The 72,089-nt window shown below is 39.0% G+C and overlaps 2 protein-coding genes across 3 annotated transcripts; one reads left to right on the top strand and one right to left on the bottom strand.

The window, feature by feature from the left end:
• The first annotated feature begins 57,128 nt into the window (after nucleotides 1-57,128).
• Nucleotides 57,129-60,285, top strand: LOC113355328 (probable serine incorporator). The gene is made up of 6 exons (XM_026598158.1): nucleotides 57,129-57,387; nucleotides 58,488-58,727; nucleotides 58,943-59,054; nucleotides 59,165-59,330; nucleotides 59,458-59,665; nucleotides 59,882-60,285. The coding sequence occupies exons 1-6, from the start codon at nucleotides 57,228-57,230 to the stop codon at nucleotides 60,265-60,267; spliced, it is 1,272 nt and encodes a 423-aa protein (XP_026453943.1). The 5' UTR covers nucleotides 57,129-57,227; the 3' UTR covers nucleotides 60,268-60,285.
• A 120-nt stretch (nucleotides 60,286-60,405) lies between these two features.
• Nucleotides 60,406-64,800, bottom strand: LOC113355329 (F-box/kelch-repeat protein At3g06240-like). 2 transcript variants are annotated; one of them, XM_026598160.1, is made up of 4 exons: nucleotides 63,455-64,800; nucleotides 62,148-62,803; nucleotides 61,710-61,832; nucleotides 60,406-61,283 (listed from the first exon to the last, which is right to left on the bottom strand). In XM_026598160.1, the coding sequence occupies exon 1, from the start codon at nucleotides 64,465-64,467 to the stop codon at nucleotides 63,466-63,468; it is 1,002 nt and encodes a 333-aa protein (XP_026453945.1). In that variant the 5' UTR covers nucleotides 64,468-64,800; the 3' UTR covers nucleotides 60,406-61,283; nucleotides 61,710-61,832; nucleotides 62,148-62,803; nucleotides 63,455-63,465. The 2 variants fall into 2 exon arrangements, with proteins under 2 accessions (XP_026453945.1, XP_026453944.1); XM_026598159.1 differs by having other exon boundaries at nucleotides 62,148-64,800.
• Between the last annotated feature and the right edge of the window lie 7,289 nt (nucleotides 64,801-72,089).

The raw sequence follows: 72,089 nt of genomic DNA, 5'->3' as shown, positions 1-72,089 counted from the left end.
AAAATTCCAGCAATATAAATAAGTCTCTGAATCATGATTGAGGGAGGGGCATCAACAGTATCATCAATCTCACGTCTCATCGACAACACGAGATCATCAACTCATCAATTGAGCAACTACTCTCAATTGAGCAATTTCAATCATTGAGAGCTTATCATATTCAGAATTCACACACCCACAATCTTTGATTACCATTGATTCCACACATTTCCCAGCTTCCATCCTGTAGATCAACCCATCCACTCTTGTGACCGAATTTACTCTGGAATGGTCATTGTCTTGATTTAGGCCGGAGTACTACAGATTGGTGTCTCGAATCTAAAGCACCCCCTTTGCAGCGGTGCATCTGTGTGAGGTTTAACATTTTGCTCGGTTCGAGGAGTCCCTTCCGTACGGTCGTCTCCTCAATTCCTTAAGAACCAGCAAATCGTTTTTCCCCATCTACAGATTGGCGACCACAGTGGGTGATCATTCTCTCGGTTGCAATCTCAATTCGGCAGGATGGTCGGTCTTAGGTATAGTTACCAATCCGGGTTCAACACCCAACTCTAACATTGCAAGTCCTAGTGGTACTCCCAGCAAGTACTACTCTTATTAACGTTGCGGGCTCTAGTGGTAGCGCTAACACCACTCCTTCGGCCAGCAATATCACGTCACATGTTACTATCACTCTTCCAAGCACTGGTGCTCCAGAGATCGTCCCTGCAAGTGACGACACTGGAGCCATCAACAATCCACTCTTCGGTTGGTCTCCTGAAGAAACCAGAGGAAATCATCTTGATCTCATGAAGGTCAGACTGACGTGGCTCCAACGCAGAAAGAGTTGTATGCTTATCTCAAAACTCTTACAGATAAGTTTGCGTCTGAACGAACTCAGCCTCAGCGCGAAAAAGGAGAAGCTAAAGAAACATCTTAAACTGCTGATCCTGAAATCTCTCCAATCCATGTTGTACAAAATGAAGAATTCTGCAAAGCTGCAGATGACTCTCCAGCAAAGGAACTTGCAGGCTTCATCGCTCGTGAGGACCTGGAACGCTTCATGGAGGATCGAGGAAAAGACAAAGCATCATCTGTTCATCGTTATCAACCTTCATACCCTGTTGCTACGCAAATAATTTTTTTCTCGAAGGGCTACACTTCCCCAATGTTCGCACTATATAACGGAACATGGAGCGCTCGAGAACACGTCTCTCGATCCCTGGAGGCACTAGGAGAGCATGAACAAAACGAAATGATCCCAATCTACAGAGCCTTTCTCTGCGACTCCAAACTCTCTCAGAACTTCATGAAGCAGCCAAACGATCAGCGACTACTACACCTGCTTTGCTGAGCAAAGTCTACAAGGTCGAGGAACCTCGGAGCAGAAGATGCCTGATCAACAAAAAATACAATGTCCAAACTTCCATGAACGTTATTGCTCAAGAAAAAGGAAAGCTCCTGCTCAAACATGAGATATCCAACACCTCATCCTACAAAAGCATTAAGAAAGGATAACCAATCTTACACAAACCTCGATCCGGCATTAACGAACGGGGAGATGATCGGACATACTCAAACTTATCATGAAGCAGTGATCGAGTTACTAGAAGTCTGTGTTCAAGATGGTGCAATCAAATTGCTGCTCATCATAGAGAGCCAACTGAAGAAAAATGAAGAAACCCAGGTACTGTCACCTTCATAGATTCATCAAATCATCCAACAAGTAACTGCAATATTTTGAAGCAAAATTTCAAAGAGAAGGTTGATCCAAAATAGATTCAACGATGGAGTGAAGGAGTACAAAAGAGTCCTCTCCCAATCAGAAGCTTTACACTCTCTCTGAACAACCTATCAAAGAGGCAATTCAATCCTGGTCGAACGTGAATTGCTCTATCTGTCGAAGGCACGAAGGAGAGACATGTTTACAGCACTGAACACATCATGTCAAGAAGTCCATTCCGAAAATACTTCTTGAGCCTCCATCCACGGACCAAGAGGTGTACGACTGGGGACTACTTACCACAGTCAATCTCAGAAGAAAAGAATTGGGAATAACGTTGATCGATGCTGACACCGCTATCAACAATATTCCACTGAAAACCATCGGATCCACATGCATCACTCGACAAGAAGATACTCATGCTTCATCTCAATCAGAGACCTTGAAGGAGCGCTCGGAAACACTTATGGCTACATCATTCTCAAAGTGAACATAAGTTCAACCTGTACAGAAACCAAGTTTCACATAATCAGGAAGATCCAGGATATGACACGTCCTTCAGAAGAGCGTGGATCCATGCTGAAAAGATGGGTACTTACAAAGTGCCTTTGGTTACATATCTCTCCAACAAAGAAAGTTCTGATCCAGAAGATTTGACGGACATTCCATCATCAGAGAACTTGGAGGAATTTCGAACTTTGACGAGATTGAAGCAAGAACCTGCAAAAGATGCATAGACGTTCATCAAGAGGTTCCACACTCAGGCAAGTCTCATTCCTCCCATGTCTACGTCATTTATTTCCTCACATGCTATATAGCATGTGGACTTAATTCTGCTAGCAACTCTGCAAGACGTTATGAATGGTAACTTCACCGCATTAGTATTTTACCAAGTGGTTGAATCTGACATTTCTCTGAATCGATCACTGAGACATTCATTGCTGAGATGATATCCAAACATGGCAAAGAACACTTTGGGAGTTTCTACATAGCCTTGCAGGAGCGTCCATGTGTGCCAAAAAATTAGAAGCTCTGACTTCTGCACAAGTGTTGAATCCCACTGCTACAATGAAAGGAATTTTGAATCAACAGAAGAAAGTCGGGGCCCAGACAATCAAACCTAAGACATGCTCAAGGGGTATGACGCTTCAACGCTCAATCATCTAAGAAGCCTTCAAAACTGTACTCCCAATCAAAGAGTACACCTTCGATAATGGCGCTTTTGGCTTCAACACAAATATCTCGACACTGATTCAACACCAGCACGACACTACATTCGATAATCTTCATTATCTTATTATAAGACTTCTGAAGCAGATGCAACATCATTCACACATGAATGTTACCAACTCCTTCAACATACACTGGGAAACCTGAGGTGATTCCGTGAAACATCATCGACGGGACTTCCCTACATCACAAAACCCTACATGACTGAGGAACTTGTTCCCTTCACCGATCTAGAACGGAGATTTCTGCTGCTATCTTCCACAACAACGTGGATTCACTCACTTACAAAGCCTCTTCACGATACAATCATGCTTTCAAGAGCACTCAGGTTGAACTCCCAGTATATCGGATTCTCAACTCACTAACTAGTTCGTGAACGTAAAAGGCTCACTAGATGAAGGAACAAAAATTATATCTATAATCATAGTTCTAGCCTTTTCGGTCTTTAGAGCAACTTCAACCATGGTATCAATATCAACAATAATCTATAGAGGAACACCATCCATGATCTTAGCATCGACAAGGATATCTGGAACATAATAATACATGGTCTCAGCACCAACAACGGTCTCATGAGCAACATCCTCATGACAAGGCTCCATCAACTAACCATTCTCTGAAGTATTGCTCGAGGAAACAGACTTCTCGAAGCACTAATGATTCATATCAAGGCGTGTAGACATGAAATATGCTCACATGAAAGTCTTTTTGAAGATTGCACGATGGGCGGGCACAACACTAAAGTCTTCTACAAGATGTTCTCATCACCTCTGCAAATGACATACAACATACTTCAGCAAATGGGTTTACAAAAATGTACCAACGAGTGAGGAATGAGACTATACTTCCTCAAAAAAAGATGTTCATCTATGTCTCTTATACAACCTACCAAAAGGGCACATCAATTGGACGTACGAGCTGAAAGATATGGACTTTATCGTCAGGTCTATGAAATCTGAAAATTTTGTACGGGATTAAAAATTACAAATATGCACGCTTCGTTGGATGACCTCTACAACTCCAAATTGAGTGATTCTTGTCTCATGGGATAACACAGTCTCTTAGCTTCAAAAGTTATGGTCAAGCATCAAATTCCGACGTCGTATGAGGTTCCTACATCTTCCAGAGCGTACAATATGCAAGCAGCAATTCTTAGACAGTATTCATGACTTCCACAGTCGATCGGTGTCCACCAGGTCTTTCCACTAAGTACTTCATCAAGGTATCTCTAACTTCGACTATCTAGGTCTTTACATTAATTTTTCAACCTGGGTCCTCTATCCAAGTCTTGACAGAAGAAGAGAAAACGAAGAGGAGAGATCTAACCAAAATACTGGGGACTGACGATCCACTGATCATGACGACCAGTTTCACAGTCCAAGACTCGTGGCACCAGACTCTCATGTGCTAATCATTCATCATAAAATTAATGCTACCATCGGGACATGAAACTGTGGTCATTACATCATCCCCTCTCAAGAGCAACCTCAGCTATGGTCCCATGACCAAGGTTTCAGAAGCGATGTTTCTACGACTGACAGAAGCAAGATGGCGCTGCAAGCACCATGATCATGTATCAATCAAGGGGTCCTGATCTAAAATAAATCAACGACATTAAAATCCTTCACCAACCGTTCAAGACACAAGCAAATGGTCTAAGAACACAACATGAGTGTTTTACAACAAGCTCGGCCGAGATGATTTTACACTGTCCTGTACAAACCGACGAGCTTGGAGTAATTGGTGAAGAATCGATGGATGAGTCATATACCATTCTCTTCGTATGAAGGTCCTCTATAACATACCCAAAATTCAAAACAATTGGAGAAACGAGCAAAGAGTTGTGGCCAAAACATTGGACCACATGCCATCTGAAAATTTTCTGAAGGTCTCCTGGAAGTTTACTGTTTCGTTGATTTCACATTCTAAACATGATAGGAACTCAAAAATATTCTTTGTGAAAGTTTGGAAATTTTCTGGGCATGAGGATACATGGGTCGACCGCGAAAATCCGACATCAGACGAAGATTCTACAACAATTTCAACGAAGACCTAACTTCTGAATTTTCTGATGACGAAATTTTTCATTCATCCAATCAGGAGCTACACCATCAACACAAAGCCGAACTTCATCTTCATCCAATAGTCTCACTTGCTGAAGTCGGCGGTGCTTCTGCTAATGAGGGACGACTCTCAGATGATCGAGAGACATACAATATGTCAGCTTCCAGTGTCTCTGAAAGGTTGATTTTCCTCAGTATGAGCATCCGCAGAAGTCTTCATCTTTGACTTGATATTTTTGGAGCGCTCCACGGAAGATCCCTAAGTGTGGCTGTAACCAGAAGTCACCACTATCTGAGGCGCAAGGCATGGAGTCATGGATATGCCAATAACAAACACGCAACAATAATGGTAATCCTCAACTCTTACTTATTTACGGTTTCAAGAACCTAGTGATAATAACGTAAAAATCTCGAAAAACTTGCTCGCTTCTTCAAACTTGCCAAGACGAGCAAAATTCATTATTTAAAGTCAACACCTGACTTTGCGTGAAACTATGAATAATTCACATAACCTTTCATGTGAACATTCGTTGATTTTCTACATGTGTGCATATACTATAAAATCGCAAAACTCATACATACATTATTTCATCACGTACACAATTGCTTACTTTTAGCAATTGCTCAAAAATCATGTCTTGATTTTCATAAATTCGTGAACAACCCACGTAAATTTTTACTATGTGAACACTCATTGATCTTCAAAAATTGTACAGACGTCCATTCTACAATTGTGAAAACTCACATATAGACATTATTTCACCATGTATAATTGTCTACTTTCAACAGTTGTTCAAAATCAAAACATTGATTTTACAAAATATATATATATTCAACGTGCAACTCACGTAAATTTGAAAAATATATCTATATATTTTTGCTCCCTCGCACGAGCATCTGTCTTTGAAGCGAGAGTATATTTTCAAAGATTTCGGAAAGCTCGAAGATAAAAATTTTCATGAAGGCTCATAAACAAAATTTTATTACTAACATACGCACGTCTATCAAAAAAAAATTTCTCTCGTACGAGCATCCACCTTTGAAACGAGAGTTTATTCCACTTTGTGAAATCTCACATATTTAAAATATAAAATTCCGGTTTTCGTGAAAGCTCGAATTTTATATCATTAGACTCAGGTCTATTTTGTTTGTTCCTTAAACTAACAAACGAACGAGCGTCTATTCATAAAACAAGGATTTCCTTATTGGGCCCGGCCCGCGAATCCTAACCGACCACGGACTCGTCGTCCAAACCAGTGGTTCAACACCAATTTATGCTCATCAAACGAAGCTCCAATCATGACATTGAAGCCTTCATCAAGTCGTGGTTTGCTCATGCTCTCTAAATCCGGTAACGTCTCAACTTACGACTAAGTTCAATTACTGGTATTATTATTTATGGCCGGATAATCACCATTTAATGCTGACTGAGGAACACAACTTTCCTCAGTAAGCAGAGGAATTAATGCAGATGGTGGATTTTCGACAAGGGCTAAAATCGTAAACTCATAATTATACAAAGCTCTGATCCAGCAATCAGACGTGAGTATTGAGAGACAGGTCTCTCATCGAATTCTCAACGGAGAGTACTTTCTCTCAAAGTACATGTAGATATGTAGTCTCACGACTGGACAACGACATATCTCATGAATACTGAACACTTTCAGTGATTATTTCTATATAGTATCACGATATGGACGGCTCCTAGACAGCTTGCTCTGCTAGTATAGAGCGATAACGTCTTCAGGAACAAAGAACGAGTTTACCCTGACTATATAAAGGATATGACTTACCGAAAACCTCATATCGGGATAATTAATGCTCCTAGACAGCTTGCTCTGCTAGTATAGAGCCACAAAGTTAATTATTCCTAATTAAGATTAATTCAGCCGTGACATTCACTACTGAATTCCCAGAATAATCTATTATTGCTCCTATTCCATGGTCGAATCCACGACTGGTCCCATGGAATGGCAATAAAAATTGCTCCTATTCTATGGTCGAATCCACGACTGGTCCCATGGAATGGAAATAAACAATTGTTGATTCTATGATTGAATCCACGACTTGATCTCACAGAATAGAAATAACTATATTATCTCATTACTCCGATTTCATGATCGAATCCACAACTGGTCTCATAAATGGTAATATATAAATCTTAATTACTTTGATTTTATGGTCGATCTACGATCCCATGTAATTGTAATGCTCACTTTATTATTCTGAATTCGTAGTCAAATCCTCAGCTGATCTTATGAATTAATAATAAACATCTTATTACTCAGTTTTGTGAATTATTATCCACCGAATTCCACAATTAGTAATAAATAATCAACAATCGGGCGTCTGAGCTACCTCTAAGTAAGCCCCAATTTAAATGGTGAAGGTGTATTCAATGACGATACACTAACAGTCACCGCACGAATGAGTATTTCAAAATACAATGAAACGATGAACCTATGCAAAATAGGGAAAAAAAATAATAAATAATTAAAAATATTGACCAGGGTGCTGGGAGCACGGACACACGACCGACCGACCGTGTCGTGGTCAATCCCACGCCAGTTTTATATTTTTAATGCATTTTTATTATTTTCCATGATTTGATGAAAATTCTCTCATTTTATCAAATCTTATTCGTCTCGAGGAAACTTCTCGGTTTCATAGTATTTTCATAAATTCGTAAAAAATAATATAAAATTAAGGAAAGAAGTGTGGGGAGTGACCGTTGGCCAACCGGCCATGCCTTGGTCCCAACCGGCCCCACACCTCACGGTTCCTCATTATTTTATTATTATTATTTCTCTAATTTCATGAAAAAACTCCTTGATTTCATGGTATTTTGCACAAATCATCAAATAATAAATAAAATTATGAAAACTTGTGGGACCGGGCCACTAGCCGGCCGTCCATTCCCTAGCCGGTCCAACACGCCCCTTGTTTTATTATTTTATTTTATTTTATTTTTCCTTGAATTCACCAAATTCCTTGATTTCATGGTATTTCTCTCAAATTAGGAAAAATTCCGTCAAATCATGAAAAATACTTAAAAAATATAAAAAATTATGAAAACTCGTGGGACCGGGCCCCTAGCCGGCCGGCCACGCCCCCATGGTCCCACAAGCTTGTGTTTTTATTCTTATAATATTTTTGATTCCTTGAACTCATGAAAACTCCTTCAATTCATGGAAACTCCCTAAATTCATCAAATTTCTTAAAATTCATGAATTCTTCATAAAATCATCAAAAATATTATAAAATTAAAAAAATGGCACCACGGGACCGTGGTCACGACCGGCCGACTATGCCTTGGCCTCGGCGGTCCCAAGCCTCCTTATTCCTTATTTTATAATTATTTTCCATCATCTCATGGTGTTTTCCTCAGTTTCGTCGAAACCCTAATTTTGGCATATTTTCTCGAATGGATGCTCAATTGCACGCTAGAAAATATCAAAATTCTCACGACTGAGACGCGGATGCCTTGGGGACACGAGCACGCTATCTTGACCGACCAAGATTGGCTCTTTGGCTTACAGAAGCCGGTCTCATCATGTTTCACAGTTTTGACCTAATTTGCACAATTGCACGTATTAGGTCCAAGACTCTTCCAAACACTTTGGATTTTCATGAAGTGATCATTAGGCGGTCACGTGACTACCCAGGGCCGGTTTCATGACCCGATGGTCGGTGCCTCACTCCGTCATAATTAATTAGGTTTTCTCACCTAAGGCTCAAACGAGCATTTTAGAATAAATGATTAAACCAGCATTTAATCATTATTTCACCAACAAATCGTCAACTCTTCAGGAGTTCTTTGTATTTGCTCACGTGAGCATATGGACACTACATGATTGATCCACGGTCCCATGTAGTCGCTCCCTACTTCGTCCCATGGTTAAACTTCTAACGAACCATGAATTGATCATCAATTGATAGGGTTTCTGAATCCAAGGATCATCATTCCAGATTCCAACCTTAATAATTTTACGACGACCTCATGGTCATTAATTTTATTAATTATTCTCGGTTCAACGACCAGTATTATAATTAATATTTTTGGTACGCTGCCAATAATCCATCAGATGAGCAACACATGCTCAGACGATCAAATATTCACCAATTCATCACATGAGAAACACTTGCTCAGATGATAAATATTTGCTCAAACCAAGGAATATTGGTTCAACAATCAATATTCAACGATCATCGAATGAGCAATACTTGTTAACTTCATCGTAAGAACTATACCTCTGTCTCATGACATGTTTAACTCATGAGTTTCATAACATCATGTTCAACTCAGCAATTACATGGACTCATCGTCCCATCAAACCACGAAGTCATCAATTGACTAACATACCACGAGACGTCAATCGTGTCACTTTGGGGGGATATCACTTAGGGTTTTGGTCTGGCGGTCTAAGGCACGTGTGTTCAAATACACGATAGAATGTGAGCAAGTCGTGCAATCAGTTGAAGGAATTCACGAGGTAGTGGGTGAAAAATCGACCAAGTCTCCACACGTTGAGAAACTGGTTTCAAACACGATCTCCACTTCCCCACTCCTTGATTCCATCAACTGTCACACTTCATGGGGTCATGGTGTCTAAAATTCCAGCAATATAAATAAGTCTCTGAATCATGAGGGGCATCAACAGTATCATCAATGTCACGCCTCATCGACAACATGAGATCATCAACTCATCAATTGAGCAACTACTCTCAATTGAGAAATTTCAATCATTCAGAGCTTATCATATTCAGATTTCACACACCCACAATATTTGATTACCATTGATTCCACACATTTCCCAGCTTCCCTCCTGCAGATCAACCCATCCTCTCTTGTGACCGAATTTACTCTGTAACGGTCATTGTCTTGATTTAGGCCGGAGTACTACAGATTGATCTCTCGAATCTAAATCACCCCCTTTGCAGCGGTGCATATGTGTGAGGTTTAACATTTGTCTCGGTTCGAGGAGTCCCCTCCGTACGGTCGTCTCCTCACTTCCTTAAAAACTAGTAAATCGTTTTTCCCCATCTACACCTGCGACTGGTGATAAATCAATATACTCAACATCAACATCTTCTTGATCTTCATTATAAAAGTATAGATGGAAAACCACATCTTGAAGCGTCAAAGCATCCATTTTCTCCCTCAACCTCAACACCTTCTCTTCATTTTTCTTGTCCTGTGAGTTCAAAAATGCATATTTACCCGTTGTAGGCTTCCCATAAGGCCAAGGATCGTGAGAATGAGAAAATTTCAGTTTAGGGAAGTGGTTGTACACCCAAAACTATGAGAAAAACCAAGAAAAGATACATTCACAGTATGATTAGTAACAATACACATTAATTCAATTATGAAAAACAAAGGAAAACTTAACGGCGTACCTGAACAAGGGTGTATAACCCTCCAAAGTAAAGACTCCTTAGCCTCAAAGCTTTTCTAAGCTCCGCTTGAACGAATGAAAGAACCGCAATGCCCCAACAGTAGTTGTCCACCTCATCAAGTGGGTCCAATAACTGGAGGTAATGGGCATTTACCACATGACCTGAAGTGTCAGGGAAGAAAATGCTTCCTAGTTGGTATAACAAATAAGCAGTCACATGGTGCTTAAGCTTCTCCTCGGTCATCACCAACTTTCCTTTAAGAACCAAATCTCTCGTCCCTCCAAACTCATCAAACAAGGTCTTCATCTTGATATTCTTCAACGTCTTCTTAGCTGTGCGGTCTGCATTAAACGGATTATACTCATCACATTTCTTAGGATTTTTTGAAGCTCTTCTAAACTCACATTGTGCCTTCCTATCGCTCCATCCTAGACACCTTTCAACCAACTTTTCAAGAGCTTCAAAAGTCATATTGGGATCGTATCCATCTCGAACACTTTTTCCAGTAATTGGTAGGCATGTGATTCTAAAACAATCATCCGGAATTATTGCCATCTCGCCAAACGGTAGAAGGAAAGTATCCGTCTCTGGATAAGCCCTATCGGCAAATGCTGTAACAGCGACAACATCAAATTTTTGGTGCGCTTGTTCTATCGCTTTCCAAAGTACACAATCACATACCGCCTTCTTGACCTCATCACACTCAATCTCTATATTCCATTTCTTGTTCTTTTGACGTTTTAAAACATGGACAACATCATTATGGTCCTACAATAACAAGATCGTATCTTATATACAAATCTTCATGGTTAAGATTCAATACCTTGGTCGCAAAGATCTTGGCAGGCCATGATTTTTTGTATCCAAACAATTTCTCCCCTCCATCTCTAGGAGTACCACAAGTTGGGTTCTCTGGCGGCAAGCACAGATCTTGTTCAGGAATGTATGCATATCTAGCACAAGGCTTTTTAGGCGTCATTTTAACTTTTTCAACTTCCCCTTCCGCTTCCTGTTCATCTTCTTCATCGTCATCTTCCTCATCTTCTTCACCTTCATCATCCTCATCTTCTTCACCGTCATCATCATCATCCTCATTTCCTTCTTCTTTTTCAGCTGGTTCCTTACCTCCTCTTTGATTATTTTCTACATTGACCACGTCTTCCACAATCTCCCCATCATGTTCTTGATTACCCATGTCTTCCACAATCTCTTGATTGAATTGTTGAATGACATTGTCAACATTATCTCTATTGACATCGTCTGGGTTGACAACATATTTGGCTCCACGCATATTGGCACTTAAGTGTATCTTACCTCTAGGCGGGGGAGTTATCAAATCTTCCGGTAGTGGTTGGTTGGATTTCTTACCTTTGACACTAATAAAGAAAACAAAAGATATTAGGAATAACTCACGAAAAAAAGGCCAACTAAAAAAAATTATTGGTGATTCAGGGTAAGGTTCGGTTACCAGAGCATTTTTTGCGAACAAACCGAAATCATAGTTCAGTGTTCGGTTATAAGAGAAATAAAAATAATGGGAAAAACAGTAAGGTTCGGTTACATGGCAAAAAAAATTTCTTATGTTTTTAACCCTAGAGTTCGGTTACATGGAAGTTTTAAAAATTTTGCGAAACAACCGAACAAAGTTGATAGAGTTCGGTTATAAGAGAAATAAAAATAATGGGAAAAACAGTAAGGTTCGGTTACATGGCAAAAAAAAAATTCTTATGTTTTCCACCCTAGAGTTCGGTTACATGGCAGTTTAAAAAAATTTGCGAAAAAACCGAACAAAGTTGATAGAGTTCGGTTTTAAGAGAAATAAAAATAATGGAAAAACAGTAAGGTTCGGTTACATGGAAACTTTTTTCTTATGTTTTTAACCCTAGAGTTCGGTTACATGACAGTTTTATACATTTATGCGAAACAACCGAACTCGTCAGTTCGTAACATAGTTATAAGCATATAGAACCGAACTGTTCTTAGTGTTCTTCAGTTCACGGAGTTCGGTTAAAAACCTAGGGAAACTATAAACACGTTCTAACCGAACTCAACACTGTAACTACCAAACCTATTTTGTTGATTTCTATTCAATTTCATCGATGAAAAACAAATAAAAATGAATGGGTTTGTTGGGAAATACCACCGGATCGGTCCCATGCCAGATTCAGGGTTGTTCTTGCGACTGTTACGATGAATTAAAGCTTCACCTTCCGGTTCAAGTTCTTCTTCAATTTCATTTTCTTGATTAGCTAAATGTCCTAATGACGGACCTGTTCCTGGGAGTCTTTTGGTTTGCTTTCGAAGAACCATTGTAACTGCATATTTTCTGACTACTACACCCAAGTAAGATTAAAGACTAAAAACTACTTAAACATACAAGATTCATCATGAACAAGATGTAAATAGCATGAAATGTAAAGATTGAAACAAGCATATGACATGGTTCGGCCATGAAGACCTACGTCCACGGATAAGAAGATGTTTTCTTATTGATTATAAAAGGTCTTACCCTTGAAAGTATTACAGATCTCTTCTAGATTTCTCACTTTCTCTCTATCTAAATCTCTCTTAGGAATTCTCTTTAGAAAAACCATCTAAGATTACATAAGTTATCCATCTCCTGGTACATGGATTGGTATTTATTGACAGAATAAACTCGTAGTCGCTTGATCGTCCGAGCTGGGTGAGATGTCCTCGATCGTCCTGGCTCCTTCGGACTCGCTCTATACCGTCCCTCGTGATGGCATACTTGGTTCTCCCTCCGAATTGTCTTTCTCTCCCTTGGATCGTGTTGCTCTTCTGTGGAGAACCTCGGGTTCCATCGCCTCTGGGTCGTAGTATAGATCGTACGAGTCTTCTGTCACGATGCCCAACTACCCAAGTACGGTTCTTATCCTTCATTAAATGCAATCTTTCTTTTTAGACTTGACCGTCTGAGCAGATTAGACCTTTACACACACGCGTCATTCATGTGGCATTTGTGCAGTTGCCTCGACTGAGACAAATCCTTCTCTCAACGGATGATTCGATGTTCCAACCTCATCATCCCATCATATATTCACCCCTTGGGATGTTGACACGTGGACTTCGGGTATTTTACCCACACATTTTGCTCCTTTTCTTTGCAACTTGCCGAGGGCATGATGGGAAGAAAACTATGTAACCGTCGCAACTTTTCCGCCACATCCCTAGTTTACGCCACGTATGAATTTTTAATGCGCTTTTACCCGTTGGACTTGAGGCGCCGGTTGGTGGTCCTTTGGTTTCTTGTAAAATCTATTGAGAGGAGAGAATGTCGCCTTTAATATCTCTTTTTAGAGTTCAGATCTTTTTCATTCTTTCTCTCCTTTGTCTCATGTTGTTTCTTCTTAACTGCTTGTCTCCTATAAAGAGATTTATAATGTCTGGGAGGAACTCCCCATCTCGCTCCTCAAAACGGTATGGTCCCTTCTTTTTTTTTTTACTTTTGTTTTCTCCGATGATTATCGTCGATATCTTTTCGTCTGTAATCATCCGGTTTTGTTAGTATCAATGATTCTTGTCATTGCTTCCTTCCCTTTTTTGAGTTATGTGGTTATTACATTCATTTTGACTGGTAACCTTCCTCTTTTGCTCCGGATATGAAGCTTTTGCCGCCATTGTTTCCGGCAGTTCTTGCCGGTGTATGTTTGTTTTAGTCTGATTTTTCTTTTCCATGTTAGCCATTGTTCTCACTTCTTTGCTTCCGTTTGCTTTCTTATCAGTCCTGGAAAAGCTCCGATGAGAGCGCCCAGTTCTGAGCGTTTCTTCGGCCTGTCTGATGAGGCGTTTTTAGAATCGGTGAGGGTTAGGCACCGTCTCCAACGGTTCAATATTTCTTTTGCCACTCCTGAGGGGCAGTTTGGTGTTCTTTCCAAGGATCTCTTCGAGAAGAACCCATGTGGTCCTAACGAGATCATAGTTTCGGTGGGTCAACTTGACGCTGGCCTTCGTCTTCTTCTGTACTGTCCGTTGAATACTTTCCAGTACGAGGTACTATGTAAGCTTGAACCCCAACAATCCATTATCAGCCCAATGGTAATTTCTATCGGATCGCCCGAGAGTGTAATCGTCAAAGTCAAGGCAATATTACTCAACACGAGTTGAATCGATTTACTCCCGATCAGAAGGATCTATATAACTCTGATACTTTTGTGGAGAATTACTGGTGTCACCAATCCGATACTTATGATGGCTTTGGAGTTGGGATTTCTAGGTCTCGGAAGAGCGCCCGAGATTCTCAGTATATGTCCGATTTGGATCCTCCTGTTGCTACTCAGAGTACTATTCGCAAGACTCACGATCCCAAGTGGCTTGTTGCTCCTATCCGAATTGTGGGACCTTACATTTATGGTTGGGATGAGCTTGGTAATTTTCTTCCTTGTATTCCTGAGATGCACGCCCATCTTCCTGGCTATAGGCCATGAGAGCTTAAGTGGGTCATCCCTCGTAGGCGTTTATCTCAGTCATCCCGAGCTAGTGAGGATGCTAAGGTAAAAAATACTTGTCCTGATTTTTTGACGTGTATATATATACCTTTCCCCTGTTTTTTTCCTTAGAAGCCAATGTATTTGTGTGGTTTGGCAGAGGAGAAGATTAGCTGATGGTGCTGGTCCATCGAATGCTCCTGCTGTTGCTATTGAACATGTCATGGAAGTGGATGCTTTGTTTGGTGAGAATGAAATGTTGGATGTCTCCGATTCATTCTTCGAGGACCTTGATCAGACTTTGTTGGCTGATCCTTCCGATCCTGGTGTTGCCTTTAGATCAGAGATAATTCTTCCCCAGGCGAGGGATATCGCTGGCAGGGGTGCAGGTGTTGGTGACGAGGTAGGCGATGGTCTTATTGTGACTCCGAGTGTTGGTGGTAGTACCCCGAGTGTACCAAGAAACTTTGCTAGTGGTTTTCCTTCTGCTCCAGCGGGTCCGTCTGGTGCTTCTTCTTCTACGCCCTGGTTTAGTGGCGGATCCGAGTCGATGAAGATCATATACTCGGATAGGTATGCTCAGCTGAGAGATGACGAGCAAGCTCGTATCCTGGCGTCTTTAGACAGGTATGCACAGCAACAACTGGTGTTATCGGTATGCAGTGTTTAACTTGTTTCAGTTTTTCATCATTGTATGATTTGTCGTTTTTTTCCCCAGTCTTGACTGGTATTGTTGTATTTCTAGAGCAACAATTTGAGGATTGGTATGCTAGCCGAGGCTCGTGTTGCTATGAGGAAGGCCAAATCTGCTGAGCAAGAGGTTTAACTACTTCGTAGCGCATTGGCATTGGCGAGGGATGAAGCATCAACCTTTCATCGGGATAAGAAGGAGTTAGAAATTATTTACCCGTTCCATATCCTTAATATTGCACCTTCTTGATAGGGATGAGACTTCTGAAATAGTCCCTGTATTGGTAGTTATGGTCAAATGATTGGAGGAGCAGTTAGATAATGTTGGTCATAGACATGCTAGAGAGCGCAATGGTCTTAGACTCGACGTCAGCGCGCGTCAGCGTAAGATTGACTCCTTAGAGCAAGAGAATGTGAAGTTGCATGAGGATGTCGAGGTACATCGGAGATGCACTGTAGAGCTACGGGACTTGCTTGAGAAATCTAAGAGAACAACTGTGGAGCGTTCAGATGAAATCAAGGTGCTTCGAGCGCAGAAAGATGGGCTTATTAATTGGAAATGTGATCATATTCCCATCATAGCACAAGCTGAAGGTAATAGGGAAGCACTGAGAAGGATTAAGCGGGATTATGTCGCCCTGGAGAAGGAGCGTGATAGGAATATGCGATCGTGTCCTCATGGTGACATGGCCGTAACTCCTGTAGAAGCCCGGCTTAGTGCTCTAGATGCCGAAAAGATTCGATTAGAACAGAATTTAGCCGCCGTTTTGCTTGAAAACGAAGGTCACTTATACATCAATTTGTGTATTGTTTCTCCATGATATTTGGCATGAGTTAATCTTTTTGCTTTGTTCTTGCAGAGGTTTGTAAGCAAAAGGCTGAGTTGGAGCGTCAATTGGAAGAAGAGAGAGTGGCTAGGCGGGGCCTTGATCAAGAGATTAATGAGTTGGTGAGCAGTCATGAGGAATAATTAGTTGTTGCTCAAGCGGAGAAGAATGAGAAGTTGAATAACCTTCATGATGAGTATAAGGTGCTGATGACAAAAGCTTGTAAGGTTGTTGTCCTTCGAGAGCGTCAACAAGCCACCGCTGCTGCTGCTGCGAACATCGTGGTCCCTTCACCGGTTGTCGAGTCCGAGCCTGTGCAGATTGTCACTGACGTCGAGGAGGAAGGGGACGACGATCAAGGATCTCCTGATAGTGAACAGACTTAAGCTTGCTCATTTTAGCCTCTTTCTCCTAGTTTCTCATGTTGAACATAAGTCTGTAGATTCATATGCACCTTTGTGGAAACATTTTCGTCTTTATTGGAAAGTCCTCAGTTGTGGGAGGCACCTTTAATATTGTTACTAATTGGTTTTTGACAGTGCCGTTTGGCGACTACCTTCGTTTTAATCGTATGATATTTTTATCATGATTTGGCTGTGAAAGAGTTTCGATTGTACATTGTTGGTCCAACCTCAGGTAACATATCCAAGGAGTGATCAATTTCTTTATTAGACATGCTATCTCTTATGGTGTTAGACTAGGATTGTAGCAACTTTCGTTTAGCCTTGTATGTTTTGTTTAGTGCCAATTGTAGGAGCACTTGTTCCTTGAGCTTGCTGTTGGAGCATATTGTCAAGGGTGATACCTTGGTTGATCAATGGCGTAATATAGAGTTGTCAAATCTGGGTATCTCCTGTCATATCAGGACATCGTCCGATATCATGATCGGGACGACGTTACCTTAGAGTCTGTTGTCCGTGTAAGGTAACTTGGGGTGATTTTACCCGCACTGTTTTGTTGTAGAATGGGAGGTGTGTCCAGCACCGTGCTATGGTTGTTGAGTGTGCTTGTGTGTTTGTTGGAAATGCAAGTACGATGCAACTATCATATATGCATATATAAATCAGAAAGGAAAAGTAAACACATGCGATGATAAGAATTTAAATCTGCATGATGTAAACAAGCAATACACAAAAGGAGTAGTTTTATTAATTTCAAAAGAGGGTGTGAGACCTTAGTACATTTCGAGGAGGTCGCGTGACCTGCTTACAAGGAGGGGCTTGAAGCCCTGACTTATAGATATCAACCTTCATGCGCTGTATACTGTACTTAATGAGAGATAAGCTATAATTGCGTTAATGCTTCTCATTAGTTTGAAGCAACATTTTGGGCTTTGCTTCCAACCTATTTTGTGAGGTAAGCTTGCTTAATAGCCTAATTGGGCTTGGTAATATTTGTGATGTCTTGACGGATGGCCAAGGAATTAATGTATCGCCGAGGACTTTGGAGAGGGTGTGCTTTAGCCTTGTGTATATTGTGCCTGACTGAGGTGGACACCTTTGTTCGAGGCAAGGGTTGTAACCCGAGTAACTGTCCAATAAGGATAGTAAGGATCCCGTGGACGCAGCGTCTATAATCCAATCAATAACCAATTTTTTGGAAGAGTTTCACATGGGTCCTGTTGATGGCTTGTTGTTTCCAGATGGTGGTGGCTGTAGCATGATGTGCCGTGATCTTGGTTGAGTTAGCTTCTTAAAAGTTGCTTGTTGGTTGTGTAACAACATTCTCCGTTCCAGGTTGATTTCTGTGTGATACTCTTCATGACTTTTCTTAGGTATGCCTTCGACCTTGTTATGATGACGAGGTTCGATTTCTCCCTCATCAGGGAGGTTCTGTGATTGCTATAAGGGTCGTATGATCGGTCCCGAGGTTATGGTGTTGCATGAGGTTGAGGCGTCAGACAAGCGTGTTGGTGCATCGTTTATTGTAATGTAGTCATGGGATTCAATCGAGTTATCAATACTCCTAGCCCTCCTCGCCTGTGTTTTTGAAGAATTTACTTTGTTCTCGCCGTTTTGGACGTCCATCTTGCAACAATACTTTGCTTCGCCAGAGTCTCCTATAATTTCTGCCACTCCATCAGGCGTAGGAAATCTTAGCCTTTGATGGTAAGTCGAGGCCACTCCTTTGATCCCGTGTACCTAGGATCGTTTGATAATGGCTGTGTTGGGTGACAATACATCTACCACACTGAAAGTGGTTAGGGTAAGGATTCTTCCAACCCGGATTTCTAATGTTATTTCTCCTATTGGACGGGTTGATGACCCGTTGAAGCCAAATATGTTGTAAGCGGAGGGTATGAGATACTCGTCTTTGAGGCCCATTTGTTTGAATGTTTCATAGAATAAGATTTCAACAGAACTACCACCATCGATCAAAATTTTGGGCATTGCCCAGGGTAGTGTTTTAGTCTTCGCTTCCTCGCCCTCGTGCTCGGGGAGGGCGATAGTGTCATTTGATAATCAGGATATTTCTCGATCACATGAAACTTGACAGTGGATTGAATTTGCCCCACTTTCAGATCCACATACATACCCATATGTGTGACTCTGGCTTCCCTCAAAACCCGTCATCAATATGGGGTGAAGAACAATCTTGCTTTGCGGAACTATGGCCTCATTGAGAGTCTTCATAGTGATGAGATTTGTAGAAGCACCTTTATCGATCAGAACTCTCCTGAATTCAAAATCCTTAATAGAAGAAGTGACGAACAGGGCTCGGTTATGTCCTTCCTCTGCAGTTCGGTCTTCGTCAGTGAAGGTGATGCTATTGATCGAAGGTTCAGATACCATGGACATTTGTTCAACCACCAGAGATGATGGAACCATTCGCGCGTCAGTCGATATTTTGTTGAGTGCGGAAAACGTGTTCGTATGCTGATCTCTGGAGAAATGCAGGAGTTCATATTGATTCTCAATTAAATGTGTGACCTCCTGCTCCACTGACTTTTCATAAGTGGTGAAGCTCTTGGCTCGAGGATGATCATCAGTTGAGGGATTAGCCATCAGCATCGGAATTTCTTGAGCAGGGGCACCGCTCAAACCTGATGTCAGTCTGACGAGGAAATTCAATATGTTGTTCAACGTCTCTTTCATCAGGTCCATGTTTCTCGTATGAATATCACGTACTCGTGCCAACTCGATCAAGGTCGGAATTTCCGAGTCGACTGTTCCATTGGATGGAGTGTTGGAAGGAGGAACATTTCCATTCGAAAGATTCTGAGTGGAATTTGAAGTAGTTAAGTTATATCTAAGACCAACCATTTTGTGAAAATGTGGGAGTGAAATTTTCATTGTGAGATGAAGTATTGACTAAGAGAGAGTGACACATATCACCATAGTATTGTTGTCAAAGTTGTGATTATAGATGGTGGATTTTCAACAAGGGCTAAAATCGTAAACTCATAATTATACGAAGCTTTGTTCCAGCAATCAGATGTGAGTATTGAGACACGGGTCTCTCATCGAATTCTCAACGGAGATTACTTTCTCTCAGAGTACATGTAGATATGTAGTCTCACGACTGGACAACGACATATCTCATGAATACTGAACACTTTCAGTGATTATTTCTATATAGTATCACGAGATGGACGGCTCCTAGACAGCTTGCTCTGCTAGTATAGAGCGATAACGTCTTCAGGAACAAACAACGAGTTTACCATGACTATATAAAGGATATGACTTACCGACAAGCTCATGTCGGGATAATTAATGCTCCTAGACAGCTTGCTCTGCTAGTATAGAGCCACAAAGTTAATTATTCCTAATTAAGATTAATTCTGCCGTGACATTCACTACTGAATTCCCAGAATAATCTATTATTGCTCCTATTCCATGGTCGAATCCACGACTGGTCCCATGGAATGGCAACAACAATTGCTCCTATTCCATGTTCGAGTGCACGACTGGTCCCATGGAATGGCAATAAACAATTGTTCTGATTCTATAATCGAATCCACGACTTGATCTCATAGAATACCAATAATTATATTATCTCATTACTCCGATTTCATGATCGAATCCACAACTGGTCTCATAAATGGTAATAGATAAAACTTAATTACTCTGATTCTATGGTTGAATCTACGATCCCATGGAATGGTAATGCTCACTTTATTATTCTGAATTCGTAGTCGAATCCTCAGCTGATCATATGAATTAATAATAAACATCTTACTACTCAGTTTTGTGAATTATTCTCCACTGAATTCCACAATTAGTAATAAATAATCAACAACCGGGCGTCTGAGCTACCTCTAAGTAAGTCCCGATTCAAATGGTGAAAGTGTATTCAACGACGATACACTAACAGTCACCGCACGAACGAGTATTTCAAAATACGACGAAACGATAAACCTATTGCAAAATAGGAAGAAAATGATAAATAATCAAAATATTGACCAAGGCGCCAAGGGATTGGACTCATTGACTGGCCAACCATGCCATGACCAATCCCACGCCAGTTTTATATTTTATCATATTTTTATTATTTTCCTTCATCTGATGAAAATCCTTTCATTTGAACAAATCTCCTTCGTCTCGAGGAAACTCCTCGACTTCGTGGTGTTTTCATAAACCCATGAAAATAATATAAAATTAAGGAAAAATAGTGTGGGGCGTGACCATTGGTCAACCGGCCATGTCTTGGTCCCAGCCGGCCCCACACCTTATGGTTCCTCATTATTTTATTATTATTATTATTATTTCCCTGATTTCATGAAAATTCCTTCAAATCATGGTATTTTCAAAATACATAAAAAATAATAAAATAAATTTAGGGAAACACGTGGGACCTGGCCCCAGCCGACCGGTCGTCTGTGCCTCAGCCAGTCCCGCACGCCCATGTATTTTATTATTATTATTTTTAGGATTTCCTTCATCCCATGAAACTCCTTGATTTCATGGTATTTCTCTCAAATTAGGAAAATCCCTTCAAATCATGGAAAAATACATAAAAATTAGGGAAACTCGTGGGACCGGGCCCTAGCCGGCCGGTCGCACCTCTATGGTCCCAGACGCCCTTGTTTTTATTATTTTAATATCACACCCTTGTTTTTATTATTTTAATATTTTTTGCTTCCTTGAACTCATGAAAACTCTTTCAATTCATGGAAACTCCCTAAATTCATCAAATTTCTCAAAATTCATGAATTTTTCATAAAATCATCAAAATATTATAAAATTAAGGAAAAGGCACCACGGGACCGTGGCCACGACCGGACGACCATGCCTTGGCCTCGGCGGTCCCACGCCTCCTTATTCCTTATTTTATAATTATTTTCCATCATCTCATGGTGTTTTCCTCAGTCTCGTTGAAACCCTAATTTTGGCGTATTTTCTCGAATGGATGCTCAATTGCATGCCAGAAAATATCAAAATTCTCAGGAATGAGACGCGGACGCCTTGGGGACACGAGCACGCTATCTTGACCGACCAAGATTGGCTCTTTGGCTTACAGAAGCCGGTCCCATCAAGTTTCACAGTTTTAACCTAATTTGCACAATTGCACGTATTAGGTCCAACGGCAATTGAGGAGTCTCCTCCATGGTTTAACATTTCGCTCGGTTCGAGGAGTCTCCTCCATGGTTTTTAAGGAATTGAGGAGACGACCGTACGTGCAATTATGCAAATTAGGTCAAAACTGTGAAAATTGATGGGACCGGCTTCCGTGAGCCAAAGAGCCAATCTTATTCGGTCAGGATAGCGTGCTCATGTCCCCAAGGAGTCCACGTCTCAGTCCTGAGAATTTTGATATTTTATGGCGTGCAATTGAGCATCCATTCGAGAAAATATGCCAAAATTAGGGTTTCGACGAAACTGAGAAAAACACCATGAGATGATGAAAAATAATTATAAAATAAGGAATGAGGAGGCGTGGGACCGCCGTGGTCAAGGCATGGTCGTCCGGTCGTGACCACGGTCCCGTGGTGCCTTTTTCTTAATTTTATAATATTTTGATGATTTTATGAAAAATTCATGAATTTTGAGAAATTTGATGAATTTTGGGAGTTTCCATGAATTGAAGGAGTTTTCATGAGTTCAAGGGAGCAAAAAATATTAAAATAATAAAACAAGGGCGTGTGGGACCGTGGAAGGCATGGCCGGCCGGCTAGGGCCCGGTCCCACGAGTTTCCCTAATTTTATAATGATTTTATGAAAAATTCATGAATTTTGAGAAATTTGATGAATTTAGGGAGTTTCCATGAATTGAAGGAGTTTTCATGAGTTCAAGGAAGCAAAAAATATTAAAATAATGAAAACAAGAGCGTGTGGGATCGTGGAGGCATGACCGTCCGGCTTGGGCCCGGTCCCACGAGTTTTCATAATTTTTTAATATTTTTTAGGTATTTTTGATGATTTGAGGGAATTTTTCCTAATTTGAGAGAAATACCATGAAATCAAGGAATTTGATGAATTGAAGGAAAACTAATAATAAAGTAATAAAACAAAGGGGCGTGTGGGACCGTCTAGGGCATGGACGGCCGGCCAAGGCCCGGTCCCACAAGTTTTCACAATTTATTTTATTATTACTTTATGATTTATGCAAAATTACCATGAAATCAAGGAGTTTTTTCATGAAATTAGAGATATAATAATAATAAAATAATAAGAAACTGTGGGTGTGGGGCCGGTTGGGACCAAGGCATGGCATGTTGGCCAATGGTCACGCCCCACACTCCTTTCCTTAATTTTATATTATTTTTTATGGATTTATGGAAGTACCATGAAACCGAGGAGTTTCCTCGAGACGAAGGAGATTTGATAAAATGAGAGGATTTTCATCAAATCATGGAAAATAATAAAAATGCATTAAAAACATAAAACTGGTGTGGGATTGACCACGACACGGTCGGTTGGTCGTGTGTCCGTGCTCCCATCACCTTGGTCAATATTTTTAATTATTTATTATTTTCTTCTCTATTTTGCATAGGTTCATCGTTTCGTTGTATTTTTGAAATACTCGTTCGTGCGGTGACTGTTAGTGTATCATCTTTGAATACACCTTCACCATTTGAATCGGGGCTTACTTAGAGGTAGCTCAGACGTCCGGTTGTTGATTATTTATTACTAATTGTGGAATTCAGTGGAGAATAATTCACAAAACTGAGTAATAAGATGTTTATTATTAATTCATAGGATCAGCTGAGGATTCGACTACGAATTCAGAATAATAAAGTGAGCATTACCATTCCATGGGATCGTAGATTCGACCATAGAATCAGAGTAATTAAGTTTTATCTATTACCATTTATGAGACCAGTTGTGGATTCGATCATGAAATCGGAGTAATGAGATAATATAGTTATTGCTATTCTATGAGATCGAGTCGTGGATTCGATCATAGAATCAGAACAATCGTTATTGCCATTCCATGGGACCAGTCGTGGATTTGGCCATGGAATATGAGCAACTGTAATTAGGAATAATTAACTTTGTAGCTCTATACTAGCAGAGCAAGCTGTCTAGGAGCATTAATTATCCCGATATGAGCTTGCCGGTAAGTCATATCCTTTATATAGTCAGGGTAAACTTGTTGTTTGTTCCTGAAGACGTTATCGCTCTATACTAGCATAGCAAACTGTCTAGGAGACGTCCATCTCGTGATGCTATATAGAAATAATCACTGAAAGTATTCAGTATTCATGAGATATGTAGTTGTCCATTCGTGAGACTACATATCTACATGTACTCTGAGAGAATGTACTCTCCGTTGAGAATTCGATGAGAAACCCGTGTCTCAATACTCACGTCTGATTGTTGGATCGGAGCTTCGTATAATTATGAGTTTACGATTTTAGCTCTTGTCGAAAATCCACCATCTACAATGATTATGTAATCTAAACTATCATTTCAATCATTTAGACATTTTCAGAGGACGCTATGCAGCTGTTATTCACAGACCGATTCACGTCAGAACAATTCTCAAAGTGATTGAAACTTTTCATGACTTTCGTCACTAGGTGAAGATAAACTTGATCAAAGCGAAACGCTTTACCAACAAACGATTTCGAGAAAAATATAAGCAATGAATGCTCAGCTCGAAATGTCAAATGTGTATGATCTAGTCTATATAGCATACGACTTTTGTCTCATAAGAAGTAGGAGATAGAAGAGATAGACTTTTGAGTGATAGATAAGTTCAAGTCTCCACATACCTTTTTGTTAATGAAGTTCCACAGTTCCTTGTATAGATCTTCTTCGTTGTATGATGAATCGCCATGAAGTCCTTGAGCTCAAATGCACTTTTCTATCCTAGTCCGAGACTTAGCTATGTAGGCTAGAAATCAATACTCATAGTTTTGATCACTAACATCGAAAAACATGCTTGAGATAGCAACGCATGCGAGGTTGACCGACCTATTCTCTAACAATCTCCCCCTTGGTCAATTTTAGTGACAAAACTATTAATACATATGGAATACAAAAAAGATAAACTTTAGTGGCTCCTATTCCATAGTCTAATCTTCAACGTTCCCTGAAATCTGTGTCCTTCCAACTACTCCAATGATCCCAAAGGTTGTAAGTTTAGCATCACCGTTGTTGAAGATCCGTATCTATAACAATGAGAGAAATCGATATTCTCGATCATCATTATACAGTGTCATAGTATTATTATGTAACATCAAAGTCCAATTTTATCACGACTTTAACAATAATACTACGGTGATATGTATCACTCCCCCTTAGTCAATACTCCATCTCAATCATGGAAACCACTCCCCCTTACACAATGATCCGAAAACCATATGTTTTTGTAGTGTGAACTACAATATTTCTCCCCCTTTTTGTCAATAAAATTGGCAAAGGTACAAGAACGGGATCCTAATGAAATTTCCACAAGAGACATTTCATAGACTAAAAGAAAAATACATACCAACTTAATTTAGATGAAATCATAAAGCCGAAGCTAAATGCATTCATCAAGGAGTTTTAAGATACAAGATAACCCCTATAAAATTCCACAGCCGCACACCACGCAAGATATTACCATTAAGCACAAGTTCAAAAGAACTCTCCCCCATTTGATGTCATTCCCGAAAGAACAACAAGAGCGACCTTAATTTCGAAAGAAAAGAAGGATTTTTAATTGGACACCAAAAACCATAGAAATGATTTTATATATCCAAAACTCAACCAAATTAATCACAAGTAAACCCATGATTAATACAATTGGAATACGCAACTAAATGAAACCACAAAAGTGATCAATTTAATTGAAGGTGCTCAACATAAGTAAACTTACGGAGCTACGAATAAGGTAATCATGCGGAGATGACTAACTTAATAGTTCACATACTCAACATAAGGAAAACCTTACGGAATATACGACTACATTAACCAATAGAACATGATTTGTATAGTCGTTCATATACTCAACATAAAAATTTGTGGAATATATGAAAACTCAACTAGACTATTACAAGAGAACTTATAATTAATCTAATTGCAATACAAATAACCAAACTAATCATCGAAGTAATCAATTTAATTATTTTGGGCTCAACATAATAGAACTTATGGAACCCGACTAAGTTCATCATAGAATACGACAACTTTAACCGTACATGTACCCGACATAAGAAAGAAAACTTATAAAGTACAAACTAAATAACTAAACTGGTTGATTAATTTAATTCCTAATGCTCAACATATAGTATCTTACGGAACAACCAACAAAGCCAAGGTAAATCGACTTAGTTGTAAGGTGCTCAATATAAGACACACAATGGAGCCTTCACGGTAAAACATAACAAGATGGATCAATGAAGATCAATACCGTGGATAACATACAAGGATCTATTCTATTTTCCATCATAACGATATAATAGACCTTATCCTTGTCAAACAAAATATTTTATCCTATTTTCCATCAAATACATGACTGCATAGGCATAACTTTTGTATATGTCAAAAGTCTATTCACCCTTTCATCAATACGAATACTAATTTATGAACGACTTTACTTTTGACGGCATATGGGACCTTCAAGTTCACAGACGCAAACAATACATATCCCATAAAAATATTGCAATATCACAAAATCATAAAGATCAATACTGCAATAACATCATCCTCCAAATATTTTTAGAATTTAATAACCAAAAAACCTAAAAAATAACATAAGAAGATGAAAACAAAAATAGCTATGTGTAGTCACAATCATCGCTATTCAAGGCACTAGTTATTCTTCCAACTAATCCAAAAAGAAGATATCCTAGGCGACAATGCCTTTGAGAAATTCAGCATCATTCCCGAACTCCTTGTTTTCAACAGCCATTGGAACTTACGGTTCGCGAAGATAGGAGTTTATATCAACGAACTGTCTTGGCTGATTATGTCGTACCAGGGCTCTCTGAATTACTAAGGACTTTGACACAAAAGCCTTTATTTCACGAATCTCCTTTCTTACTTTCTTCAACTCATCAAGTACATCGGAAAACTTCTGAGAGTTAGAAGGCACAACCTTTGGCTTTCTTGTATTCCTCCTTTTTCTTTTCAGGGATGGAGTTGCAGGAGATATTTCTTTTTCCTTGATTGAAGATTTAACAATCATGCTGACATATTTTCTCTCCATAGACACGATGCTTTGAAAACAGTTATAACCAACTGATTTTTGTGGATGGAATTCACAATCTCATTAAACAGTCTTGAGATACAAAGAATATCAAGGAGGAAAAAGGAATGTAGGGTTCAAAACCTATAAACAGGTTTGTGGTTGTTCAACTCTAAACCCTATAAAGAGTAGAATTGTCGATAATAACCCTTTCTTTTATTTGAAAGACAGAAAATAACAAACCTAAGAAAACACCCTTTTTTAAAGCTTGTACGTTCATGATCTTGTCTCTTTTTACCAGGCACATGAGACAAGATTTTCCAAACAACACAATTAATTTGTGCTGTGGTGAACAACAATTTGTCCACCATTTTCCTCAAGAGAGTAATCTTCAGACTTCTGTCTATAAAAACGATTCGACCATACTTTCTTTTCAAATGGTCTTACTCTATTCCTGGAAACCAACTTCTTATACGAAGATAAGATCCTACATACCTCGGCGGTCTTCTGAGCAAGTTTCAGCTTCCTTGCTAATCGATCTGCTCTTTGTTGGAGTTTGTTGGCGTGCCTTATTTGGTGCTTGTATTATTAACACCTTGATAGTTCGTGTCCCCTCATCGAACAAAACGAGCATGTCAAACTTGGATAGTATTCAGGCATCTGAGATGTACAAGAAGCTAGACATACAGTAGATCCTGAGACATTACTGACAGGGTTTCCAGTTAGAGAACCTTCCAGCTTGATTGGGTTTCCTTCTTCTCCGAACCCATTGAGGTTGATATATGTATTGATATAAGTATCAAAATCGATGTTTTCACCAAGAAGCCCTACACTTGATTTCCTATCTTCATCGGAATCATAGGTTTCAGACATTTCATCAATTGTTACAGCTAGACCTTTGTTCCCAGTGTATTTTATACGATTTGGGCATTCGTTAGAAAAATGGCCAAACCCCTTATACTTAAAGCACTGAGGCATGTCCTCTTCATCAGCCTCGTCAGCATCCCTGTTTTTAGGATGTACGCGACCTTGAGGTTTGTATGATGACCTAGGTTTGTCTCTTGAAAACCGTTTACTTCTCTTCAACAGAAGATCCCTAAACTGTCTTGTGATCAAGGAGACCGAATTGTCAAGGTCTTCATCTGAAAAATCATTCTCAGACTGATCATCCTCAGGGACATGAACACTTTTACCTTTGGCAAGTTTTAGTGCTCTTTCGTGCTTTAAAGGAAACATCCTTACCGGTTTTGGATGTATGCTCATGGTCAAAGATCTTAAGCTTCCCAACCAAGGTGTTTCTGGAAAGATTATTGAGGTTATTCCCCTCAACGATGGCATGCTTCTTAGACTCGTATCTAGATGGTAGCGATCTGAGAATTTTCATCACAATGTCCTTTTCAGGAATAGTCTTACCCAATGCAAAAGATGCATTAACAATTTCAGACACTTTGTGATTAAACTCATCAAATATTTGTTCATCTTCCATACGAAGGTTCTCCTAATCAGAATTAAGGTTTTGAAGCCTAGATTCCTTTTCGCTGGAGTTTCCTTCAAATACGGTTTCTAAGATATCCCAAGCATCTTTAGACCTAGTGCAGTTAGACACATGGTGTTGAAGACTTGGGTTAATGTCATGTATGATAGCATCTAACCCTTCAGAATTCTGCTTTGCAGCAAGAACCTCGGCAACATTATACTGACCAATATTCTTGGGAACAGTTCCGTCTCCAACTGCAACAACGGGCGCATCATAACAATTCACCACATATACCCATGATTGAAAATTACGCGATTGAAGAAAAGCTCGCATAGAAATTTTCCACCATAAGTAATTGGAGCCATCGAAGACTGGTGGTACGTTAATAGAGATAGTACCTCTGTCCATAGAGTCAGATCGCAACAAACACGAACTTGTTAGGTATTAAACGTGTTTGCCTGCTCTGATACCAATTGAAAAAGCGTGGGTCTAACAACAACACCCAATATTTCGCTTAGCAATCCGTATGGACTAACTCCGAAATACTTTGCTAGAGGCTCAACTAGACAGTCAGACTCACTCTAGATAAAAGTATCTCAAGGAGTTAATATCTCTCTCTTGATTTGATTTTTACTCAAGCTAAAAACTATAGCGAGTTTTTAAAAAATACAAGGAATACTTGGACGGTACCAAAGACCAATGTCAAAGGATCAATCAATATCAATCAACAACCAAAGGTTGGATTTCCAATTGATGATCACGAACGCACAACCTGTATTATTTTAATTATATAAAATATAATGCGGAAAATAAATAACACAGACACCAAAAATTTTGTTAACTAGGAAACCGCAAAAGCAGAAAAACCCATGGACCTTGTCCAGATTGAATACACATTGTATTAAGCCGCTACAGACACTAGCCTACTCCAAGCTAACTTCGGACTGGACTATAGTTGAACCCCAATCAGTCTCCCACCGATCCAAGGTACAGTTGTACTCCTATGCCTCTGATCCCATCAGGATACTGCGCATTTGATTCCCTTAGCTGATCTCACCCACAACCAAGAGTTTATGCAACCCAAAATCAAAGACTTGATAATAAACAGATCTGTCTCACACAGAAAAGTCTATCAAAGGATAAATCTGTCTCCCACAGATAAACCCTAGGTTTTGTTCCGTCTTAAGATATAAAATCAAGGTGAACAGGAACCAGTTGATAATACGGTCTTATATTCCCGAAGAACAACCTAGATTAATCAATCACCTCTCTACAATCCTTCCTGACTACACAGACGGTTTATCGAGGAATCACAAACAGTGAGACGAAGATGTTTGTGACTTATTTATCTTGCCTATCGGAGAACTCTCACGATCTCAATCCAATCAATCGATTGTACTCGTACGATAGAAGATGCAAGATCAGATCACACCACTACGGTAAAGTAGTATCGGTCTGGCTTCATAATCCCAATGAAGTCTTTAAGTCGTTAACCTGGTTTTAGAGAAGAAAACCAAAGGTTAAAGTAGAATCGACTCTAGCGAGCGCACTAGTATCACACAGATGTGTGGGGATTAGTTTTGCTCAAAGCTAGATGTTTCCTTTATATAGCCTTCAAATCAGGGTTTTTCCTTAGTTACAAAGAAATCCTTATTCACCGTTAGATGAAAACCTGATTTAGATTCAAGCTAATATTTCTCAACCGTTAGATTGAAAATTTAGCTTGTCACACACACTTGGGTATACGTTTACTGGGTTAGCGAAAACCATGCCCAAACGTGTACATGTATGTTGGTTCAACATAGTAACCCAAAAGGTTAACCATATAAGCATTTCATATGAACTTTGTTCTTCTTCACCATAACTAGTTCAATTGACTCAACTGAACTAGTTAGAGATTTGTTCAATTGCTATGAGATCTTATGTAACTACACAAGACACAATTGAAACAAAGATGATTTGATTGAATCGGCTCATGAACATTATAGCCACGGTTTTCATAAAGCATTCCTTAGTAATTTAATGTTTCATGTTCATAGAACATCTTTATATCATAACCTCTAAAGTTCACAAACAAGTTCGCGGACTTAAGTTAATCGGTTGAGTTTTCCAAACTCAGCAGAAATTCTCGGAAAGAAAACTTCCACCAGTTCGCGGACTGGGTTGGCGGACTGAGTTCGCGGACTTAGCACACAAACGAGTTTTGGAAAATCCAGCAGAAATTCTTGGTCGAGAACTTCCGACAGTTCGCGGACTTGGCAACCCAATTCCACAATCCTCCTGATTTCTCTTGATCAACAAAGTTCAAAAACTTCGGTTCAAGGAATACATGGTTATGTAATCTAAACTCTCATTTCAATCATTGAGACATTCTCAGAGGACGCGATGTAGCCGTTATTCACAGACCGATTCACGTCAGATCAATTCTCAAAGTGATTGAAACTTTTCATGACTTTTATCACTAGGTGAAGATAAACTTGATCAAAGCGAAACGCTTTACCAATACACGATTTCGAGAAAAAGATAAGTAATGAATGTTCAGCTCGAAGTCAAATGTGTATGATCTAGTGTATATAGCATACGACTTTTTTCTCATAAGAAGTAGGAGATAGAAGAGATAGACTTTTGAGTGATAAATAAGTTCAAGTCTCCACATACCTTTTTGTTGATGAAGTTCCACGGTTCCTTGTATAGATCTTCGTAGTTGTATGATGAATCGCCATGAAGTCCTTGAGCTCAACTACACTTTTCTTTCCTAGTCCGAGACTTAGCTATGTAGGCTAGAAATGAAGACTCATAGTTTTGATCACTAACATTGACAAACATGCTTGAGATAGCAACGCATGCGAGGTTGACCGAGCTATGCTCTAACACTCAATGTCTAGTAAATCTTCTTTTTATGTTTTTAGAAGAATAACTAGGGTTTGGAATATCCATTATTGTGAGTACACATAGCTATGTCCAACGATTTTCATCTTCAATGTTTTTTAGATTTATTTATTTAAATTCTAAGTTATTTGGAAGATGATTTTTGTAATTTTAATCTTTATGATCTTATATATTGCAAAGTGTTATGGGATATGTTGTTTACGTCCGTGAACCTGTGATTGTCCCATATTTGTTCAAAAGTTAAAGCCTTTTATGTCGTTATTTGATGGACGAAAGGATAAAACTTTTGTTTACAAGGATTAAATCTACTACATGTCATTATGCAAATAGTGATGAAAAATAGAATGAATCCTTGTCTATTCCGCAATATTGGCCAATTTCTGGTCCACATTTTTTTGCATATACTGTGTTGCTTCATAATTTTTCTTATGTTTGAGGATGAACAATTGAATTGATTATTCTCTTGTGATCAGTTTAGTTGTTTCTCTGTAAGTTCTCTTATAACGAGCATGACCAACTGAATTGATCGCTTTCTTGTGGTTAATTTAGTTATGTAATTCCGATTGAATTAATCATGGGTTTTCTTGTGGTTAATTTAGTTGTGCATTTCGATTGGATTAATCATGGATTCTTTTGTGGTTAATTCAATTGAATACTTTGGATTCAAATTCATGTTTTCATGTGATTTGGTTATGTCCAAAGAAATCCTTATTTTCTTGTGAAAGTAGGTCGCCTTTGTTGTTATTTCGGGAATGAAATTTTATGGGGAAGAGTTCTTTTTGAACTTGTGCTTAATTGCCAAATCTTTGTGGGGAGTGCGGCTGTGGAATATTAGAGGGGTTATCTTGTATCTTAATAAACTCCTTGATGAATGCATTTAGCTTCGGCTTTATGATGACATCTAAATAAGTTGATATGGTATTCTCTTTTAGTCATGAAGTATCTCTATGAAAATTTCATGAGGATACCACTAGTTTTGGTACCTTTTCCAATTTATATTGACAAAAAGGGAGAATTACTGTGTACTATGATACTACAAATACATATAGTTTACGGATCATTATGTAAGGGGAGCGGTTTTCATGCCGAGATGAAGTATTGACTAAGGGGGAGCGATACATATCACCATAGTATTGTTGTCAAAGTGGTGATAAATTTGAACTTTGATGCTGTGTAATAATACCATGGCACTGTATAACAATGATTGGGAGCACTTTGTTTTCTCATTGTTATCGCTACGGATCTTCAACAACTATGATGATGAACTTACAACCTTTAGGATCATGAAGTACTTGGAAGTGACGAAGATTTCGAGTCACATTGAAGATGCCAAGGAGATCAAGCATTTGGATGAGAAGCTACAATATTTATTTATTTTGTAATCCATATGTATTGATAGTTTTGTTAGTAAAATTGAAAAAGGGGGAGATTATTAGAGCATTGCTCGGTCGAACTCGCATGCGTTGCTATCTCAAGCATGTTTGTCAATGTTAGTGATCAAAACTATAAGTATTGATTTTTAGCCTATTTATAGATGTCTCGGACTAGGACATAGTTTGTGTAGTTGAGCTTAGACTTCACGGTGTTTATCACTTGAAGACGAAGAACTACTAAGGAGAGCTTGTGGAACTTCATCGACAAAAGGAATGTGGAGACTTAAACTCATTTATTACTTGGAAAGTCTCTTTCTACTCTATCTCCTATGTTGAGACATAATTCGGGTTACGATATAGTTTTCTTTATACACATTTGAGATTTCAAGATGAGTATATCTCGCTTACATATTTCTCAAAATATGTGCTGGTAAGCTTTCGCTTCGACCAAGTTCATCTTATATCATGAGAAAATTTCCGATTAACATCTTACATGGTCTGTGTGATACAATCATTTGGTGTAAGACTTGGAATGTTTCGATAATGATTATTTTAATATCTTGAAAAATTGTTTTGATGCTAATAGTGTGTGAAAACCGCTATTGTCATTATAGAAGAATGTTTCAATGCTTGAAATAAAGAGTTTAGAATCTTGTAACCATCTTTGGATATAAGCATAGTGTGTTCGCACATTAGTGTACAAGTTCAAAACCGGGAGCCTAAAGTATGCATACTTGTGTGTATACAAAAAGGTTGTAGGATACTGGGTAAGTACTACCCGTACGCATACTGACGAAAGTTCACGTCCGTGAATTTCTGCAGAATTTGAAAACCAAAACCAAACTCATCTGGTTACCTAAAGTGCGCGTACCCGTACGCATACCGGCAGAAAGTTCACGTCCGTGAGTTTCTGCTGAATTTGAAAACTAAAACAAACTCAAATCTGGTTACTTAAGTACGCATACATGTACGCATACTTAAGGAGGTTACTTTCTAAAATTGGTTTTATATGAACCTAAAACATTTATCAATAAGGAATGCTATCTTTGCAAACCGTGGCTATAATGTTCATGTATTGATTCGAGTGAATCAAACTGATTTTGCTTGAATTGTGTTCTTGTATAATTCTATGAGAATATAGCAAATGAATAACTCTTTAACTAGTTTCATTTGAGTCATTTGAACTAGTTATGGTTAAGATGAATAAGGTTGATATGAGAGTAATCATATGGCTAACCTCGGTTAACTATTTGTGAACCAACATGGTGTACACGTTTGGGTACGGTTACAGAAACCTAAATGAGGGTACATTTCATTTGTGTGTAACAAGCTAAGTTCGATTTAACGGTTGAAAGATATTAGCTTGGTTGAATCATGTTTTTCATCTAATGGTGAATATTGAATGATTTGTTACCAAGGTAACTTGGATTGCAAACCCTGATTTGAAAATTATATAAAGGAGAACTCTAGCAACTGGGAAACCTAATCTCCACACCTCATGTGTGTTAATTATACTATGCTAGTCCTCGAGAAAATCAAACAAAACTTATTCTAAAAGGTACATACAACTCCATTTCATGAGGGTTTACTAGAGATATACCCACAAAACCTGTTTTTCCAACTTACTAGTTCTCCGTAAAGATAGCATCCAACGCGCTAAGAAGACATAGAGATTCTGCACACTAGTCATAAGAAGTTAGACACATAAATGAACACAATCTCATCCTTAAAAGTTGAGAGAGAAATAACCATCCCTTCTCGAAATAAATTCGGGTTCGGAGTGATCAAAAGTCTCGACTCTGCCTCACAAGAAAGGGTTTTATGAAGTTGCTCTCAATAATAAACAACTTTTTATGGGTCACACATGTGTCCAGGTAGGAATGAAGAAAGAATCCTGCGACACCTTGAATGGTAGGAAGGCAAAAACCCTCTGAATTGTTTTGAAAACCCACATCTTTTATTCATTTTCAAAACCCTTTTTTATGACGATCTCTAAGAAAGGAAATCAACCACTTAACGAAGGTGTGAATATGCTTACTTACCTCTTTATCCGTTCTGGGTGCAATTAGCACCACTCTCACAGCATCCATAGAAACGTCTTCGGTCTTCAATCCTTGTCTTCATCTTCGTCTTCGGTCTTCAACTCTTGATGATGAAATATTGAACTTCGTAGAATCTTGACAATGTAACTCTTTCCTCTAATTCCTTATTGCTTGAAACCTCATTATGGATATTTCTTCTTCCATTGGCTTTTGTTGAATGAAATACAAAACCAAAAACGAACTAAACAAACCAATATAAGATGCAATGAATTTTTTTTTTTGATTAATGCAAGAGAAAGTAAATACAAAATAAAAATAAACAAAACACGAAAACTAATGATGAACCTAATAAAAAATTTCTCTTGTGTCTTTTTTTTTTGGCAAGGGACCTAGCATAATGATGACCATGTCCCAAGTTTTTTTTTTTGAGACAAGAGAAAATAAAACAAATACAAAATAAAGATAAAAATAAAAATAAAAATGCAAGTACAAAGGCCATGGTGTAAGTACTTTACTGCTCGATAACTTGTATATCTCGATATCACAAACTTCTTGAATTCTCATCTTAATAATCTTTATTCTTATACAATAGTCTTCAACTTGTAAAAATTCTGCTCCTTGTCTTATTGTTTTACTTGAATCTGAAATCTGCTCATTTCTGTACTGTTGCTTGTAAACCTTAAACGTCTTCAACTTTCCTTCGAATTTGCGATGCTCCTCTTGTTGATGATGATAGTGTTTCTATGGACCTGTCGGTGTAGAGAGAGATAAAGTGGATGGTGCTAACTGCGAACAAGATTACAAGTGGTATGTAAGTTAGCAATTCAATGTCACCATTCATGATTGATAAAATAGCACTCAAGAGATCAAAATAGTGCTTCTATTGGTGGGAGGTTGGGTAGCTCACCATTCTACCCGGAGTTTACGTACGGTGACACACATTCTAAAAGCACATATTTAAACATGTACAAAGAAGTGAAGGTCGGTGCCTCTCATGATGTAACATGGGTAGTCTCCTCTATAGGGGATCACAAATCTAATACCGAATTCAGTCTGCACCTCATTTTCCACTGGGACGGTTAAATCCAACTTTAACTCTCATACAAGTAAGAAACCCGATCATGTTCTCTGTCATCTCTAAGTTCAGTCACTCTTATGAGAATCTCGATGTAATCTTAGCGATATGTATACTATGTGACTCTAAACTAACCACAAGTTGGAGTTTTCTTATTCACTATTTTACACAAAAATCAAAAAATTTGAAAATTTTACAATGCAAATGCTTAACCACTCCCCCACACTTAAACTTTACATTGTCCTCAATGTAAATTGAGTCATCCAAAGTAAGTCAAGGTGGGAAATTCTAACATGATAATGTGACAAGAAATCAGAAAAAGTAAATGCAAGACAAGAAAAAGCTAAAAACAAGACAAGAAAATAAAAATAAGACAAGAAATACTCATCCTATGGGTTGCCTCCCATTTAGCGCTTGGTTTAAAGTCGTCAGCCCGACTATCTCCTTGCTTTCTATGACTCCTCCAGAGGGAGTGCATCCACAAAATTAGCTCCTTCCACCACTTCAGAAGTGAAATTCTCATAATATGGTTTCAACCGGTGCCCATTAACTTTAAGTTCCTTGCATGTAGCTATGCTACGAATTTCCGCTGCACCATGAGAAAACAAATTGATAACAATAAAAGGTCCAATCCAACGTGACCTTAATTTACCCGGAAATAAATGCAAGCGAGAATTAAACAAAAGCACTTTCTTCCCAATGCAAAATTGTTTCCTAGAAATCATGTTATCATGAAATGCTTTCGTCTTTTCCTTATAAATGCGCGAGCTTTCAAATGCATCATTGCGGAGATCCTCTAGCTCTTGGAGTTGTAACTTCCTTTGCTTTCCAGTCCCATCCATCTCCATATTGCATTGCTTAATATCCCAAAACGCCTTATGCTCAATTTCAACGGGTAAATGACAAGGTTTACCATACACAAGCCTAAAGGGAGACATCCTGATAGGTGTCTTGTATGTGGTTCTATAAGCCCACAAAGTATCATTAAGTCGCATGCTCCAATCTTTCCTTGTTAGATTCACCGTCTTCTCTAGAATGGATTTCACCTCCCGGTTAGACACCTCGGCTTGTCCATTTGTTTGGGGATGATAAGGTGTTGCAATATTGTGCGACACATTGTACTTCTTCAACAAGGTTTGTAAGATCCTGTTTTTGAAGTGAGAACCCCCATCGCTAATTATGGCTCTTGGAATTCCAAACCTTACAAAGATATTAGCTTGCACAAAATCTGAAACCACTTTAGAATCATTAGTTGGGGTGGCCTTAGCTCCCACCCATTTCGAGACATAATCAACAACAAGTAAGATATAAAAATTCCCATGAGAGTTGACAAAAGGACCCATAAAATCAATGCCCCATACATCGAAAACTTCAATAAATTGAATAAAAGTTTGTGGCATTTGATTTCGGGGACCTGGATTGCCTGTTCTTTGGCACCTATCACAAGTTGTACAAAATATATATGCATCTTTAAACAAGGTTGGCCAATAGAAACCACTTTCAAGTACCTTGTGAGCGGTTCTCTTACTCCCAAAATGTCCTCCACAAGCATAGGAGTGACAAAAAGACAAGATAGAATTAAACTCGGATTCGGGAACGCACCTTCGTAATACTTGGTCACTACCTTGTTTCCATAAGTATGGATCATCCCATATGTATTGGTTCCCTAACCTCTTAAGTTTGTCCCTCTCAGCACGAGACAAGTTCTTTGGGATTTGTTTAGACACCAAGTAATTCACAATGTCAGCATATCATGGTTCTCCAAAGGCAATGGAGAATAGTTTCTCATCCGGGAAAATTTCACGCAATGGGATAGCTTCCTTGTCCACAACAAGACGGCTCAAATGATCTGCAACGGTGTTCTCAATTCCTTTCTTGTCTTTGATTTCAGAATCCATCGTATGAGCCTCGGTTTCGCCTCTTTTTTCATTAGCAAGTACCTAAGTGCTGCATGATCAGAAAAGACAACAACTTTTGTACCAATTAGATAAGAGGGAAACTTTTCCAAAGCAAAAACAATAGCTAATAACTCTTTTTCGGTGGTTGTGTAGTTTTGTTGGGCCTCATTTAACGTTCTAGAAGCATAATAAATAGCATGAGGTATCTTCCCCACACGTTGCCCAAGCACCGCACCAACCGCATAATCACTTGCATCACACATGAGCTCAAAAGGCTTGCTCCAATCCGGTGGTTTAATGATAGGGGCTGAAATCAAAAGTTCTTTCAAACGATTGAATGCCGCCATACACTTTTCATCAAAGTTAACAACCACATCTTTTTGCAATAAGTTGCAAAGTGGTGATGCTATCTTGGAAAAATCCTTGATAAATCTATGATAAAAACCTGCATGACCAAGAAAAGAGCGTTTCTCCCTCGTCGTAGTGGGAGGGGTTAAAGCACGAATAAGGTCTATTTTAGATCTATCGACTTCCAAGCCTTTAGAAGATATCATATGGCCTAAAACTATACCATGAGTTACCATGAAATGGCACTTCTCCCAATTTCAGCACAAGATTTGTTTCAACACATCGTTCAAGGATTAATGACAAGTTGTGCAAGCAAAGGTCAAATGAATCACCAAAGACACTAAAGTCATCCATAAACACTTCGATTATGTTTTCAACATATTCTGAGAAGATACTTACCATACACCTTTGAAAGGTAGCTGAAGCATTGCACAAGCCAAAAGGCATCCTTCTATAAGCAAAAGTACCGAAAGGACAAGTGAAAGTGGTTTTCTCTTGATCCTCCGGCGCTATCATAATCTGATTGTAACCTGAATAACCATCAAGGAAGCAATAATAAGAATGTCCAGCTAAACGTTCAAGCATTTGATCAATAAAAGGCAATGGAAAATGATCCTTCCTAGTGGTGGCATTCAATTTCCTGTAATCAGTACAAACCCTCCAACCGGTTTGCACACGAGTTGGGACAAGTTCGTTCTTATCATTCTCCACCACCGTCACACCTGATTTCTTTGGTACTACTTGTACCGGGCTCACCCACTTGCTATCGGATATGGGGTAGATAACACCCACGTTCAAAAGCTTTAGTATCTCCTTTTTCACAACTTCCATCATGGGAGGGTTCAAACGACGTTGCGCATCCCTTGTAGGCTTTGCATCGTCCTCCAAATGGATTTTGTGCATACATACGGCAGGGCTTATACCCTTGATATCAGCAATTATCCATCCTATGGCCGTCTTGTACTTCCTTAGCACCCTTAGAAGTTTTTGCTCAAGTAATTCACTAAGCTTGTTAGAAACAATCACAGGTAAATCTTCCTTGTCACCCAAGTACAAGTACTTTAGGTGATCGGGAAGAGGTTTCAATTCTAACTTTGGAGATTTAACAATGGAAGATACAAGCTTTTCATCACTGCATGGTAAAGAAATAAAAGAGATATTATGAGTTTCCGGGCATCCTTGTAGTGAATTAAGATCACCAAGGGTTCCTTGACTTCATTACCACACTCTACACCATTATCCATGGATGTAGTTAAAACGCTTTCCAAAGCATCATCACCATTCAATTCAAACACTTGTTGTGCCAATGTATCCATAACATCAATGGAGAAACAAGAGTGGACATCACTAGGATATCTCATCGCCTCGAAATGTTGAAACGTGTTGTTTCTCCATCAAACTCCATAGTTAGCGTTCCTTTATCCACATCAATAATGGTTTTCGCCGTCTTCATGAAGGGACGCCCAAGTAACAATGGAAGAGACAAGTCTGGTGACCCTTCATTCATCTCTAACACGCAAAAGTCAGATGGAAATACAAGTTGATTAACCTGCACAAGAACATCCTCAACAATACCCATTGGGTAAACATTAGATCGATCGGCTAATTGCAATACAATTCCAGCCTTTTTAAGAGGACCTAACTCAAGTGAATTGTACATAGATGTAGGCATAACATTAATGGATGCACCTAAATCCAACATAGCTTTGTTAAATGTGGTGTTACCAATTGTGACTGGAATGTCAAAGCTACCGGGATCCTTACATTTCAGTGGGAGTTTGTGTTGTAAGATTGCCGAAGCATTCTCCCCCACACTTAGCACTTCATTACCTTTGAGACTTTGCTTATTGGTAGACAAGTCCTTCAACACTTTCGCATACTTGGGAACTTGCTTGATAGCATCAAAGAGTGGTATGTTTACATGAATCTTCTTTAGAACGTCTAAAATCTCCTTTTCTAGTTCCGCCTTCTTGGAACTTGCAAATCTGCGAGGGAAAGGTAAAGGAGGAACATAAGTAGAAACTGGAGTTTTAGAGTTAGGAATAGGTACCTCGGGTGTTTGGGGAATTTCATCCCTCTTTTCCTCCAAAACCGGCTCCTTTGGTGTTTCCACCTTGCCCGAATCAGTAACTTCGGGTTGCACAAGTTGTGTACCACTTCTCAACGTAATAGCATTGACACCCTCTTTTAGGTTGATAGGTTGAGAAGGGAGTTTCCCACTATTTTGTGCCTTCAACTTGTTTATATCAATTGCCATGGAGCCCATTTATGTCTGCAACTCCTTGATAACACTCTTAGTTTCTTGTTGACTTTCCTTAAACATGGTAGAAATGCCTTGCATAAAAGTTTGAAGCTTTGCATCGATATCGGAACCCTGATTTTGCATTGATTGTTGTGGTTGCTGAAATTGTTGATGTCGCGGCTGGAATTGTTGTTGTTGTGGTTGAAATCCATCCGGAAGGTTGAAAGTAGGTTGTTGAACCGCACCTTGCTTGTTTGCATAGCTAAAGTTGGGGTGATCTCTCCATCCCGGATTGTAAGTGTTGGAGTAGGGATCATACCGTCTTTGTTGATTTGGAAAGACCGCACTAGCTTGCTCCAACTCTTCACCATATGAAGGTAAAATAACTGCAGCCATCTTTTGCAACATTTGCTCCATGTTATCCATCCTTTTATCACGGTGTGATGATGACTCCGGAACTTCATGCACTCGCCTAACTATTGGTTCACCTCTTGTGTAGAATTGTTGCGAGTTCGCAGCCATGCTTTCAATCAACTCGGTAGCTTGGGCCACCATCTTGTTCACTAGAGCTTCACCACCCGCTGCATCAAGAAGATATCTATCACTTGGTTGGAGGCCTTCGTAGAAGATATCATAGCGTCACTGAATTGGTCGTGTGGACAGCTTGCCACCAATCTCTTGTATCGCTCCCAACATTCATACAAAGATTCTCATACGTGTTGCTTTATCCCACAAATGTCTTTGCGAATTTGAGTAGCCTTTGACGTAGGAAAATACCTCTCTAGAAAGAGTTTCTTCAACCCGTTCCATGTAGTGACACTTCCGGATGGTAAATAATACAACCACTCCTTAGCATTGTCCGCCAAAGAAAACGGAAAAGCTTTCAACATTGCTCCATCCGCATTAGTCTCCGGTGGAAGCATAGCCATGATAACGTTGTGGAAATCCATGGGATGCTTGTTTGGATCTTCATTCTCCATGCCATGAAACTTCGGTAACTCTCTAATCAACCCTGGCTTGATCTCGAAGGTTGAGTTTGTCTCAATACACCACCGTTGTGCATCAAGCCTATGAGAAGCCAAGTCCTTGAGTGTACGATTTGCATCACCCATTGCTTCTTCTTCTTCAACTAGTGGTTCTTCTACAAATGGAACCTCTTGTTCTTCTTCTAGTTGTAATTCTTCTTCCACTTCTAACTCTTGTTCTTCCGTCGTGTCTTGACTTGGTTGGAGTATTGTGCCTCTTCGAATAGCTATCCCGCACCTTGGATAGTTCCAATCTTTAGAAGCCAAGGATTAGGTACGTGAAAACAATTCTCGCAAACAAGTGAGAAACAAGACAAGAAAACAAGAAGCAAATATGAAAGCAGAAATGATGATAAGAAACTAAAAACGTAATAACAAGCCGTATGCCTCCCCGGCAGCGGCGCCATAATTTGATCGCTGTCGTATGCGTCAAAAATAATTCACTTTCTCACTCAACTAGATAAATATAGTACGTGATAAGAAAGTGTTCGTTCCCACATAGAGGCTTTTGTTGTTATCAAATTTTCTGATTCTTAAGTAACCAAAGGGGGGGATTTTTGTTTTATCAATAAGGAGAAGATTTTGGTCACGGGATAGTATCATTCACAAACATGTATTTTCATCAATGACTAGAATTGATATTTTAATCTCTCATTTACTAGAAGTCCTAGGATACCTAAAGTGTAAAAACACAATTAAGTTTAACTCCCTAAGAGCAATAAGTTCTATGAAATAAGACTAATCAATGCAAACAAACGTGTAAAAGCACTAATTTGTTTTAACAAAGGTTATGATTCATGTGACTAATAGGATATATCACAACAAGCACTACTCACATTTATGCTGCTTGTAATCAGGAATTATCATTTTTTCGTATAATAATCCTAATCTAGCAATAGAGATGAAGACTAATCTAATTGATTCCGGACTCAACCAAACTATCATTCAAATCATAAAACAATATAAACCATGAATCATGAACAATAAAGCTGAGACAAAACTAATCCATTGATTTAAATATCATGCTTGAGAAATCAACTTTTATCCCATAACCAATAATAGTATTTAGCTACTCATAGCTTTTGAGTTCATCATAATCATAATCATAAAATAATGAAATAAAAAATATGCGAAAAACAAACCCTAGTAGAATTGCCGCTCTCCTCCAAACTCCAAGTAGAAAAAAATACGCGATATCCAAAGTTGTAGAAACTTTCTCCTTTTGTAGCTTTTCATCTTTCCAAAACTAGGTCTTCAAAGCCCAAAATCCAAGTGGTCCAATAAGCCCATTAGTGAGAAAAACCCATGTAGAAAATATGTCCAAAAGAATGTCGCCGGAAAGTTGTCGAAAAGCGATCGGAAATTGGCCGAAAAAGTCACCGGAAAACATCTCAGGTGACCGGCAAAGTCCGTCCGCTCACCGGTAAACGAGTCAACTCGGTCGAGTCAATTGAGTCAAACCGAGTCAACCAGTCAGAACGAGTCAGCGTCTTACTCAGCTGGATGGGCTGAGTGGCCAAGGCCAAAGCCATTGCAATCTTGCACAGGCCATAACTTGTGTTGCACAATGATTGTGTATCACAACTCCTTGGCCAGCCATCTTGGTTGTGCATAATTTTGCAGCCATCTTGGCTCTTCCATTCTCACCAGTTCAACTGCAATCTCAAATTACCACCAGAATCACTACAAACTGCAGCTCATTTCAGTGTTCAAAACACCAACACAAAGTTCCAGCTGCAACTCTCCCTTGCCAATCCCTGTAATCTCAGCACTGCCAAAGCCATTGCAGAACCATCACACACAGCTGCAATGTCTCCATACATTCACAATTTAACAACATCCTCCAAGTCCATTGTGCAGTCACAACTATCCTTTCATTGTTGTATCTTCATCTCCTACAATGCAATCTTCCCAATTCAGCATATGCTTTGCAACTGCACCTGATTCATTTCATCTATTCCATTCAGTTAAATTCATTTCTTCTTCTGATTCTTCTCAATGGCAACAACATAATTTATAACAACAGCACATCACCATTGCCTCAAGCCATCTCAAATTGCAACTGCACTTTATGTGCTTCTTGTCCCAGCTTCAAATTAAACCCACACAAGCCAACCACCAAGACATACATTCTCCCATCGAAGACCAACAACCAAAAGCTATAACACCAGTCCATTCAGCCATCACCCTGTAACTGCTTTGGTCCAGCTAGTGCTCAAATAAGTCATTCCATTCTTCTAGCCATCACCATCTGCAACAGCTCTACTATACCCTTGGCAATCACTACCACTGCATCACAGACCATCATGGCAACCACTGCCTGCAACTTCATCTTCACCAGCAAGCTTCTCCAGCTGCACTTACAACTCAGCTGTTACCACCACATCATCAGCGCCTACTTGCCTGTGTTCTCTGCTTAACGATCTCAATTCTGCAGAATTGCAGCATCAGTCCTACAAGTTCCCTACACATTATGACCATGACAGCAACAAATTAAGCCACCTGCAAATTTCATATAACATCCATTCTTTGCTCTGCGATCTCAGTTTAGCTCAACTGCAGCATATTAATCATTCATTCATGATGACAACATCGCCTTTATCACAGCAACAACAGTACAGCTGCAATACTGCTTTCTCTTGCAGCTTCATATCAACTTCTTCTTTGCATAGTCCCTTATTTCAATTCCATCCATGATGGTTGTGCCTTCTTCACAGCTGCAGCTTCTTCTTCCATACAATTCAGTCACCTGCAGCTGCATCTTTCTTTGTCTCAAATCCCCTGTTGTTCATATCACCACCACTATCATCTGGCATCTCTTTGGACTTGGCTGCAGCAACTCTGCCTTCCCTGCAGTTGCAACTCCAACTGCAATCATCTTGACCCATTGTATCTTCACAGCCATCTCCATTCTACAACCACCAACAACTGCTACCAGTCTCAGCTGCTTGCAAACTCAGTTGCAACTCTGCAGAGCCAACCCATGTCTGTGTTCATCCCTATCTCTTGTTCTCATTGCAGCTTGAGTTCAGGCTAACACAAATCGAACCCATCTCAATTCCAAACCAGCAACCATCAGATGCAATTTGCTTCTTAACATCTCAAATACACCACCAAACTTCAGTGAACTCATCTCCTCCTTGACCTATAATAAACCCAACTTCTTAATTCCTTGTTTAAACATCAAACCCTAGATTCAATTTCAACAACAATCCACCAGGATCTCCGCCAATCTCTCGAATCTTCTTCCATGATTCAAATCTCAGTCAAACCCAGCAATACTCATCGAGTTCTTCAAAATTTCTGATTCAAATCTCATTTTGAATCAGACCCAACTTCAGTTTCTCGATCTTATTTGTCTTCTCCATTGATTTTCTACTCACTGTTAACTTTATCTGCTTCATCTCGTCACCAGAAGTGTCCCTCTACAAACCGTAGGTTCATCACTGTAATCTTCTCTTCTAGTTATTCTCTTAATTCCATCTCTAACATCACTCGATTACAGATGAGAATGGTTTCAGACAACCATTTCCACCTCCCTTTCTTCACCTCTAACTCTCAGCCGGAATTGAAATGGCAAGAGAAAGAAAATTCTCTTAATTTTAGGGTTTTATGTGTAGGAATGAGAATTGTTATACCCACTTAGGTGAAGTAGATAGGGGATAACCATAATGACTCTAGGCACCCATAAAAAGGATAAGGGCCAACCAAATGGCAGCCATGTATGTTGAGATGGCTCGACTCCCATATCACTCGCCTGCGAATTGATGACTCTGCTCTTTACGCTCCAAATAAACATTTTCTCCTTCTTTTGCTCAAAATGACTCCAAAGCACCTAATAACTCAAAAGCAAACATAAGATACATATTTCACAAGAAAAATAGCAAAGAAAGCATAAACATTGATAATAAATCAAGATGTTTTAGACACCTATCACCGGCTCAGTTCGAGGAGTTATACACAGTGATATGGAAGAAGCACGGCCACATTGGTACCACCACAAAGCTCAAGAGTCGTTTTGCATTGGTCAATCGCGTACAAGAAGCTTTATTTTCTATTCACGGGATGAGCGTCACGACCGGTCGCACCGTTTCTGAGGAGATGATTGAAGACTGGAAGTGCCATCGGGATGTGTTTGTGCAGTACGACTTCAACACTCCTTGGTTCTTCAAAGGGTTCTCTGAAATCCAGGAGCTTCAGAAATTGCAAAATGAAGTTCCTTCTGCGGACTGTATTGCTCGCCATGAAGAAGAGGTTGAAAATTTGTCTAAGGAGTTGAAGTTGAAACAGGCCGTACTCCAAAGGATGGAAGCTGCTCTTGCTCAGAAGGATGAGTTGCTGCTGAAGGACTTTCCTTGAAGGATTCGTGTCGCCTACTTGTGTTCTTTCTTTAGATGCTTTTGAGTGATTGTGAGGATTCCCTTTCACAATTTGATTTCAGGTTTTGAACTAATAGGTGGTTGAATTTTGAACTGGTTTATTTTTTAAGATAGTTTTGTGAATGATTTTTCCGAAAGATTTTATTCTAAAATGGAATTTGCATCTTGGTTATGAATGATTGCATATATCATATGAAACTACAAATATCGTGTGAAAAGGAAACATGAAGGGAAACAAGCATGGGATGTCAAGTCCCCAGTAAATTCTAAAACTATCTTGCTTGTAAAATTGTTTGATAGAACTTACTTGCTCTTTGGAACCTCATTTGCATGAAACTGAAACTTCCCGAGCAACCTCTTCAAGGAAGCCATACGCATTAATTTCCAGAGAGGGAAGGCAACTCCTCTGAATTAAGCTTCTCCTGAACGATGCGCTTCAAGGTGTTTCATTCACTGGTAGGGTGATGAAGGACCCGATGATAATGACAATACCTCGGATCTATCAGTTGTTGATCAGTCGGTTGACGCCATATAGGAGGCAGTTGTACCTCTCCGTCTCGCACCCATGCCTCCAACAACTCCAGGATCTTCTTTATTGGGAACGGGAAATGAGGATACTTCGATTCCAGCCTTTCTTGCGTTAGTGGACGTCGTGACGTCTCTCCGTGGCTTTGATGTGGAGCACGCTTTGGAGACGGAGTTGGAAAACCAGTGTGTGTCATCATATCCGCGGCTCGCTTCACTGGATGACGGAATGCGGAAGGCGTCATAATATCATTGTTGGGTGAATGAGTTGAACGCTCCCATCCTCTGCACTCACTTGTTCCTTGATTGATTTCTCCCTCCTCGAGTATTTCTTCACTTGGATGAAAGGTCGTTGTGGATTGGGTAGTCTTCTGAGCTTCGACAAGAGTCTTGAGGTACAAATCTTCCAGTAAGGCTCCGTAAGCTGCGGGCTCCCTTTCTTTATCCGGCAGATGTGGCATCCCGGACAAGTCTTTTCTTCTACGGAGTTGTCTCGAGTCTCCGTCGCCAGCTGGACCATGTTGTTCGTCTCTTCTGAGTCCCATGTGGCTATGCGCGCTCTCTGCATCTCCGCTGGTAAAGGCATGACTTCTAGATAAGGATTCAGCATTTCTTGCACCGTCTGGGTAAATGCTTGCCGATCCTTCTTGTAATTGATCTGTTATATCATTCAAAAGGCGGAATGTTTCGCTATGCCTTCTAGCGATACCAGCTTGATTTTCCAGGACATCCTCCAGCATTCTAGCCACACTTCCCATGATACATGAATCATCTATGGTTTCCGGAGAATCTAGCGTGCGAGGATACATCGTGAGATGAAGACCGAGATAAAAACCGAAAATGTACAGGTTAATGATTGAATCCGACCCACGATCTATCCCAAGATTGAGAAGGTTGGAATGAATATTGAGAATTGAATTTTGCAACCGAGAGATTAATCTCCCACCGTGGTCGCCAATTTTTTATGGGTGAAAACTATTTCTGCCGGTTTTGGTAATTTGGGGTGTGCGGATGAGAAATGAATCTAAACCCTAAACATATGCACTGCACGGGAGTGCTTTTGATTCGAGAAATAAATCTGTACAACTCTGGCCTAAACCAAGAAATGGCCGTTCTAGACTTGCTTCGGTCACAAAGTGAAGGAGATGGGGTTGATCTTAGGGAGGGAAGCGAAGAAGGTGTTGAGAATGTGGAGGTGTTGGTTGTTTATGACTTGTATCAGCAAGCTGAACTGGCTTGCAGAATGTAATCTATCAGTTCTAGTGTTTGGATACGATTGTATCAACACTTGGTTTCTGTTGTCTTGTGTTGTTTTGAAATGGGGAGGAGAACCTATTTATACAAGTCATTGAGACTTACCCACGTCTCTCATGGGAAGTGGAGAAAGTGGAGTGATGGAGTAGTGGAGTTGCGTGTGTTAGTGTCACACGATTAGTCTTGCCCACTTCTCCCATCATCACTAACCGTCCATGTCTTCCTGACACAATCTTATGATGGCGCGTTGTGCTCTGCACGCTGTAAACCGCCAGACCAATACCCCAGTATGTATCCCCCAGTTTGTGACATGACTAATGTCTCGAGTGTATGGATCGTGGGACCCACAAAAGGTAGCATGTGATGCTAGATTAAATAACTAAGTTATTTAGGAAGTCGATATTTTTGAAATATCGTGTGTATTCTATGCAGGTAATGCATCGAATATAATCAGCATGTGTGAAGCATCGCTATTTTAAGTCTTAACGGAGTAAGTCACGATTAAGCGTCTTAAAATAGATGCATGTCTAGCCATCTTCGAGTGATCGTTTGGAGGCTGTAAAGGTAAGTCCTGACTTGGCCGATCACTTTGTGCGGAAGAGTGGTGGACAGTGATTGTGGTGATGCCTCACTGGTCGCCTAATTCATGTCTTAGGTTGTCCGTCCAAGCTGGTGAAGTTGGACGGACAAGATGGATTGCGACCCACATCTGCGACCGTTGGATTAGGGTTTAGGAGGTGCTCAAACACCAACCTTTAGCTTGGTCGAATCCAAGCGTGGGAGACACATTTGGCAGGGCCGATCAGGCATGTGTGTAGATGGCATGCTGGCGTAGGCGCCTATACCTCACTGTCTCCTGAAGGTGCAATCTAGACCACTGAATTTTTCAGGAAAAGAGGAATGGATGAGATTGATTTGCGACAGAAATCTCATGCCGCAAAGGCCACGCGTCATGCCTACTTTGGGCGCGTGTTTCGAGACGATCAAGCCTGGTCGGTCTTGGCCGATCAGTCAGGCGTGCAGACGGTGGGGTGGTGTACAGGTTTGTACTTTATTGTCCCATAGAAGCGTGATCTAAGCCATTCAATTTGTCCGACGAAATTGAGTGGTCGAGATTGGTTTGCAATTGGGAAGTTTGACCACGCCTAGTTTGGGCATGCGACGCAACCAGTCATGGTATGCCTTGGCCGATCGGGTGTGGAAATAGATGGGACCACAGTGATCGTGTTGATACTCACCAGACCTGCTTAGTCTATTCCTGGGCCCTTCATTCGAGCAGGAGAAAATGGACGCTCGTGATCGATTTTCGACACAAACCCTAATTAGGGTTTTTCGGAGGCTGCGTGTTAGCTAGTTTTGCTAACCCAAAATACGTGTTATATACCTCATCTGGAGAGGCGGATTGTGTGGGGCACTTGTTAGGCCGGTGCTGAGTGCGGTGGTATGTGTCCGACCATCTCAGGGTTAATCTAAGGCATCCAACCATGCTGGTGAAGTTGGATGGTCATGATCAATTTTAGGTTTTTAGTGGACTTTTCTGCGACCCTCAATTCTCCACGCTGACCCAACTTCGGACAATCGTATATTGCAATCTGGTCAGGTTAGGGAAGAGTCGGTCATGCAGGTAGGAAGAAGGTCCGCCGGTGTACAGGACAAGCTTTGCCTAACCGGTCATGGGATAATCTACGCCGTCCAACCATGCTGGTGAAGTTGGACGGTCGTGATGAATTTGAGACTGCTGAAGGAGGTCTTGTGCGCACAAACTTTTCCAAGCTGCTCCACACCGGTCTGGATATCCATTCTGGGCTGGCGTTTGGTGATTATTTTTCCAGGCGTGACTTTGCACCTTTGTGGCCGACTTGCGTGGTCGTGATTATTTCCAAGACTGTCGTAGACAGTCCAAATGCTCGATCGGGTTAGTATAACACTTCGAGAATTGCATCCTGTACGGGTATTTCGTATATGCTTCATTATTAACGCTTGGAGATTCGTGTTACTCTGCTGAGAGCAACACTCGTCATGCCGCACCAATAATGAGAGTGGAGCAGTACAGAAAATACAAGGTTGGTCATGCATTAATTTATAATGCTATAAGTTTATAGTGAGGAAGTATTCACCATTTTATCAGTGGCTTTATCCTTTGCAGGATGTTAGCGCATAATTTCGGCCTTTACAATTTTAGCCTTTAATGAAAATCCACCATCAACAAGTTGGTTCAACAATAGTTAACTAATGGTTAGCATATGAGCACTTTCATATCAAACTTATTAATCTTCGCCATAACTATTTCAAATGAATCAAATGAACTAGTTTGAGAGTTGTCCAATTGCTTAGATCTCATAGAAGTATACAAGACACAATCGTCGGAAAAACGATTTTAATTCACTCGAATCGATTCATGAACATTATAGCCATGGTTTGCAAAGACTGCATTCCTTAATTTATAAATGTCTTAGTTCACGAATAAACCGTTTTAGAAAATAACCTATTTAAGTACGCATACCGGTACGCATATTGAGCTTGTTTTCAGTTCACAAACTCCAGCAGAAATTCACGGGATGTGAACTTTCAATAGTACGCGGACTTAGCTCCGGACATCCTAAACCAGTAAAGTATGCATACTTTGGTTCAATGATTTTGGACTTACACAAGTATGAGTTCACATACAATGTTTATATCCATTCATGGTTATATATTTTAAACTCTCATTTCAATCATTGAAATATTCTTAGAGGATGTTATATAGTTGTTATTCACAAACTATTTTTCATCAAAGCAATTTTCAAGTCATTGAAATGAACAACATGACTTTCGTCACGAGTAAAGATGAACTTGGCCAAAACGAAAGCTTACCAACACATATTTTGAGAAATAGATAAGCGAGATAAACTCGGATCGTAATAGCAAGTGTGTATAATCGAAGCCTATATAGCAATACGAGTTTTGTCTTAAGATAGGAGATAGAATATATAGACTTTTGAGTGATAGATAAGTTCAAGTCTCCACATACTTTTTTGTCGATGAAGATCCACCAGTTCCTTGAGTAGTTCTTCGTCTTTGCATGACGAACGCCGTGGAGTCTAGAGTATTATCCTAGTCCGAGACTTAGCTATAAGTATACTATAAATCAAGACTTATAGTTTTGGCAACTAAACTTGACAAACAAGCTTGAGATAACAACGCTTGCTAGTTCGACCGAGCAGTTCTCAAACAATCTCCCCCTTTGTCAATTTTAGTGGCAAAACTATCAATACATATGGAATAAAAAATAAATAAACTTTGCAGCATCTCATCCACATGCTTGATCTCCTCGGTTCTTCAACATTACTCGAAATCTTCGTCATTTCCAAGTACTCCAATGATTCCAAAGATATTCAATTCAGCATCATCGTTGTTGAAGATCCGTATCCATAACAATGAGAAAACAAAAGCTCTCAATCATTGTTACATAGTGTCATAGTATTATTACTGTTAGAGCACTGCTCGGTCGAACTCACATGCGTTGCTATCTCAAGCATGTGTTGTCAATGTTAGTGATCAAAACTATAAGTCTTGATTTCTCGTCTACTATTAGCTAAGTTTCGGTCTAGGATAGTAAGTGAGTTGAGCTCAAGACTCCATGGCGATCATCATACAAAGTCGATGAACTACTCAAGGAACTTGTGGAACTTCATAGACTAAAAGGTATGTGGAGACTTGAACTTATCTATCACTCAAAAGTCTATCTACTTTATCTCCTATCTTGAGACAGAAGTCGTATTGCTATATAGACTATGATTATATACATTTGCTAATTAGAGCTGAGTTTACCTCGCTTATCTATTTCTCGAAATATGTGTTGGTAAGATTTCGTTTTGGCCAAGTTTATCTTTACTAGTGACGAAAGTCATATTAGTTTCAATTACTTGAAAATGGCTTTGACGAGAAATGGTTTGTGAATAACAACTATATAACGTCCTCTAAGAATGTTTCAATTTTTGAAATGAGAGTTTAGAATATATAACCTTGGAAAGATATAAACATTGTGTGGTAACACATATGTGTGTAAGTCCTTATTCCTTGAACCAAAGTATGCGTACTTTGCTGCTCAGAAAAACCAGAACTAAAGTCCGGCGTACCAGTACGTGCACCATCGGAAGTTCACGTCCCGTAAAAATCTGCTGGAGTTTGTGAACTGAAAACAAACTTATTCCGGGTACTTAAGTCCGTGTACCAGTCCGCGTACTTAGGTTGGTTATTTTCTAAAAACGGTTATTCGTGAACTTAACTTATATAAACTAAGGAATGCATAATTGCAAACCGTGGCTATAAAGTTCATGAATTGATTCGAGTGAATCAAATCGTTTTTGCTTCTATTGTGTCTTGTATACTTCTATAAGATCTAAGAAATTGAACAACTCTCTAACTAGTTCATTTGAGTCATTTGAACTAGTTGTGGTAAAGAAGAATATGGTTGATATGGAAATGTTCATATGGCTGACCATTTGGTTAACTACTGTTGAACCAACTAAGTGTACATGTTTGGGTACGGTTACACAAGCCTAAAATGTGCATTTCATTTGTGTGTAACAAGTTAAGTTTCGATCTTACGGTTGAAAGATATTAGCTTGAATCTAATCAGGTTTTCATCTAACGGTGAATATTGAATGCTTTGTTACTAAGCTGACATTGATTCCAAACCCTGATTTGAAAGCTTATATAAAGGAGAACTCTAGCAACTGGGAAACCTAATCCCCACACCTCCTGTGTGATACTAGTTGTATTAACTAGAGTCGATTCTCCTTTAACCTTAGGTTTCTTCTCGAGACCCTGTAGGTTAACGACTTGAAGACTTCATTGGGATTGTGAAGCCAGACCCAACTATTTTCTCTGTAGTTGTGTGATCTGATCTTGATGTTTCTATCGTATTTGAGTACAGTCGTAAGATTGGCTTGAGATTGATTTCTCCGATAGGAAAGATATAAAAGAAGTCACAAACACCTCCGTCTCATCGTTTGTGATTCCGCAATATCTTCTTTCGCTAGTCGATTAAGATTATTGTGAGGTGATTGATAATTCTAGGTTGTTCTTCGAGAATATAAGTCCAGGTTATCAATTGGTTCCTGTTCACCTTGATTTATCAAAAGATGGAACAAAAACTCGTACGTATTTCTGTGGGAGACAGATTTATCTATTACCGTAGACTTTTCTGTGTGATACAGATTCTTTTATTAAAGTCTTCGGCTTTGGGTCATAGCAACTCTTAGTTGTGGGTGAGATCAGCTAAGGGAATCAAGTGCGTAGTATCGTGCTGGGATCAGATACGTAAGGAGCGCAATTGTACCTTGGTCAGTGTGAGATTGATTGGGGTTCAACTACAGTCCTGACTGAAGTTAGTTTGTAGTAGGCTAGTGTCTGTAGCGGCTTAATACAGTGTGTGTCCAATCTGGACTAGGTCCCAGGGTTTTTCTGCATTTGCGTTTTCCTCGTTAACAAAACTTCTGGTGTCTGTGTTATTTCTTTTCCGCATTATATTTTGTTATATAATTGAAATATCACAGGTTGTGCGTTTAATCGATCAATTGGGAAATCCAACCTTTGGTTGTTGATTAAAATTGATTGATCCTTGAACATTGGTCTTTGGTACCGTTCAAGTGATTTCTCTTGTATTCAATTAAAATCGCAGATTTCTATTTGCTTGAGTAAGTATTGAATCGAGAAAGTGAGATATAACTCTTTGATATACTTTTAATAAGATTGAGACTGTCTAGTTGATTCTCTTAAAAGTATATTGGAGTTAGTCCATACAGATTGCTAAGAGAAATATTGGGTGTGGTGTTAGACCCCCCGCTTTTTCAATTGGTATCAGAGCAGGCAAACACTTTAAACCTGATAAGTTTGTGTTTGTTTGATCCTTAAAAATTTCCCTATGGGAAATTTCTTTGGAAAACTTGCTCTTGGCATCTGTAAAGCACGCCAGAAATCCTTAAAGATTTTTCAAAGATTATTATGGACAAAACCTCCGGTTTCTCATAATAATCTCATTTCATCCAAGATCTTGGAAAACCTAGATGATGAGAGACAATCTAAAGGAAGAATTAACAAGAAGGGAAGATTGAGAAAACGTTCATTACGCTCAAAGATATGGATTCTCATGAGATTAACTCTTAATCTTTTTGAGAAATACTATTGTAATGGATCAATTGACAAAGATCTATTTAGCACTTTTGAAAGCGTTTTTAGATTCTTAGAAAAACTTAATTTCGTTAAGTTTAAGAATCGACCCGATAAAAGTTCTGTACATGTAAAACTATGGAAAAATGATGTACAAACTGAACATGTTGTCAACACAAGTAGATCCAAATCGAGTTCTCATGTTTTTGACACCAGTTCAAGATATCGGAAGAATCTTCTTTCTAGTCATATAAAAAGGAAGTTAGAAAGCTCTAACAACCCTGATTATCATCATTACTTTGATTATATCACTGAGATTGCTCACAAATATCAACCAGAAATGGTGCATGAGGATTCCTCTGGACATCATGCCTCTTGGTATAAGCCTGGAACTACCCCATTTGTACATATCTTGAGATGGGGCAAGAAATGGTTTGATTTGTGTACAGTTGGGTTGAACATATCTTTCTGTTCTAAGATATTCTAATGAGCCTTCTACTGCATCTACCTCCTCTCACAAATTTTGTTTTATCGGGATGCATAACCTTGGTGTGTGAACATCAAAGAAAATCCCACATTCCTTTTATGGGTCGCGGTTCACAAACGGGTCCAGGCCCATTAGTGAGGGATATAAAGAAAAAGTACGCGTACCTTCTTCTTCATCCCATCAGTCCGCGCACGAGAACTTTCTAGGGTTCATGAAGTTCCTCCATTAAAATTCCTTTGAGGAAAATAAGACAAAGGGGTGGTCAAAGTTCATTCCAAGTAAGTGATTTCCTCTTGGTCCTTTCTAATTTCTAGATTTCATGATGAATTTCAAGGTTTCAAAAAGAACTTCAAAAAATTTGGGTTCTTCTAGCATGAATCTTCCTTTAGACCAAAATTCTCTTAGAATTAGGTTTGTCAATGATTCTTGTGCCGATGTCTTTGAAAGGATTTCATCTAATGGTTTTATTTTAGAAAAGAAATTGGATTCATCTTCCTCCGTTTACGACCAAAAATTCGTATTTCAGTTCATAGAGCTTTATTTTCAAAAAAAACTACAGAATTAAATAAAAATCATTAAATATGTACAAAATAAAGAACTAAATAAATGTAAATTAAGATGAAAAATGATGTGTTTACACACTCTTCACCGATGCCAAGCCATGGCTGATTGGTATCTGGGTAAGGAACATGAAGGTATTCAAGAATTAGTTAAAGCATCTAGGTTGTATCCTTTGGTCGAAAATTTTATGGAGTATGATTCTGTGACATTTAATTGCTTCATTGAGAGTGACCAACAACAGTGTCCGGATCCTCGTGGTTATGGATGCCGAACCACACTCTACATTTCCATTCACCTCCTCTCAATTGGAATATAAGCTGAAGGGGAATCCATCCTTATTCCTCGTATTAGTTTTGTATACAATATTAGTCTTCTTTGTATATACATAATCCTTTCTCTTGTGGATGTTCTTCTCGTACGACCCAGCTCTCTCTCAAACCATCTCAAACCGAGTCAACGAACATTGAGTGTTCCTCACTAGCACACACATATTCTTGCGAACCGTTTCCACAATCCAATTAATTTTCTCTTCTACTTGTTAATCCCTACATAAGGACAAAAACACGAGATTATATCTGATCCCATGCTGAAGTTTAAAATAAGTAAAAATAGTAAGTGAGCTAACTTTTTGGTAACCTAACAAATTATATGTATAGTACCCGACGTATCCCGACCCAACGGTTTTACAGGTGTCGGCTCATCGTATGGTACAATTTAAAAAATGAATTAAGAAAAGAAATGAATAAAGGGCAATTATATGAAATACACTATAAGCCGACATAAAAGAAACAAAACATCTATGCCGGGTAGAAGTTCCGACATTATGTGACATGATATAACCACGCAGGGAGTGACCAGTCGTCATGCTCGATATTCTACCAACAATGTCGATATCTGAGCGAAATGAACTTAAACTTATGGCCAAACTGAAGCATTTTCCGGCATAGAATATTCGGTAGCAAACAATGCCGACACTCCTTCTCGATAAATAAATGACAATGCCGACATTTAACTTTGGAAGTACCAATCTTTGTATGTGTTGTAACATCCGCCAGCATTGTTAGGTTAGTAGAATTCCACACCGACAAAATATATGGTGGAATATTCTGTGATAGGTGAAAAGTAACTTTTCTGTCGGCACAATTTTCTTCTATAAATACAATGCCGACGGAAAATTAAAATTGTGGAATATTGTTTGCCGGCATGTTGAAAGTATGAATACCATGCCGATTAGGACGTTGCCAGCATAACATTCGTAGTTTCACAATGCCGGCACCGTGTTTTTTCAGGCATAACAATGGCTATTTCAATCAAAAAAATCTAATTTCAAGACACTAATACGCATACCTGAATATTTGGAGTACTTGTATGTGGACTTGGTTTACTTTTTTGGGTTGGTTTTTCACGAATATCTTATGCTCATAAATATCACGATTTAAGGATATTTGATCCAAAAAAAATTTGTAATCGTGAGTTGTTATCATTAGCTGAAAATTCAACGTGTAAACCCCTTGTTCTTGATGATGACCTGAAAATTCAACAAATTCACTTCCTTCGCCAAGATCACTTTTATCTTTTCCCAATCTCTCTTCCCTCCGAAACTTCTACTTCTAACCAAAAACCAAAGAGTTCTAATTTGATTCATGCTAACCATCTAATTTATTAACTTAACTAAACATGATTAATTTAACTATTATTAATGAAGGATAAATTAGGAATTACAAAATTTTGTGGATATGGGTTCGGAGAGTTACCAAACAAACCCCTATTTTGTCTTATTAAAATGTCCCCGATTAATATGGGCATTCTAAAATAAAAATTGAGTTTCGGATAAGCACGGACTCTCTTCTTCGTTTCACTGCTAGCTAGGGCTCTCTAAATTCCCTCTGATTTCTGTAGAGAGGCGTTGAACCTCCATTGCTGAATCAACACCATCCGTGCTGAACCAATGCTCCCCAACCAGGTACTATAAACAGTGTTCTTTTATTTAACAAAGACAGATAATTCATTTTAGTTTCAAAAATTTACTCTGTTAAATAAAGTTGATTTTACATTTAGGGTTTCTTCGAATTCATTTTAGAACCCCAAATAAAAGACACTCTTGAAGAATAACATGCATTAGTTTGTTCACATTGAAATGTGCCACATGATACCAAAACCAATAATAGTTGAACCTGTCTGTCTGTTTATCACCTGGCTGGCCATATTTCCTTTATTTTAATCTATCTCAAATCGTGTATGGTCATCAGTTCACTTATCAGATGTCAAATTTCATTTCTTGATCTCTAAAAGAACACGTTTAGCTCACCTCTGTATATTTATTAATTCTTAACTTAACAAATAACAATAATGCCGTGTCATTACTATTAGGTGGATGTATGTATATGTACCGAATTATTGTCAATCAATGTGCTTAGTGTCCATTTGACTCCACAACTATATTATTATTATTATAAACATTTATGTAATACAAATTGCCAGAGTCGAATGAGTCTTTGCTGATATTATCAAATCAAATATATGTGCAAAGTGCCAGACATTTTCTATTTCTCAGTTTAAGGGGGTCGAGAGAGAAAGAGGAGAGGAGAGATATGTCTTGTTTGTTTTCGTGTTGTGCATCTTTAACTTGCACTGGGTTGTGTAGTTCAGTAGCATCAGGGGTAAAAGCTAGATTAGATTATTGTGGTTTATTTGGTCTTTCTCTTATTGCTTCATGGATTCTCAAACAAGCTGGTCCTTCTCTGCTAGAGTGTATGTACCCCTCTGTCTCTCCCTCAAACTGTATAGAGTTTGTGATGTTGAAATGATGGTTATCTTTTCTTTGATGGTAGTTGAATAAATTATGAATCTTTTATGATGTAACTGAATTGTGTTTGAGTTATTTCGTAAATCAAGTCGGTGTAGCTTATGTGAAGAAGAAGCTTCCTCCTTACAAATCTCATAAGTGATTGTTGTGTTTGACTTTTTTCTTAAATTAAATCTTTTCATCTGTTCGTGATACCATATATGGTTGAGTTGTACTATACATGAGTTTGAAGGTTTGAGTTCAAAAATTGCTTGTTCATGATCATGCATGTAAAGATATCCTTATAATTTGGCTCTTAAGGTTCAAATTAGCAACCATACCCTCCCCCGCCCTAAACAAAAGTTGGTGATAGCATAGAGATAGAGATGCCAACTCAGCTAACTGATTCTCAGTATCCCCAACAAAGAAAGACAAAAAGCTCAATAGTCATTTCGTTTCAAGGGTTTATCTGCTTTGACTTCTGATTAAAGTCAAGTCTGCAAAACTCTTAAAATGTGGCCAACTTATTACTGTCTTCAATGGCATTGCGACAGATACAATTACTAGTGTGTTTATCTACCTCCAGTTTTGTTGGAACTGCATGGGTTAGTTTAGTCTACACAGCTCTCCTGTTTCCTGGATTTTTCTTGATAAATGGTGGTTGTGTTATTTGAGAAAATGAAAGGAGTTGGAGCCTTTGAAATGCAGTCTCTCAGTTGAGGCCTATTGCAGTATTGCAAGCTATGAGTTCACATGTGTAGGAAGTAATAATTAAAAGCATAGTCTGAGGCATTGCTGAGGAAGGGTTTCTGCTGTTTGGAACTTGTTGCCTGTTCACAGTTTTTTCTTTAACCTACCAGCCTTCTGTACTTATTCTTTCGTTACATATAAATAAGACAAAAGTTTTAAAAAAAGGGATACAGGTCAAGACGTCAATCATGTTTTTGACTTCACTTTAGTTCACCCCACCTTGCCTTTTAGATTTTCGATAGAGAAATGTTGCACTTGACCATTGGTAATGATCTCAGCTGGAATCTCATCTTTTTTTTTCCCTTGACATGTACAGGGATATATACTTCCGAAAACACACACTCAAACGAATGGCTGCAAATCAATGCAGTTTCCCGTGTCAGCTTGGGGAATTTTCTGTTTTTTGCGTCCCTTGCCCTCATCATGATTGGTGTTAAGGACCAGAACGACAAAAGGCATGTGATTCACCATCGCGGATGGTCTGTGAAGGTTGTGGTGTGGGCTTTGCTCTTGGTCCTCATGTTTTTCGTTCCTGATGACATTATCTCATTCTATGGTCTGTGCGTGTATTGACTTGTCTTTTGATTTATGTCAGTAACGATTCTTTTTTTGAACTTCGACTAATTTATTTTTCTTCTTTGTTCATAGTTAACGTTCTGAATTCCGTCTTCATATGCGTGCATGAAATCCTTTGATTAGTTAATCATTGCTATATGCAGACAAATGATATGCTTGCTTCTCATTCCTGAAACTCGTACACTGAATTTGCAGAAACACTATCGAAATTTGGATCGGGGTTGTTTCTTCTGGTTCCAGTTATTATACTACTAGATGCCACAAATACATGGAATGATATCTGGGTTGAGAGTGGTGAACGCAAATGGTACACACAACATTTCCATCTTATCCTCTTCATTTTCTTTCCATTAGCCTTCCACAAATATATTTCTCTCTAGTCCTTGCTTTATATAATTGATTGATGGGTTATTGCAGGTGCATACCCTTACTTGCTGTATTTGGGTGCTACATAACAGCATTTACAATATCAGGACTAATGTTTGCTTGGTTCAACCCCTCAGGCCATGACTGCGGTCTCAATGTGTTTTTTATAGTCGTGACCATGATTCTCGCATTTGGTTTTGTAATTATTACATTGCAGGTATAGGAAATTTTGACTTTTTTTTCCCTGAAATATAGTGGAAAACATCTGATTCAGCATTGCACCGGAGTTGGAGATATTCTTTAATGCTCAATTATAATGCTGTGGGTTTTGGGGTTTGATACAGGCTAATGCAAGTCTTTTGCCATCTTCTGTTGTTTCTTTGTACTGCTCGTATGTGCTCTACAGCGCTCTCTCAAGTGAGCCTCGAGATTATGTGTGCAATGGTCTCAACAGTTCAGGAGTAACCACACGTAACCTAATTCTTGGTATGCTCACAACAGTTATCTCTGTCTTGTACTCTGCTTGCCGGGCTGGATCCTCACTAAAGTCAGGTACCTTGAAGGCTTCATCTACAGACCCTTTCGTAGTAATATGATACGAACTTGCTACCTATTAGGAAGACTTAAACCGCCTGTAGGATGGTTAAGTTCTGTTCACTGGTGATAATCAGTCATCAAAAATGGAATTCGTATGTGCCCTCTCAAAAACCACACCATTTTCCTTGTGTTGTTTCTAAGGTTGTAATCATGTTTGACCTTCTGCTGTAGGTGACAGAAACCCGTTTTTGAACTTTGAGCGGAGAAAGGACAGAGAACCTGATGCTGTGCCAGTTGGTTATTCCTATATAGTTTTCCACCTGATTTTCGCGTTCGCTAGCATGCATTCAAACATGCTTATTACAGGTTGGACTGGCTCGTCGTCATTCAACTCAGAGTTGATCAATGTTGGTTGGACGTCAACTTGGGTTCAAATATGCATTCAATGGGCCGCTGCTGTTCTTTATGTGTGGTCTCTTGTAGCTCCTCTGTACTATCCTGATGATGTATTCTATTCATGGTTTACAGTATCAGCTAATACTGGGCCCTATCAGCTGATACTTGATCATATGGATGTCGAACGGTACTATCTCGGTGCACCATATTATCGAATATAGACTGATATTGACAGTTTCACTTCTGTGTTTTAATACGGTAGCTGTAACGGCCACCTCCACCTCCAATATTTATATCGCTTGATGTAGTCATGAATTTATAAGAACAGTGCAGATTTATTAAGAATGTGAAGTGAAGCAAAACATAGAACAGATGCGCAAAATGTAAATCTGTAAATCGGAAACATTTCTTTTCCTTTATCCTTGAGAAAAGAAGACCAGTACATGATGAGTACATTTAATACCAATGAGGATACTTGGATCTTCTTAGGATATCCGACAATCAGTCATTCAGTGTCTATGAAGCAAATCTCCATTCAATTACCATGAGATGTGGCCTTTCTCATCTTCTCAGGTCCATGGAGGCACTGCAGCCCAGCAGTTTCTTCCAGATCTGTATACGTCTGTATGCAGTGACATCTCGAATCCACACTATCCACACTGCTCCCTCGGGGAGCCTCCCTGTCCACTGTTGGTCATCAAATTACGGTTTCTTGGGTCATTGAACTACTACCATTTCAGAGATGCAGCTACATTTACTAGAGCTTTTATTTGGTTTATAGTTCTTTGTTTCTCATGTTGCTTCAATCTACTTGCAACGGGTTCTGCATCAAATCCTTCTGCAGTCTCGGCTTCTTCCTGTTCATGGCGAACTTCTTGTTATAAAGCATTAACCTTTCTGACAAACTCTATCCTCAGTAAAAGGTCATTAGAATCTTCTAGTGGCGGTCTGAATGGACCTTGATGCTGACAGAAAGAGGAAGAATGTGTAGTCAGTCAATGGTTTGGTTGGACATGGTGGAACAGACAACGATTTCTCTGTTTAGTCCATACAAAAAGTAAATAACTAATAACCAAAATTTACTTGCAACGGGTTCTGCATCAAATCCTTCTGCAGTCTCGGCTTCTTCCTGTTCATGGCGAACTTCTTGTTATAAAGCATTAACCTTTCTGACAAACTCTATCCTCAGTAAAAGGTCATTAGAATCTTCTAGTGGCGGTCTGAATGGACCTTGATGCTGACAGAAAGAGGAAGAATGTGTAGTCAGTCAATGGTTTGGTTGGACATGGTGGAACAGACAACGATTTCTCTGTTTAGTCCATACAAAAAGTAAATAACTAATAACCAAAATTTGTCAAATTTGTCTCTCTATTAATCCATAGAAAAAAGTATGTTGCATAATAATCGAAAAGTAGGAAGGTTATATAAATGTTGGAAGAATAGTTTGTCTTCTTACACTTTGGTGCGTGCGTAGCACATATCTGTGGCTAGGGAGCAATAAAATTCATTTACAAAATCCATGAATGGCAAGGCTCAGAATGCAATGTATACTCCTAAAAGTGGTTAGAAAAAGATTTTTTTTGTTTGGACCTTATGTAAAAATGAAAATTTAACACTAAAAATAATAATAACAAGCACAGAGTTTTAAGATTATGTTGCATACCGCGTTTATGTCAAACCCTGATGAAATAAGTAAACTGATCGGGTCCTCTCTTGGGAAGGTATCGACCATTTGCTTTCTGCATTGCTTCAGTCAACTTTCATCATCGAATCCCTGGTGAATTTTCTGTATGAAAAGTTGATACAAGTGAAATTCTACGAACACGAACAAATCCCATCATCCAGGTACTATGAATTCAGATAGCTTCAACAACACCACAAGGTGTATTTGAATGAGTCTTGGGTGATGTATATTAGAGACCTAGAGAAGTAAAAGGAACCAGGCAAAAGGTTGCATAATGAAAGCTGAGATGCTGGCAAGTTTGTAGGTGCAGAGTTTTTAAACTCGTGGAGCAAGAGTTTTGGGTCTGGAGTTGTTTAGCCGGTGGTATCCCCGAGAAAGGTAGAATAAAGATGAATATAAAAGGAGAGATGGACATACCTGCAGTCACATTACCATGCTGTATGTGGAGAAGGACATACATGCAGTCACATTACCATGTGTGGAAGCCATAAAGAAGCAGAATCTCTGCATTTGTCTTCAATCTCCAGGACCACTTCGCGAGGAGTGAGCCGTTCCTTCGTTGCACACTCGTAAACCCCAAACCACTAGCTGACATACCTTAACACACTTGTTTTCAGTTAAGTTGAATGAGAACCTTGAGCTCCATCCTTCGCCGCCTAATTGAAATTCCTGATTTCCTTCTCCAGGAAGCCAATAATCGATACCGGAGCTTTCACAGAAACAGGAAGTAGACTGCAATGTCTCCCAAAACAATTTAGCAAGCACCAGCCTCCCCACTCTTAGATATGCATTTCTATTTTCATATGTAAAGCTTTTTGCCAAACCTTTACACCACTAGATCCCAAAAGGATTTTTACTAGGAAGCAGCTCGACTCTACGCGAGTAGCCCACACCAAAATTTCAGTTACTAGACCCACATATTGTTCACTATGGCAGTTGCAGATTGCAGCCCCAAATCACCTACGTTTCAACTGATTAAATGCTTCCTTCGCTCCATGACCCCATGCCAGAATTTAAGTAAAACTAGGACTCATAATAAAGCATTGAGGTATCATTTTATAAAGCATTCGGTCCTGGGAATTACAATTATGGATAGGTCAAGCATCAATAAACAACAAGATATCGATTTAATTAGCAACTAAATCTCATCCTAAACCACATATTTAAGAATCTGATTTTATATATATTGACCCCTTAAACCCCATTCACCATAAGATGTCTTAAGAAGGTTAGAAATTTAAAAACAAACAAAAAGAGAAGAAGATAAAAGATAATGAAAACAAAAGAGACATCTTTCCAGAGCCCCACTGACCACAAACCATAAGGTAAAAAAAATTACATAGTCAGAATGCCATTATTTCTGATCAAATTCTGGATTCCTTCAAACACTTCCACAGGATGATATAAAAATGACAGCGGACATAGAGAAAACAACATTGCATTCATAAATATGAGTGACTTATGGAGAATTTCAAAAGATTGGATGGATTAAAAATCAACCACAACAGGAACTGCAAAACAGTGGAAGATAGGTTGCTCTAGGTTGGATACAACACAAAATTTCCATCCCGGTAACATGGCATATGTTAAGGTTCAAAGACTTAAAGTATGAGAACCGAAATGCAACACAGTAACTTTATAATCTCAAATTTCAATCCACTTTTGCAATTCACTAAAACACTGCATGAATACATATCAATGCCAAGAACTAAAAACATATTCACCTGTTTTTCTTCTAAAGCTTCCTCTTCAGGTCTCTATTGATTCTTAACTTATCATCTTCCCAGACATGAGTACCAGAGTTGAGAGAAACTAAGCTTTCAAAATAATTCTCGGCGTTTAAGAAAGAAAAATTGTCAATTTTTTGTTCTCTAACACTTCTATTTTTCGGGTCATACAAAACTAGAATACCACAACTCAAGAATAAAATCTCGCCATTTTTTAAAGACCCCAACAGCCTAAAAAAAAACTGGTCCGTGATAATACTCTCATGGGAAATGACATCATACTTAGTCCAAGATTCCTGAACTCCATAATCAAGCATCTTCCAGACTTCAACATTAATCTTAACGCCATTAAGATATGAGCTAACAAGTACACAAAGGCACCCTTCGAACTCTCCTAGAGTCTCTCCTATAACCGTACACTGATGCTGATCCTTCTCCATTGGTAGTGACATTTCTTCGAAACTCTCCTCACTGATATCCAAAGAGAGTAAGAAAATGTTATCTTCTGATATAGCTAACCAATGAAAGTCTCCATTGACAAGCACCCCAGATTTTTTCATATAAAGAAACTTATAAGGTACGATTAGCCCGCTTTTTTTCCATGAATTTGACGATAACGTATAGACTTGGACTAGAGAACTATCCTTGGTTCCATCTGCTTCTATACCTATTGCCAACTTATAATCATCATTCTTGCGATCATAACCGAAAGCAAATAAACAAACATCGGATCTATCAAATTCAATTGGTGATTCCGGTATTTCTTTATATTCTTTTGTGGCTGGGTTCCAAAGACAAAGAAAATCCCTAAAACCATCATAAGCAGACAACCATAAACAAACCACACCATCACATGAACCCAACAATCTAACATCATGACCCAATGTTCTGAATGGGAAATCCATTTCATCAGCATCATCTTGAATTTCATACAATGGTGATGCTAATGAATCATGACCTACAGAGTAAAGTACATTCCAGTTGGTAAATCTGGCAGAACTTTCAAGCATGAGACTAGGGTTGTTTTTCTGGATAGTAATATGGGTATTAACGAAATCAGAGGAAGATATTAGGGCATACCAATTCTTGCAAACAGACTTACATACTAGTAACGATTCCACTGGTAACTTAAAAGGATTTGATGGTAGATCTCCACTGGAATGCTCGACATTATTGCTGCTGCTTCTTATTTTTCAATCCGGCTTCTTATTTTCAGAGAGTGAAAGAGATAAAGTTAGGGTTTATGTTTGTGGTCTTCTTTATAAAAGGGAACCAAGGAAATGAATTCATGCCGAATGAATCTTCCAATTGCTAAGTATGCTAACCACACGACTGCATATGACAGTAGCGTGCTAGGCATACCGGAGCTGCAGCTAAAGTCTTGCAAATGAGGACTAGAATGCCCCCGGGTCAGGGTATGGTGTCTCCGGCTCATGGAATCTAATTTTGGTGCACACTTTCTTTCTTTTTTTTAATTGAAGAGGGCAAATTTTATTGAAAAAAGCTCACGTCACTATTACAGTGATAAGAAAGCTACAAAGGAATAAGTGAAGCACTGCACTCGAGTTATAAATTAGAGTCGAAAGGGAAGGATTCTTAAAGATATAAGTATTCAAAGCCCAGGTTAACAACAAGCATTTTACCGTAGTTATCAGGTGTTTTGGATTTCCAGAATGATTGTTATACAGCTTATTATTGTGCTCCCTCCATAAAGTCTACTGAATAACACAAAGTAATAAGCTCCATTTTTTTTTTAATTTCCTATTTTTATTGAGTCGTGATATCACGCAAGTGTCCATTTGACATGAAGAATGAACTCGCACCCTATAGCCCTTAGATTTGATTTGTTTTTTTAAACTCGTATCTGGATGGTAACGATCTGAAAATTTTGCACACTATATCCATTTCAAAAATAGTTTTTCCAAAAGAGAAAGAGACATTGTCAATCTTAGAGAGCTTTGCATGAAACTCTTCAAAAGGTAGCGCTATCATCCATACGAAGGTTTTCTCAATCAAAAATGAGGGTTTGAAGTCTAGCTTCCTTTTCTGACGTGTTACCTTTGAAAACAGTCTGCGGTTATTCCAAGCTTCTTGGAAAGTTTGACACGTGGAGACATGATGCTAAAGATCTCTACTTACAACATGCATTATAACATTCAAACCATCTGAACCATACTCGATGAGAGTCTTTTATTCACTTGAGTATGCAACTAAGTATCTAACATAGAGTCCACTATCTTAAGTTGTTTCAGTCTTACTGAAGACTTTAAGTACTCAACCATTTAGATCGCCTAACAAACAGTAAAGGAATAATTCGTTTGGTGACCACTCTTCTTATATCTGATTTACTTCTTGAGATTAGAAGAGTGGTTACCAAACAAGTTAGTCTTTTACTGTTTGTATAGCGGCTTAATTTTTCCAAAACCAGACTAGGTCCCGAGTTTTTTCTGCATTTGCAGTTTTCTCGTTAACAAAATTTTGTTGTATGCTTTTACTTTACTTTCCACATTACAATTTGTTTAAGTTATAATTAATTTCACTTGTACGTTAATCCAACACTTGGGTTGATCCCTATAGTTTAAGGTTCGGTTCCAGACTTATTACTATATACCAAGTGTATACCTTATGGTTGATATCTTCTTGACATCTTTGTCTATATTAGATAATGCAAGGTATCAGACTTATAGGTTAAATCAAAAATATTATGGTGTTCTTGGTGCCCTCATCATTCCAATTAGTATCAGAGCAGGAAAACACAAAAAATATGTAATAATCTGTGTTTGGTGCGATACAACCTATAAGACATGAATCAATCAATGAAAGGTAAAGGAAAACCTAAAAGGGACTCAGTTAGCATATCTCAATATTGTGAGAATTATCTCCCAGAAGAAGCTATTGATAATCGGTTACATATGTCTTGTATGTCAAAATCAAGTACATAGTTATTCTCAAACTCTTGATTAAGTACCTTACTCATGACAAAGAAAGGATGCGTCCACAACGAAAGGTAATAATGCCTTCTTCAGAATTTGTTTTGGGTTTGATTCCAATTAATGGTGAAAAATATTATGTTCCTACTACTACAACACATATGGAAGATTTGAATTCACCACCTTGCTCATATCCTGAAAATATGACTGATTTGCAGATCTTTCTCAATAAAGTTAATTTGTTTTCAGAGTCAGGAAAATCACTCTAGTTTCTGGAAGATGTCTTAGAACTTATTGTGCAACTGAAAGAAAGAGTTAGTGATGAGTGCTAAAAAGTGCATATTTCTATATATTTTTCTTGGCATTTAACTCATCTTTTGTGCATTAATTCTACATTTTATCCCATATTCTGTATTTTCATTGTTTTCAAGAATAAATATTTTTATTAATTAATCTTGCATTTTTAGGTACCAAATAAAGTTTGGATGAATTGCGGAGCGGAAAAGAGCAGAAAAGTGGTGGAAGCCAAGAGGAATCACACAAGGAAGCCGCGAAGAATGTTGTGCGCAAGACCAAAAGGCTAGAACTGGGCTTGAAGAGGAAGAATTGTTCTTAAAGAAGATATGGGCTTGGCATACCCAAGGCCCAAAACCCTCACCCAAATCCATTTCTTATATCCATACCCGTTTCCCTTTCTAGCCGTCAGATTGGATCATCTCAGCATCCTATGGTCGCAGCATCGCCAGTACATCAAAGTTTGAAGATCTTGTCTAACACTACAGCACCTAACTCCATCTTGAGCCGTCAGTTTCGTTGTATCAAGCATCTGACGGTCGATACCAGCCTCTTCACTTGTAGCCGTTAGATCGATCTATCATTTCCGCATCCCACGGCTCAGCTTTGTGAATCTTCGAGACTTGATGCATCCTCTCAACACCCAAACACCTAATACCTATACCCATCAACCAAACACTACCCTAACCCCTAACCCCATCGACCTTCTCTTTCTTCTTCCCCCTTCTTCTCTTCTGCAACTCCATGTCTAGCGCCACCAACTCCACTGCCCCGTCGCTGCCACCACCACCAACCCTTCACGATCTCTCAAATCACTAACCCATCACTACCCCCATCATTATTACCACTTTCACCAACTCTATGTCCTTCTAATTTCTCAATTTCACGCCTCACCCATGTCAGGAACCCTAGAGGTGAAATTGATAAATTAGGTCGGAATAGAGTTGCAATTAGGGCATGGGAAGAGCAGGAGAAGACGAATAAGAAGCATGGGTCGACGAATTTGATTGCTATCAGTGTTTAGGTAAAGTTTAATTTCAACTTTTTTGAAATTCTGTGAAATTAGGTATTTGGGGGAAACTCATGTAAACTATAAATAGGGGATGTGTGGGAGGATTAGAAATGATGCCTGGACTAGACAGAGCACCACCAAGAGGCCTGGAATAGCCAGGACCTCAACTGTTAATTTTGTTTTCAATATCAGTTCATTTTAAATTTCAGTTGTTCAATTCATCATGTTCTAGTTTAATTGCTAAGGGGGAGATGAAATCATGATGCTTCTGCTAATTCAATCCAAGCTAGATATTGTGCTTGTTGTGCTGAAATGTTTAGGATAGTCTTAATCAAAGAACATCCTTTAGGTTGTTAAAACACCTAAGTGGCTTCTCTGCGGGTAGTTGCAGTGTGAGAGCCCCAACTATCACAAGGTTTAAAATTATCTTAGTGCCTTTAGCCTCCTTTCTAACCCAACCCTTTGATGAGCAGCAGGCATAAAACCTCCACTGCCATCTAGTTAGTCAGAAAGCCTAGAAGCTGACTGATAACTAACAAGGGACAAGAGCAGTATTGAACTGAGATTGCTTTAGCATAGGTAAAATGGTGGATTCGAAGCCTTAGTACCCTGCCACTGTTACCTTTACTTTCTATCACTATTTCAGTCACATACCAAAACAGCTCAGTTGTGTTTCAACACAACACAAAATTCATTCCCACTGTCACTAGAAAAGTAGAAACAACATTTGCACCCTCCAAGTCCCTGAGGACTTTCCCTTTCTTCCCATCACTAGCTACATTCGACCCTGTATACTTGCAGGTGTAGTTGTAGGCTTTCTTAAAAACCTACCAAGTTTTTGGCGCCGTTGCCGGGGACTTGGCGTTGTGTGTTAAGTTTTTCTTGTGTCTTGCATCATTTTTGCATTGCATTCTAGTATAAGCATCTTAGTATAAGCATTTTTTGCATTTCTTGCATCATCCTGCATTCTTTGCTTTCTTCCCTGTTCACTGCCTCTGCTGCTGCTGGTGCTCTTGTGATGCTGTGGTGCTCCTGCTTGTGCCAGGCCAAGACTCCTGTGAGCTGCTGGGCTTGTTGCTGTGCTGCTAAGGCTGAAACCTGCTGAACCAAAGCTGCTACTAGAACCCAAGCCAAACTGGTCTGTAATACAAGCCAAAGAAGAAAGACCAAAGCCCAACTGGGACTTGAGTGTTGAAGCCAAAGCTTAGGATGATCCAAAGCCCAACTGGGCTTTTGCAACCAAACTGAACAGCTGGGCTGTGCTTCAAAGGTAAGCCTAAACCCATTAAGAGAACCCAACCTGTGGGCTTCCATTTTTAATTTGTGGGCTTGTAATAATTTTTTCCATTTTTTGGGCTTGTAATTTAAGTTAACTTTTGGGTTTGTATTTGAACTTAACTGTGGGATTGTCCTTATCAAAATTTTGGGTTTCAAAAACCCAACAAACAACCTAAACAAGGTTAACTGAACCTACCAACTCAGTTGGGCTTCATTAGTTTCTGGGCTTGCTGAAGTCGTTAGTGGGCCGTGTACCCAAATCTCTAGGCCGTTCGCTGGGCTTGTCACACACAAAAAAAAAATTGAACCAGTTAGCTGGGCCTCATCCCATTAAAACCAAAAGGAGTTTTCAAAACCCATAAAAACCAATTTTTTTTTTATTCCCATCAAAACCAAAATTTTCCCATAAAAAACCAAATTTTTGAAAACCCATTAAAACCAAAAAGTGGGCTTTGTGTCTTTTCAATATGGGCCAACCTCGTGCTCTCCATGAATACATGTATCCCACAATAAAAATTCCATTATCATGTATTGTCTTACCTCAATCCAATAACCCTTTTAAAATAAATGCAAGCATGATACAAATACTTCCTATATTTCGAGGGTTCGATACTGAGAACCCCTATACTCATGTAAGAGAGTTTGAACAAATTTTTCGGACTATGCAACCTGAACATATGTCCGAAGACTCTCTGAAATTGCGTTTGTTTACATTTTCTCTAAAGGAAAGGGCCAAAACATGGTTTTACGGTTTGAGACCGCAATCAATCAACACTTGGGACCAACTCACAGATCTATTTTTCAAAAAATTCTTTCCACATCATAGGACCATCGCTATTCGTCAAAGTATCAATTGTTTTGTCCAATTGGATGAGGAAACTGTTTTTGACTATTTTGAACGTTTTAATGATTTGTTGAGCGAATGTCCACACCATGGATTTGAGAAGTGGAGACTTGTCGCTATCCTCTATGAGGGACTAGACTTTAAATCTCGAGCCATGGTTGAGTGTATGTGTAATGGTGAATTTGTTGATAAAACTGTGGATGATGCATGGAAATTTTTAGCTGAGAGTGCAGAGAAAACCCGTCAATGGGAATCCATTAGGGAAACTGAGACACTGTCACATGATATAGGTGATAATGAATTGAACTTTGAAAATAGCATGTCTAGTCCTTCCCATGTGTATGATATTGAATATGAACCTAATCTAGAGGAACATGGGTTGACTAATGACACCACAACTGCTAATAGGGACAAGTATGCATATTACTATGATGATGATGATGATGATGATGATAATGTTATGTTAGAAGAACATGTCTATGCTGAAAATGTTGTGGAACCTTTGGTTTCAAATACATTAGGCTTTTCTTCCCCGACCTTCATGAATGATATTTCTTCTAGTATTCCATATGCATGTGATGCTGATACTGATTTAGATATTGTGCAATTATCCTGTGAAGAGCATGACTTAGGTAAATCTTCTGTTGACACTAATGATCCTATGTATGAAAACATAGTTGATGTGTCTGATTCCATACTTAAGCCACAATATATTGCTTCTGTTGATGATAATTTGAATATATCGGATAACCATGATTGTGAATTAGGACTTGTGCAAATTTTTTGTGATGATGAGCATGCTACACATCTTGAGTGTGACTTAAATAATGCTGATGTGACTGATAATATTGATACTCTTGTTCTCATGCATGTGAGACACTTAGATGTCACTTTCTTGCCTAAGTCACAATCTGATAGCCTTGCATCCTACCTAGATTTGGTTTGTAACAATATTGTCAAACCAATTTTGATGAGAATACCTAATCTAGGCCTGGAACTGTGTGCCTCTCAAGTCCTCTTGGACTATTTTGCATCTAAATACAATACTTTCGAGGAGCCACAATTAGGATATGCATGTTTGCCCGTCCCTACCAAAGTTCACTTTGAGTTAGAGCTTGTGCATGATGAATGATTAAAGATTTTTCGGTGGTTGTAGTAATAAAGGTTCGAACTCTAAGATTTGTGAAGGTGAAGGATTTTTAGATTTATAAAAATTATATACAAATATAGACAAATTGGTAGAGAGGTACTGGGACTAATGATTCGGCCAATTTTCATAACATAGGGCTCAATGATTTATTCTCAACAATAATCGCTCAAAACATAAATTATATGGACTCTTATTTTGCCAAAGTAGATTTTCAAAATATTGATTGTAAGTCCTAAGCATGATGTATCAAAACACCTAAGCCAAGCATACATCATCAAATTAAATAACAACCAATTAATTCAAATCATATTTCAATTTTAAATTAATGCAAAAGTCTTAAAAAGAATTAATAAAATTACCCATTTATGAAGCTCGGCCTCCTCCGTCGCCCCAGTTTTGGGGTTTAACTCATCATAGTAAAAATTCTCTCAAAATATTTCATTGATGCTCAAAAGTGTTTTACAATGAAGAGAAATACAAGAAATTGATGTAAAACAGAACTATGCGACCCACATAAGGCGTCCAGAATCAACGACAGAGATGAGGCGCTGTTGTCGTTGAATAACTACGACCCACAAGCGACAGTCGATTTCACTGTTGAGGAACGACTGCTGCTGCGAGTCCGTTCTTCGTGTTCTTCAGGCGTGTTAATGGCAGCAGCAGCAGCAGGTAACTTCTCTGCAACTCCTCCTGCGCCTCTCTGCTCGCCTCCAAACCTCCCCAAACTCTCGACAGCCTCTCTAGTACTCCCAGGGAACATATTTATACACCTACATCTCGTTGAATCTCCCTCAATTACTCCATATAATTCTCTTTAACTCGGCAGTAAAGAAAAATATTCTTGGGAATATTTTCTTTCCATTCTTGCTCTGGTACGCATAGATTTCCATCCTGGTCACTCTAGAAGTGTTTAAACACGACCCACAACGTTTCTAGAGCCCTCATGCATGAGAAGAACACGCTCAAATCTTCTCCAATCCCGTGTCCAACCCGTGTTTCCCTGTTTTGCTTCCGTGAATTGTCCAGCTAATTATGGCCAAATTTGATCGAACCAAAAGCCCAAAAAGTGTTCCTTAACCTATATCACATCTTCCTACCAAGTTTGAGCCATTGAATCGCACCAC

This window comes from Papaver somniferum, chromosome 3 (assembly GCF_003573695.1).
Source record: "Papaver somniferum cultivar HN1 chromosome 3, ASM357369v1, whole genome shotgun sequence".
NCBI classification, from domain to species: Eukaryota; Viridiplantae; Streptophyta; class Magnoliopsida; order Ranunculales; family Papaveraceae; genus Papaver; species Papaver somniferum.
The sequence above is the reverse complement of the archived record's forward strand: the minus strand, read 5'-3'. Positions and strand labels throughout refer to the sequence as shown.

Excerpts from the sequence above, each read along its gene's own strand:
- LOC113355328 (XM_026598158.1), top strand. The coding sequence starts at position 57,228 with ATGTCTTGTTTGTTTTCGTGTTGTGCATCTTTAACTTGCACTGGGTTG. Across the intron at positions 58,728-58,942 it reads TGACATTATCTCATTCTATG|AAACACTATCGAAATTTGGA; the intron begins GTCTGTGCGTGT and ends CTGAATTTGCAG. Across the intron at positions 59,055-59,164 it reads GAGAGTGGTGAACGCAAATG|GTGCATACCCTTACTTGCTG; the intron begins GTACACACAACA and ends GGGTTATTGCAG.
- LOC113355329 (XM_026598159.1), bottom strand. The coding sequence starts at position 64,467 with ATGCTTGAAAGTTCTGCCAGATTTACCAACTGGAATGTACTTTACTCT.